The sequence below is a fragment of the Mobula hypostoma genome, chromosome 9 (genome assembly GCF_963921235.1).
Source record: "Mobula hypostoma chromosome 9, sMobHyp1.1, whole genome shotgun sequence".
NCBI classification, from domain to species: Eukaryota; Metazoa; Chordata; class Chondrichthyes; order Myliobatiformes; family Myliobatidae; genus Mobula; species Mobula hypostoma.
Window position 1 is genome coordinate 145,931,535 of NC_086105.1, and position 72,089 is coordinate 146,003,623.

The 72,089-nt window shown below is 44.3% G+C and overlaps 1 protein-coding gene across 1 annotated transcript; it reads right to left on the reverse strand.

Moving 5' to 3' along the window:
• Positions 1-8,052: 8,052 nt before the first annotated feature.
• On the reverse strand, positions 8,053-39,264 carry LOC134351414 (neuronal pentraxin-2-like). The gene is made up of 5 exons (XM_063057516.1): positions 38,818-39,264; positions 14,855-15,071; positions 12,936-13,180; positions 10,435-10,614; positions 8,053-8,280 (listed from the first exon to the last, which is right to left on the reverse strand). Exons 1-5 carry the CDS (start codon positions 39,262-39,264, stop codon positions 8,053-8,055), a joined length of 1,317 nt encoding a protein of 438 aa, XP_062913586.1.
• Between the last annotated feature and the right edge of the window lie 32,825 nt (positions 39,265-72,089).

Below are 72,089 nucleotides of genomic sequence, written 5' to 3' on the forward strand. Positions count from 1 at the left end.
TGCAACCTCTTGTGGTTTCAGGTCGATATCTTCTTAGATTATGGAAACCCACACCATACAGATCATTTCCACAAAAGGATAAAAGAAGGCTGCAGTACAAGTGATATATTAATATAATGCTTTTATTTTTAATTCAGTTTTTCTTCTTTTATCCAAAAGATATAACAATTATTTTAATGCAAAAAACGTCAAATGAACGAAATGGTCACCATCATTAGTCAAAGTCATGAGAAAAACAAATGATAAAATACAAACCCAGAACCTCAAAACTAAGATGTTTCTTGAACCCTGTTGTCATACAGTGAAAGAGATGGTTAGTATTGATGTAACCATACTGTGAATGACATCACAAAGAGGACAAGATTACAGGATGGAGAAAAACCCCTTTGTTCTGACTGTTTTTACGATTATTGACAGTATAAAGCATTCGAGTGCGGCTGCTTTTGTATCGAGCTGTGTGCAGCTTCACAACATCTTCATTCACCTCATTAGGGAAGGGTCTCCTGGGTTCGCATATTGACATTGTATAAAAACACACATACACACACACAGATCATAGCCCATTTCAGTTTAATGGAAATAACAATCAGCAGATATTTAACCAAGCTTTTAAAATCATGACGGGATTTGATGGAGAATCAGTTTCCAGTGGCAAAAAGGTGGGTAACCAGAGACCAAAAGATCTGAGACACAAGAGCAGAATTGGGCCTTTCGCCAAGAAAACAAATCTCAAGGTTGTATATAGTGATATTTACGTACTTGATAATAAATTTACTTTGAATTTTGAGCCTGTTCCACCATTTCGTCATGGCTGATTTATTAACCCTCTCAATCCCATTCTCTTGCCTTCTCCCCCCTTCGATGCTCTTAGTAATTAAGAACCTATCAACTTTGCTTTACAGCTTTACATATACCCAATAACTTGGTCTCCACAGCTGTCTATGGTAATGAATTCCATGGATTCATCACCCTCTGACTAAAGAAATCCCTCCTCATCTCTGTTCTAAAGGGACTTCCTTGTATCTGAGGTGTGCCTTCTGGTCCTAGTCTCACCCACTATAGGAAACATCCCCTCCACATCCACTCTATCTAGGTCTGTCAATTTTCTACAGGTTTCAATAAAATCCCCCTTATTCTTCTGAACTCCAGCAAGTACAAACCAAGAGCCATCAAATGCTCCTCATACCTTTCATTCCTGGCAGAGGAGACTTGGGGTTAAGTATAACTGGGAAAAGAAGCAGATGAGGAGCCTTAAAATGTTTTGATGTCACATGTAGATGGAAACAGTGAAATATGGTCATTTGCATTAACATCAACACACCCAAGGGTATGTTGGAGGCAGCCCACAAATGTCACAACACACTCTGGCGCCAACATAACATGCCCATAATGCTTGGCAGAACACAGAACAAAACAAAACAAGCAACAAAACAACAACAGCAAAACTAGCCCCGTTCCTCCCTCCCACCCGCTCATGCACATGCAGTCGTCTAACCCCAATAGTCAGTATTCTTTGGCCTCCCGCAGACCCGGATCTGGACCTAGACACGCAAACACTGGGCCTTCACCCACCCAAGCAAACTTGCAAAGATTCTTTCACGCAGTCTGTTGTGAACTGAGGCTCATTGTCTTGAACTGCCCTGTTCTAGACTGCAAGGAACTACAGAGCTGTGGACACAGCTCAGCGCATCTTTGAAACCAGCGCCCCCCCCCACGCCACTCCATGGACTGTCTACCCTTCTCATGCCTCAGCCAACATAATCGAAGACCCCACTCGCAATGGACGTTCTCTGTTCTCCGCTCGTAAAACATAGAACATAACGACACAGTACAAGTTCTTCAGCCCATTATGTTCTCAAATCAATCTAATCCTTCCCTCCCACATAACAATCCAATTTTTTATCATCCATGTGCCTACCTAGGAAGTCTGTTAAATGTCCCTAGTGTATCTGCCTCTAACACCACTCCTGGCAGTGCATTCCATGCACCTACCATTGGAAAAAACGTGCCTCTGATACCCCCACTGTAGTTTCCTCTGATCACCTTAAAATTATGCCCTCTCATGTTAGGGTGGTGAGGTGGAGATGCATCTCTACCAAAGGAGATGCGAGGTGCTCCTTCCCTCCACCAGCCTGCAGGTCACCCTTGGGCGATGTGTAGCACCTACTTAGCCCTTCCCTCCCAGTCTTGTGAAGCCATGGGAGCAGGTGGTGGATGATCATGTGGGTAGCTGGTGCATATCTCAAGCCCTGCTAGTGTAACCAATGTCACCAGGTCGGCAATCTCTGCTGAGCATTGATGATAGCTGGGGTCATCCATCTTGTAAAGACACTGCCCAGAAGGCCGCTATGGCAAAACACTTCCGTAGAAAAATTTGCCAAGAACAATTATAGTTCTTGACACAGCACGTAATAAACCAATGTATTAGCCATTACCACTCTGGGAAAAAGATGCTGGCTGTCCACTGTTAAGCCTCTTATCTTGTACACCTCGGTCAAGTCACCACTCACCCTCATAAACTTGAAAGTATGTCCACCAAGCTCAATGATAGATTCTACCCCACTGTTATAAGATTATTAGATGGTCTCCCAAGTACAGTAAGATGGACAACACACACAAAATGCTGGAGGAACTCAGGCTAGGCAGCAGCGATGGAAAAGAGCAAACAGTTGACACTCTGGGCTGAGATCCTTCATCACGTGAAGGGTTAAAGAAGAAAGAATCTGATAGGAGAGGAGAGTGAACCAGGGAGAAGTGATAGGCAGGTGAGAAGGGAAGAGGTAAGGGTGGGGAGGGGGACAGAGTGGGGAACTGAAGGAGAGGGATGGAGAAATTACTGAAAGGTGAAGAAATTGATGGACATGTTTATCAATGTCCATAGGTGCTGCCTGATCTGCTGAGCTCATCCAGGATTTTGTGTGTTACTCTGGATTTCCAGCATCTGCAGAATTGCTTGTGTTTTCCCATTCAGAGACAAACAAGAGACTGCAGATGCCAGACCCTGGACCAACAGAGACCTGTGGCTGCTCCAGTTTCCTCCTACATTTCAAAGACGTGAAGGTTATTAGGTTAATAGGCAACTGGCTGGCACAGGCTCGTTAGACTGGAAGGGCCTATTACCATGGTGTATCTCTGAAATTAAAATAAAGAAAAAGAAACTGTGTCAGGCAGCATCTGTGGAGGGAGGTACAGTGATATTTAGGGTTGAGGCCCTTTACCTAGACCGCAAGTTGGAGGGAAATAGTATGAAAAGGTGAATGGAAGGGGTGAGAGGTGATTGGCAGATGGCGTAGAGAAGATTGGAAAGCGATTTTAGCTGGAAGAAAGGGGCAGCAAGTGATTGAATTTCAACTCTCAGTCCAGATGAAATGTTGGAACCCAAAACATCTCAACAGATGCTGCCTCACCTCACGAGTTCCTCCAACATTGGATCATCTTTCCCTGATGCACAAAATTAAAATCTTCTAATTGCATTTAAGAATAGGGGGTGCGGCTTGGACTGGACTCTGATGCGGGTGTTTCACTTCGTGCATTGTTACACTTCAATTCCACTCTCCAATGTGTTAAAATGACGGTAACCCATTTAACATTGGTTTAACACAGCGGTGTAGTTGTTAGTGTAGTGTTATTACAGTTCAGTACATCGGAGTTCAATTCTGGTGCCTCCTGTAAGAAGTTTATATGTTCTCCCCTCAACCGTGTGGGCTTCCTCCAGGCTCTCTGGGTTTCTCCCACAGTCAAAAGCCTTTCCGGTTAGTAGGTTAACTGGTCATTGTAAATTGTCCTGTGTTTAGGCTAGGCTTAAATAGGTGGGATGCTTGGCAGCTCGGCTCATTGGACTGGAAGGCCCTGTATCTCTAAATAAATTAAAATCAACAAACAACCCCACCAACTACCTGGAGAGGTGTGTGTACATTTTAAAGACTATTACAGCACTGCACACACCCCTCAGCTCACAATGTTGTACTGTCATTTTAATCTACTCCAAGATCAATCTCATTGCTCTTAGAGCAAGTTAAAGGTCAGCACAATATTGTCTTCAAATTGCCTTAGACGTTAAGACAATATCAGGAGGGCAGACTCTGATAAAGCTAGTGTGTAATTTTAGCACCTTTGAGCAAGTGGGTCTCGAGCCCATCTCAGTAAATCACGGCAGCACAGTCGTTAGCACGACAGTGTTACAGCCCAGGGCATCAGAGTTTGGAGTTCAATCCCAGTGTCTTCTGTAGGGAGTGTGTACATCCTTTCTGTGACCACATGGGTCTCCTCCCACGGTCCAAAGATGCACTGGTTAGTCGGTTAATTGGTCTTTGCAAATATCCCGTGATTAGGCAAGGGTTAATTGGGGTTGCCAGTCAGCGCAGCTCAAAGGGCTGGAAGGACCCATTCTGCACTGAATCTCTAAATAAGTAAAATAATTAATAAATATTGGATTAGCAGAGAGAAGCCATTTCCAGTAGCATGAGGGTTAATAACCACAGGGGGAAGGGGTTGTAGGGGTTTGCCTTCTGAACACGATAGCACTATCAGAAGGGTCTAATGAAGTGGCTAGTCCTTTCAGGGAAAAAAAATGTTGGAGGATAGTGGCAAACACAGGGTTACTAGGCAGCTCTCCTCAAGCGCTAGCACAAACCTGATGGGCCAAACTACCACTTTTGTGCGATGTGGTTCTACCAGCTGCTTTTCATTTAACCTCATTTTCCTTAAGAGTTAATACGTGAAGAGTGTTTGTCGGCCCAGAGCCTGTATCCGCTGGGGTTCAGAATAATGAGGGGCAAACTTACTGAAACTCACCAAATATTGAAGGACCTGGATAAAGTGGGCGTGGAGAGGATGTTTCCTATAGTGGGAGAGTCTAGGACCAGAGGGCACAGAATCAGAATTAGAAGGGTGTCCCTTTGGAACAGAGAAGAGGAGAACTTTATTTAGCCAGTGGGTGTTGAATCTGTGGAATTCATTGTCACAGATGGCCGTGGAGGCCAAGTCATTGGGTATGTTTCAAACAGAGGTTGGTAGGTTCTTATTTAGTAAGGATGTCAAAGGTCACAGGGAGAAGGCAGGAGAATGTGGTTGAGGGGAAAAATAAATCAACCCTGATGGAATGACAATTAGAATCGATGGGCCAAATGGCCTAATTCTGCCCTTACCGTGTGTCTTATGGTCTTATACTGATTGGCATGAGAATTGAGGCATCCCATCTTTAGGTCAGTCTACAGAACAGTATGGCACAGTAGAAGTCTGGCAGTTGTGATAACATTGGCCTCATCATGGCTGGGTGAAGAGGAACGGGATCAAGTTTGTAACAGGGAATGCAGGACTAGATGTCTTTCCTGGTCGAGTGACCAGCTATTAAGAACTATGCTCTGGAAAAAGGGGATGTTTCTTCATCTCCAACAATGGATCCAAAAAGAATGGAAGAGAAGGAAGAGGTTTGGTGAGACTAGAACTAGAGATCACGGGTTAAGGATGAAAGGTGAAAAGGGACGGTGCAAATGTGGAACAAGCTAGAAGGAGAAATGGTGCATACAGGTACAATTTCAACATTTAGGGGAACTTTGATAGGTAAATGGATGAGAGGGGTAGAAAGGGCAATAATCTGGGTGCAGGTCATTGGGACTAGGCAGCTTAACCATTCAGCATGGACTAGCTGGGTCTGATCCTGTGTTGTAGTGCTCTATGACTATGTCTAAATGGAATGAGGGACAGAAATGGTGAAGCATTCTTTCCCTCACACTCCCCAGAGCTGAGGTGAGGGGGGGCAGAAATCAAAATCTAGAGGGCATAGTTTTAAGGTTGGAGGTGAAAGGCGTAATGTGGCTGAAGCAGGCAAATTAATTTATGTTACTTAGAGATACAGCACGAACACAGGCACTTCTAACCCAATGAGCCAACACCACTCAATTATGCCCATGTGACCAATTAGCATACAGACTACATGCTTTTGTAACGGGGAGGAAACCAGAGCATCAGGAGGAAGCCCATATGGTCATGGGGAGAACGTATAAACCCCTTATGGGCAGTGACACAAATTGAACCCAGGCCACTGGCACTGTAACAGTGTTACACTAACTACTATGCTACCATGCCATCCGACAAGTACGGTCAGGTAACGGATGACAAAAGTTTAGACAGATATGGACCAAACGGGATCAGCTTGAAGTTATTCATTTTTATTTTGAGATACAGCACGGAGCAGGCCAGTGAGCGACACAAACCAGCAACCCACCTATTTACGCACAGCTTAATTACAGAACAGTTTACAATGACCAATTAATTACTAGCCGGTATGTCCTTGGACTGTGGGAGGAAATGAGAGCATGGGAAGGAAAGCCACGCATTCACAGGGAGGACGTACAAACTCCTTTCAGGCGGCATCAGAATTGAACTCGAACTTCAACTCCAACACCCCGAGCTATAATATATAGGTATTTCTTATTTGGCATAGACATCCAGGGCTGCAGGGCTATTTTCTACACCATAAACACTAAGAAAATAACTATTTCAATTACCACAACCTTAGAACTCTGTTTCTCGAAACTTTTTTTTAGAAAAGTGAACAGTGGCACAAAGGAAGAACACGCAGGGTTGAACTTTTAAAGTTTGCTGAATGTTATTTCTTCCCAACCCAAGGTAAGCACAAATTACTCAGTAAGGCCATTTAAACTCAATAAAACATTTACTGTAAGTCTGGCTCTCTGTAGATCAGCTAGAAGTGATTTCAATGAAGCTTATGAAAAGATTCTTTGAAATTGTTATTCCAGTGAGGGAAAAAAAATGGTTCTCTTTTTGCTCTCTGTATTCCAACAGATACTCTTGCAACATAACCTTGAAACAAAATAATGAACCTCTTTCCAGCAATAAGACAATTGTGAAAGAGTTACTTAATTTGTTGATCAAGATCTATACCAGAAAAGAGTGCCTGCAGAATTTTTCCAGGAGGCTTGTGCCCAAGCTGGGAAATGGCAAATGTTGGAAAGAGTCTGTAGCAAGAGGGCAATGCACCACAGGTCAGTCAGCATCTGAAGGTAGGATCAGGCATACAAAGTGACACACACACACACACACACACAAAATGCTGAAGGAACTCAGATCAGGCAGCATCGATGAAGAGGAATAAACAGTCAATGTTTCAGGCCAAGTTCCTTCATCAGGACTGGAAAGGCAGGGAGAAAGAAGCAGATTAAGATGGTGGTGGTGGAGGGAAGAGGAAGTAATACAAGCTGGCAGGCAATAGATGGGACCAGGTGAGGTGGAGAGAGGCGATGAAGTAAGAAGCTGGGATATGATCGGTGGAAGGGCTGAAGAAGGAATCTGACAGGAGAGTGGACTATGGGAGCAAGGAGAGGAGGAGGGGAACCAGATGGAGGTGATAGGTAGGTGAGGAGAAAAGAATGGGAGCCAGAATGGAGAATGGAAAAAGAGAGAAGGGAGTAAAAGTTGCCAGAATTATCAATGTCATGAGCAGAGACGCTTCAACAGGACAAAGTCTCATTTATTCCTCTCCACAGACCTGCTGAGTTCCTCCATCATTGTGCGTGTCTTATTCCAATTTCTGTAATGCCTTTCACTACTGCAAATGATCCCAAAAATTTCTGTAATTCACAAATTACCTTTTGAAGTAACGAGTGAAGGTGTACACAACAAGCTCTCTTACAACAGTACACTAACTGACGGATCTACTTTTTAAAACATTGACAGATCAGCTAGAAACCAGGTCACTGAGATCTCCCCTGCTCTTCAAATACACTATTGTGGAATCTTACAAGTCCACTTGAGGGATGAGAAGTATCTCAGAATCACCCATTACTGTGGTGTGGTGCTCAGGTCTCTGGTGTGGTTCCTGTACCTGGGACCATTGACTCAATGCAGAGAATGCTACCTAATGGGACACGGCTGGCAGAGTTACTGAGATATTAAGACACAAAATATCACAATCATTGCTCCTTCCCAAGATGTGAAGATGGGACTGGGAAACCGGTACACTTTTAACCAAATCACAGAAAGTTATCTGTACTAAACAAAAAGGGGCACTTATGTGAATCCTCATGGCGATCAGGAACTAACCAAGCGCTCCCGGCAGGTCTCCAGTGGCAACTTGGTTGCTCCACCGAACGCGTCCACGTTGTTGTCAACCCAGGGAATGACGTTGCCGGCCAGGTTGGCAGAACAGTTGGCTATGCTCCGGATAACATCGGACATGAGAATGTGGTCCCAGATGTTGAAGTGACTCAGTTCACCAACAAATGCCTGTGATGCATCGAACCTCCCTCCAACCGAGTCCTGAAGAAGAAGAAAACACATTAACATTCAGGTTTCTACAGCCTCTCCAAACCAGATGACATGTTCGCCCTCACTGAAGTGAGCCTGGGCTTTGGTTTATCACTTGTCTACATTAGGGTGAAGGTTTACAGATTGTCTACATTAGATTTACAGACTGGCTTTATTTGTCACATGCACTTTAGAAGAAGGGGGTATGGTCTCAGAAGATGATGCCCGCCATTCAGGACTGAGATGAGAAGTTTCTTAATGCCAAAAGTTTTAAATCTTTGAAATACTCAATTCCATGAGGCAATAGATCCCAAGGCAAGATTCGGGGAGACACTGTGCCTTATTTCTATTTCTTTGCATACCAAAATCTTGTAAATTAAAAAGGTATAAATTGGATACTATCTTATCCAGTGGCAGAGTAGACACGAGATTAAATAGCCAACTCTAGCTCCCATTTTTTGAGCTGTTAATAGCTCACCTCTAAGTTCACAATAGCAGCATTTTGAAACGGTCCTCTCTATTTGCCTCCAGCTGCTAAAATCTTATTTTACATAGTAAAAGTTGTGTTTACTTAAGATCTTATTTTGGCTTAAGTTTAAACAATTGAACAGATGTTAAACCCTAATTTAATATTCTATCTTTCTTGACAAAAATACACTTGCTTTCTGATCTTTACAAGTTGAACTTTTTCCATCTGAAGAATTTTTAAACATGCAATACTTCATTATTCATATTTTTCATGTTTTCTTATGACATTGAAAGGGACTATTTGGCCCATCAAGTCACTGCCAGCCCTCAGAGCAATCCCATTCCCCATTTAGTTAAGGGATACCTATTCCCTCTCACTACTCCCTGATCTCCTGCTAAACCACCTACACAAAGGGTAATTGTTCAAATAATTTAAAGGCATATTATGTTGGTAGCAACTTGTAAGAACAAACTTAACCAATCCTTTACTCTATAGGAGGGGAACATTCCATCCTTGCCCAATCTGGCCTATGTCACTCCAGACCTATCAATATGATTGGCTTTCCTAAATGGCCCAGTGATCCACCTTGTTCATCTCTAACAAATAAATACAGGCTTGCTCAGTCAAGCTGGTTCTCACACTGACCCAACCCCAGAATATCTTAAATAGTTAATACATTAATGTAAATTAAAAACAACTGCAATTTCAACATCAATTCCTCCAGCACTCTGCTCACACTAGTACCATCCATAATTCATGAAGTAGCAGTTTTCAGCCTTGTGTCCATTACATTGGCCACCTTGCCATGTAAAGCAAGGAAGCCAATTGTGTGGCTGTCTGTGGAATATTTTTCTTAATTACAACCGTGAGGATGAAGTATGCCATAAAAGCTTCCTTGCTTTACATGGCAAGGTGGCCAATGTAATGGACACAAGGTTAAAAACTGCTACTTCAGGCTAAAACCACTCACATATTCAACCCAAGAAATCTTTCATGTGGAACTTTTTGGAAAGGTTTTGCAGATTTCCAAGTAAACCACTCCAAGTGTTAATTCATCCCTGACTGTTTTAAAAAAAACAACTACCGTAGATACATCACACACCAAATGCTGGAGGAACTCAGGAGGTCAGGCAGCATCCACAGAGTAGAATAACAATCGAGGTTTTGGCCATTAGGGCTCAAAAGGAAAGGGGAAGCCAGGATAAGGTGGGTAGAGGGAATGGCGTACAAGCTAACAGGTAACAGGTGAGACCAGGTGAGGGGAAAGGTGGGTGGGTGGGAGGGAGAGGGGAAGGGGGAATGAAGTAAGAAGCTAGGAGCTGATAGGTAGAAGAGTTAAAGGTCCAAAGAAGGAGGTAACTAACAGGAGAGGATAGTGGACCTCCAATCCTGATGAAGGGTCTCAGTCCAAAACGTTGACTGTTAATTCTCCTCCATAGATGCTGCCTGACCTGCTGAGTTCCTCCAGAACTGTGTGTGTGTTGCTCAAGATTTCCAGCATCTGCAAAATCTCTCGTGTTTACTTAAAATGTAATATCTTCAAAATACAAAAGAAAACAAGGTGACTTTTTGGGCATGATCTCTTTCACTCAACATTTGCCCATCTTAAGGATCTCCACTGATAGACTCCTCCCCTCCTGATATAGACCTCTCTCCATCATAGGGGTGGGTGGTTGTTGGTTGGATGGGACACTTGCCTGTTCCTGGCCCAGGATGAGGACTCCGCCTGCTTTGACTGGGTGCCAAGGAGCCAGGTTCTCTCCTGTGCCACGCAATTGGCCGTCTTGATAAGCCTCCCACATGCCATCTCTGGTGGTCCACGTTACACAGATGTGGTGCCACTTGCCATCGTTGATGTCCATAGGCATCTGGGCTACCTGTGGGCGTGATACATTGGATAAGGTCAGTGGTTCCGAACTCAGCCTCCACAGACGCTGCCTGGCTCACCAGCAACCCATTTGATTCCTTGTCTAGCTTGCAGATTAAAACCCTTTGTGGTGTTTTTGCCTGAAATAAAGTCATATTAAAGTTTGGGTAGTGCAGTGGCTCCAGTGACCAAGAAGCATTGTTTTGGGCCAAAACATTGTCAAAGAGATAAGTTTTACGGTGGTGAGTTACAAAAAACCAGAACAGATCACAAAGTCAGGGAGATTGGGTAGAATTCCAGAACTCAGGGCTGAGGCAGCAAAATGCCAGAGAAACTTTTAATCGGGCAGTACCTCAGCAAACGGTGATTGTTGATTAGAATATAGAATATAATAGGCCTTATGGCCCACGAACTTGTGCCAGACTTTTAACCTACTCCGAGATCAATCTAATGCTTCCCTCCCACACGGTCCTCCATTTTACTTTCATCCATGTGCCTCTTAAATGCCCCCAATGTATCTGCCTCTACCACCAGCATGTGCCACATACCCAGCACTCTGTAAAAACACCTGCTTCTGACATCCTCCCCTATGGTGGTGGTCCGTTGTGTCTGACGATGACAGGAGACCGGTGCAGGAGAGTTTTTTTAAAGTGGAAAAGGTTGCACTGGGGCAGTTCAACTCTCAACCTCAGAGGTCTGACTCCAGCAATATGAACAGGCATCATTATCTTGGTCTTCCCTGGTTGCAGTGGATGACCATGACATCTTCTATGCTTAGTCATAGGAGGAGGCCGGGAACTGGGGTTGAGGAGGAGATAGGAAAAAGGATCAGCCATGGTTGAATGGTGGAGCAGATTCGATGGGCCAGATGGTCCAATTCTGCTCCCATGTCTTATGGTCAAGCCCTTCACTCTCCATGGAACATTGCGGTACAATCTTCCCGGCTGTGGGGTCTCACTGTAGTTCTCACCTGCCCAGTCCGCCTGAGCTGACTTCTCATGCTAGAACAGGCATGTCCCCATCTCGCCAGAGTCTGAAACCACCTGGTTTTGCCTGTTTGTCAATGCAGCACGCCAGGGTGCTGTCACTGTCACAAGTGAACGACTACTTGGAGCCACAGGTGAGAGCTGAGTGTCTGATGGTGACCAAAGATGAGAGTGCTGTCCAGAAATGGACAAAAGCCCCTTTACCAGAAGTGTGCTACCCCTATGTTTGGGCACATGGCCAAGCGGTTAAGGCATTGGACTAGTGATCTGAAGGTCATGAGTTCGAGCCCCAGCCGAGGGAATGTGTTGTGTCCTTGAGCAAGGCACTTAATCACACATTGCTCTGCGACGACACTGGTGCCAAGCTGTATGGGTCGTAATGCCCTTCCCTTGGACAACATTGGTGTCGTGGAGAGGGGAGGGTTGCAGCATGGGCAACTGCTGGTCTTCCATACAACCTTGCCCAGGCCTGCGCCCTGGAGAGTGAAGACTTTCCAGGCGCAGATCCACGGTCTCGCAAGACTAACGGACGCTACCCCTATACTTTCCTCTAAACACTTCATATATTCCTAATGTACCTGCCTCTATCACCACCCTGGCAAGGGTAATCATCTCAGCTGCCTTTCCTAAGAGATGAGTTCTCACATCAAGGTGAGCAAAACCAGTTAAAAGCATCCAGGCCCACGCCAGCAAAACCACCTCTGGCATCTCCCAAAGTTCTGACACTCCCCCATAGTCCTCAGCTGCCAACCGATCAACAGCAAGGTAGTCAGCAGCTGTTAATGATTGCAGACATCCCACCTCTCCCGGAAGTTCTGGGAGTCTCCTGCATATTAATAGTGGTGCCCTGATGCCCGCAAATTATATACGATATCATGGAAATCAATTTTTTTGAGAGCGAGCGAAAGCAAGCGAGAGCGCTTGAGAGTATGCGAGTGACAAAGAGAGACAGAGAGCGCGCGTGCACGTGCGCGCGCCATGGGGCAGAGTGTTCCAAAAAAAATATAAAACGTACGTCACCCCAGACTACACTAAAGTGTACCCCTGCCTAATAGGGGTCAAAACAATGACAGTGTTGCTCACTGCACTGTTTGCAACAGTGACTTTTCTATTGTCCATGGTGGGTTAAGACTGTAAAAGACATGTTGAGGTGAGTTTAACAGGTGTCATTCATTCATTAGCAATAGTTAAGGTTATTTAAACTAGCTGGCTAGCTGCTAAGGAGCTACTCTATTGCAGACATCCCACCTCTCCCGGAAGTCTCCCACTAATTGATGGTGCTACCTCCCTGAAATGAGTTTTTGCAGGGTGGGATGTCTGTGATTGGCTGAGAAGCAATACACACCTTGTCATTAATGAGTAATTCGATTGCATTCTTTCCCCAGTCAATAAGCACAATTTCATTTGACTGCCCAGTCACAGCGTAGGAGAATGGTGTTCCGATACTGGACGACAGTCTGGATCGAATCCACATGCAGATGGTGAAGGCGTACATTTCAGGAAGGCTCTTCTTAATCTTAGCATACAGGTAGTTCGTTTGTAAAGGCATTGATACCTTGAAATCGTCGGGCGAGTTAAAACCACTGCTCTCTGTGGAGAACAAGACGATAAGCAAAGAACGATTTACACATTAAAGGATATTGAGCAAGTTGTTTTGTATGGATTTTGTTTAAAGAAACAAAGTAGTATTTCAGGAGAAATGTAGAAAAAGATTGAAGCCCGAAGTCTTGACCATTTGACTTAAGGCCCAACTGTGAATCTCTATGGGTCTGCTGGGGAAGATGGGGCCCAGTGTCTGCAAAACGATGGAAGCTGGAGGCTAGTACAACCTGTCCTGGGGTTAGAAGATGGTGTGGTGTGTGGGTAGGTGGCAGAGAGGGAATGGGTGGGGGGGGGGTGCGGGGTGGGAGTATACACTAGGCCGGGTCCTGCTGAAGATTCTCGGTCTGAAACGTCAACTGTCCAGTTTCCCACAGATGCTGCCTAGCCTGCTGAGTTCCTCCAGCATTTTGTGTGTGTTACTTGGATTTCCAGCATCTGCAGATTTCCTCTTGCTTGTTTTGCTGTTGCTGCCTTGTTGCTTGCTGTGAACTGTGCTGTTTTGCCAACCATTGTGGGCATGCTATGTTGGCGCCAGAATGTATGGCGACACATGCAGGCTGGGTTCTCTGGTTCAAAAACACATCTTTGGGTGTGTTGGTTGTTATCCAAACGATGTATTTCACTGCACATTTCCATGTACACGTGATAAATAAATCTGAATCTGATGTTTAAAGTTGGAGGCCTGATACCTGTGAGCAGGAGACTCCAGACCTGCCCTGGGCTTGGGGCCAGTTTTGTGTGTGAATGGGTGGGTGAGAAAGAAAGGAGCTCTCCTTCACTCCAGAAAGTTAACCACATTACTTTGTAGAGACCCACCATTGACCTGAACTGGCATAGAGAGGGCCAAACATTTCATTTATTAATTTGGCAAAGGAGGACATTACAGCAAAATCAGAATTTTATTACCCAGCATAATTGGTAGAAGCTGCTCTTGTACCTGGATGTCAGGGTGGCATCGAGCTGTGGACTCCATCAAGATGTCACAGACGTAGTTGTCTTTATTTGGTACGTAGGGACGGTTTGGGGGATAGCGAGGTGTGTTAGAGCTCAGGTTGGGGTTTAGAGTCAGCGATGTGGGACAGGTGGCAGAGAAGGAATGCCAGAGGTCAGGGGGTGGAATGGTTGCAGACACCCAGCCCTGAGACACCAGGCAAAGTAATTTGATTCCAGACAATTAGTTTATTGATCATTACAGAACACCTCTCTGGTGCTTCCTGCTCCCTCCCCTCTTCCTTCCCCTTTTCCCAACCATGAATCCACTCTCCCTGACCCCTTCCCATTCTCAGACCACAATAGAGAGCCATATCAGAATCAGGTTTATCATCGCCCACATACGTCATGAAATTTTTTTTTTTGTGGCAGCAGTACAGTGCAATACATAAAGTTAAACACACATATATTTCTTACTATAATGTATTGAAAACTGTCAGTGATAATAAATTGATTCGGATTCGGGGTTAAGATGATGTTCTTGCTTGTGACTGTGGTACTGCATTGTAGATATATTTTGCATGGGGCTTTTAAAATTTTATTTCATCCAATAGTTTTCAAAGATTAAGAGTTTTCTTTAACTTTGTAATTAAAAAAAACTGATTCTCAGTCCAACTATACATTATTGTAAAGTAATACAAGAGTCAGCCATCAGTTTTGTCTGCTTCATACCTTTCTCCAGCTCAGTAACCCTTTCATGCAAAGCATTGAGTACTGACTCAGTCTTGTGACGGTGTGCCGCCGTCTCATTCAGAAGCAGGTACTTCTCATCTTCAAGTTCAGAGACTTTGTTCAGGAGCTGACTTTCCAGTTCCCCGAGCTTCCTCTGAAGCTGCTCTCGGAGCTCGCTGGGCAAAACCTGGTTGGAGAGATTGGGACGCGTCTGTTGCTGTTGCAATACAAAAAGAAAAGACAGAACTTAAACCTCAAGGAGCTGACGCATGGTCAATAAACTCTGAAGTATGGATTACGAGCTAACGTGGTGTTTTGTTTGTTCATTATTGTTCATTGATTGCTGTACTCAAGTCAACCTCCCAAGAGAGTCCATGAAGTCACATTGCTCTATTGACTTGCCAAAGGTTATTTTTACCACTGCAATCTAATAATTTGAGAAAAACATTCTGAAAGTACTATGTTCCTCTGGGCAGACAGAATGCGCTCAATTGCAAGCATGCTGCAGGCAGTTTTCTTACGTATTAGTACACAGTGATCACCAATTTTGATGGGGACGACTTCTTTTATTAGAACAGGCTAGGAGTGTGTGTTTATCTATGAACAGCCAGCTCCATAATAACACACCATTCTACTATTTTACCATTGTGGTGTGTCCCTTTGGAATGCATAGCACTGTGCAATAATCTTAGGTGTATGTATATGTGTGTGTATATATTATATATCTAGGGAGCCTCAGAGTTTTGAACAGTACTTACTAATTTTATGTATTCCAATGCAATGTACCAGCCGCGGCCCCCCCCCCAAAAAAACAGATTTCATGATACATGTGAGTGATGATGAAGCTGATTCTATTATGGGTCTCTATTGTGGACTGAGAGTGGGAAGGGGACAGGGAGAGGGGAGGGAGCGGGAAGCACCAGAGAGACATTCTGAAATGACCAATGAACCAATTGTTTGGAATCAAATAACCTTGCCTGGTGTACAAGAGAGACGGGTTACACTTGAACTGCAAGGGGACCAATATCCTTTCAGGGAGGTTTGTTAGTGCTATTGGGGAGGCTTTAAACTAGATTTGCAGAGGGATGGGAACCAGAGTACCAGCGCTGACAGTGGGGCTGGGGTGAAAATAAATGATGTTAAAAGTTCAAGCAAATCCGCTGATAGAAAGGTTGTGAGTGGTGGTAAAAATCTCCTGAGGTGTATATATTTCAATGCTAGGAGTATTGCGGGGAAGGCGGATGAGTTGAGGGCGTGGATTGACACGTGGAATTATGACGTTATAGCAATTAGTGAAACTTGGCTACAGGAGGGGCAGGACTGGCAGCTTAATATTCCAGGGTTCCGATGTTTCAGATGTGATCGAGGCAGAGGAATGAAAGGTGGGGGGGGTAGCATTGCTTGTCAGGGAAAATGTTACAGCAGTGCTCAGGCAGGACAGATTAGAGGGCTTGTCTACTGAGTCCTTATGGGTGGAGCTGAGAAACAGGAAAGGTATGGCCACATTAGTGGGATTGTATTACAGACCACCCAATAGTCAGCGGGAATTGGAGGAGCAAATCTGCAGAGAGATAGCAGGCAACTGCAGGAAACGAAGTTGTGGTGGTAGGGGATTTTAATTTTCCATATATTGATTGGGACTCCCATACTGTTAGGGGTCTAGATGGGTTAGAGCTTGTAAAATGTGTTCAGAAAAGTTTTCTAAATCAATATATAGAGGTACCAACTAGAGGGGATGCAATATTAGATCTCCTATTAGGAAATGAGTTAGGACAAGTGACGGAAGTGTGTGTAGGGGAGCACTTTGGTTCCAGTATTCATAACACCATTAGTTTCAACTTGATCATGGATAAAGATAGATCTGGTCCTAGGGTTGAGGTTCTAAACTGGAAGAAGGCCAAATTTGAAGAAATGAGAAAGGATCTAAAAAGCGTGGATTGGGACAGGTTGTTCTCTGGTAAGGATGTGATCGGTAAGTGGGAAGCCTTCAAAGGAGAAATTTTGAGAGTACAGAGCTTGTACATTCCTGTCAGGATTAAAGGCAAAATGAATAGGAATAAGGAACCTTGGTTCTCAAGGGATATTGCAACTCTGATAAAGAAGAAGAGTGAGTTGTATGACATGTATAGGAAACAGAGAGTAAATGAAGTGCTTGAGGAGTATAAAAAGTGCAAGAAAATACTTAAGAAAGAAATCAGGAGGGCTAAAAGACATGAGGTTGCCTTGGCAGTCAAAGTGAAGGATAATCCAAAGAGCTTTTACAGGTATATTAAGAGTAAAAGGATTGTAAGGGATAAAATTGGTCCTCTTGAAGATCAGAGTGGTCGGCTATGGGCGGAACCAAAAGAAATGGGGGAGATCTTAAATGGTTTTTTTTGCGTCTGTATTTACTAAGGAAACTGGCATGAAGTCTATGGAATTAATGGAAACAAGTAGTGAGATCATGGAAACTGTACAAATTGAAAAGGAGGAGGTGCTTGCTATCTTGAGGCAAATTAAGTGGATAAATCCCCAAGACCTGACAGGGTATTCCCTCGGACCTTGAAGGAGACTAATGTTGAAATTGCAGGGGCCCTGGCAGATATATTTAAAATGTCGGTGTCTACGGGTGAGGTGCTGGAGGATTGGAGAATGGCTCATGTTGTTCCGTTGTTTAAAAAAGGATCAAAAAGTAATCCGGGAAATTATAGGCCGGTATGTTTGACGTCGGTAGTGGGCAAGTTATTGGAGGGAGTACTAAGAGACAGAATCTACAAGCATTTGGATAGACAGGGACTTATTAGGGAGAGTCAACATGGCCTTGTGCGTGGTAGGTCATGTTTGACCAATCTATCGGAGTTTTTCGAGGAGGTTACCAGGAAAGTGGATGAAGGGAAGGCAGTGGATGTTGTCTACATGGACTTTGACAAGGTCCCGCATGGGAGGTTAGTTAGGAAAATTCAGTCACTAGGTATACATGGAGAGGTGGTAAATTGGATTAGACATTGGCTCAATGGAAGAAGCCAAAGAGTGGTAGTAGAGAATTGCTTCTCTGAGTGGAGGCCTGTGACTAGTGGTGTGCCACAGGGATGAATGCTGGGTCCATTGTTATTTGTCATCTATATCAATGATCTGGATGATAATGTGGTAAACTGGATCAGCAAATTTGCTGATGATACAAAGATTGGAGGTGTAGTGGGCAGTGAGGAAGGTTTTCAAAGCTTGCAGAGGGATTTGGACCAGCTGGAAAAATGGGCTGAAAAATGGCAGATGGAGTTTAATACAGACAAGTGTGAGGTATTGCACTTTGGAAGGACAAACCAAGGTAGAACATACAGGGTAGATGGTAAGGCACTGAGGAGTGCAGTAGAACAGAGGGATCTGGGAATACAGATACAAAATTCCCTAAAAGTGGCGTCACAGGTAGATAGGGTCGTAAAGAGAGCTTTTGGTACATTGGCCTTTATTAATCAAAGTATTGAGTATAAGAGCTGGAATGTTATGATGAGGTTGTATAAGGCATTGGTAAGGCCGAATCTGAAGTATTGTGTTCAGTTTTGGTCACCAAATTACAGGAAGGATATAAATAAGGTTGAAAGAGTGCAGAGAAGGTTTACAAGGATGTTGCCGGGACTTGAGAAACTCAGTTACAGAGAAAGGTTGAATAGGTTAGGACTTTATTCCCTGGAGCGTAGAAGAATGAGGGGATAGAGGTATATAAAATTATGGTGGATATAGATAGAGTGAATGCAAGCAGGCTTTTTCCACTGAGGCAAGGGGAGAAATAAACCAGAGGGCATGGATTAAGGGTGAAGGGGGAAAGTTTAAAGGGAACATTAGGGGGGGGCTTCTTCACACAGTGGTGGGAGTGTGGAATGAGCTGCCAGATGAGGTGGTAAATGTGGGTTCTTTTTTAACATTTAAGAATAAATTGGGCAGGTACATGGATGGGAGGTGTATGGAGGGATATGGTCCGTGTGCAGGTCAGAGGGACTAGGCAGAAAATGGTTCAGCACAGCCAAGAAGGGCCAAAAGGCCTGTTTCTGTGCTGTAGTTTTTCTATGGTTTCTATGGCTGGGTGTACCTGCACCTGCATCATCCGCTGGACGGGTCTGGTTACTGGTCTGGTCAAAGAACACTGAGGCTGTCTACAAGAAGGGTCAGAGCCGTCTATTTCCTGAGGAGACTGAGGTCCTTTAACATCTGTCAGACAATGCTGAGGATGTTCTACGAGTCTGTGGTGGCCAGTGCGATCATGTTTGCTGTTGTGTGCTGGGGCAGCGGGCTGAGGGTAGCAGACATCAACAGAATCAACAAACTCATTCGTAAGGCCAGTGATGTTGTGGGGATGGAACTGGACTCTCTCACAGTGGTGTCTGAAAAGAGGATGCTGTCTAAGTTGCATGCCATCTTGGATAATGTCTCCCATCCACTGCATAATGTACTGGGTGGGCACAGGAGTACATTCAGCCAGAGACTCATTCCACCGTGATGCAACACGGAGCGTCATAGGAAGTCATTCCTGCCTGTGGCCATCAAACTTTACAACTCCTCCCTTGGAGGGTCAGACACCCTGAGCCAATAGGCTGGTCCTGGACTTATTTCCTGGCATAATTTACATATTACTATTTAATTATTTATGGTTTTATTAATATTTAATTATTTATGGTGCAACTGTAACAAAAACCAATTTCCCCCGGGATCAATAAAGTATGACAATGACTATGACTATGACTATCCCCACCCCCCAGCACTTCTCCTCTGCCACCTGTCCCACATTCCTTCCGCTCCATCCTCACCATTCCCAACATCCCTTGCTCCTGCCAGATTTACAAACTCGCTCTCCGCTCCATGTTGACAAATACAGTACCGTGCAAAAGTCTTAGGCTCCCTAACTATATACATGCACAGTGCTATAGCTATTGGAGCTCATGTTGCATTCTCAACTACAATATTCCATCCTTGTCAACCTCATCCCTCATCAAGGACTCTACAAGTCACATTCTCCCTATTTATTATTGTATTTGCAGAGATCGTCTTCTGATTCACATCATTTGTTTGCAAGTCCTTGTGTGTAGTTTTCGTCCCATTGATTCTATGGTATTTCTTTGTTCTGTGAATGCTTGCAAGAAAATGAATCTCAAAGGAGCACTCAGATTGGTGACGTAGTGTGTACTGTATGTATGTACTTTAAAAATAAATTTACTTTGAACTTTGCTATTGTTAATTGCCTACTCAGCTTTTCTGCACAACATCACGTCAAGGAAAACTGGCTGAATGTTTTTATTATTTAGCAATACTGCGCAGAGTAGGCCCTTTCAACCCAGCAATCCCTAACAAACACAATTAACCCTAACCCAATCATAGGACGATCTACAGCGGTCAATTAATCTTCATGGAATGTCTTTGGATTGTGGGTGGAAACCAGAGCATCTGGGGAAAGCACATGCGTTCTGCGGGGTGGATGTACTCCTTACAGAGCAGCACTGGGAATGAACTCTGAACTCCAGAATGCCCCAGCTGTATTAGCATCGCACTAACCGTCACACTTCTAAATTCCCAGGTCTTTGATCCATGACTTTAAAAAGTGCTGTTTCTTTTAGAAATTAGTATCATGCAATAGATCACAAATACATACTTACCACACTCATTCAAAATTCTGTAAGAATTCATCTCAAAGCCCAACACAGGAAAAATCCCTCTCCACCACAAGAAGACAGCATCTATCAAAGACTCCCACTATCTAGGCCATGCTCTCTTCTTACTGCTGCCATCAAGGAGATACAGAAGCCTTAGGTCCAACACCACCAAGTTCAGGAACAGTTATTACCCTTCAACCACCAGGCTCCTGAACTGGTGTGGACAGGTGCACCTACCCAAACACTGAATCAATACCACAATCTGACTCACTTAAAGGATTCCACAACTCATGTTCTCAGTAATAGTTATTTCCTTTTCTTTGTATTTGCACAGTTTGTTCCACACTCTCACCTTCCTCCAAGTGAAGTTCTGCCTCATGTTCCCCTTAATCATTTCACCTTTCACCCTTAACCCATGACCTAGAGTTGTAGTCTCACCCAACCTCTGTGCGGAAAGCCTGCTTGCATTTACCCTATCTATACCCCTCACACTTGTAGGCATTAGGCCTTCAACTTTGAGCAATGGTGGGGTGATGGGGGGTTGGGGTAAAAGATATTTTGATATGGACACATGAAGGCTGAGATTTCTGTGGTCCCTGACTTAAGCTCGATGATGACGTTACAGAGATGCACATCTCCAAAAGCACAGGTGGGTTAAACAAACTTAAAATAGAAAATGGAGGTACTCAAAGTCTGCAGGAAGGGAAAGGGTTAAAGTTTCAAAAGAATTTATACATCAACATTAAAAGGTTAACTCGTTCACTCTCCACTACTAAAGTATTTGTAGCATTTTGTTTTAATTGCAGATTATCCTCCTAAAGAGTAACTGAATTTATTACCCCTCAACCATCAGGCTCCTGAACCAAAGCGGATAACTTCACTCACCTCAACACCAAACTGACTCCACAATCTATAGTCTCACTTTTCAAGTACTCTACAACTCATTCCTAATATTATTTATTGCTTGTTTATTTATTTTTGTATTTGCACAGTTTGCCTTTTGTAGCTTGGTTGTTTGTCCATCTTAGCGTGTAGCTTTTCGTTGATTCAGTTGCGTTGCTTTGTATCTACTGTGAATGTCCTCAAGAAAATGAATCTCAGGATAGTACATGGTGACATATACATACTTTGAACTTTAATTTTGATTTCTACTATCTGTCATGTTTAAACTACAAAGTGGATTCATGATTAGAGTGGATGGTATTTCCAAAAAGATACTAGCATGGATTAAACCAATGTGCACAAAAAGAAGTGGGAGAAAGTCGAAGTCCTAATGAAGGGTGTCAGCCCAAAAGGCTGACTGTTTATTCCTCTCCATAGATGCTGCCTGGCCTGGAGTTCCTCCAGCATTTTGTGTGGGTTGCTCAAGTTTTCCAGCATCTATAGAATCTGTTTAGCATGGACAGAAGATTGACTGATCGGCAGAAGGCAAAGAGTGGGAATAAAGGAGGTCTTTGCCAGTTGGCTCCCAGTGACTAGTAGTGTTCCACAAGGACCGCTGTTGGGACTACTTTTCACATTATATGTTAGCAATCTGGCTAATGGAATTTGTGGTCAAGTTTGCAGAGATTGGTGGAGAGGCAAGTAATGTTGAGGAAGTCTGCAGAAAGAATTGGACAGATAAGGAGAATGGACAAAGAAATTACTAATGGAATACAGTGCAGGGAAGTGTATGGTCAAGCACTTTGATCGAAGAAATAAAGACGTAGACTAGTTTCTAAACAGAGAGAAAATTCAGAAATCAGAGGTTTAAATGTACTTGAGTGTTCGTGCAGGATTCCCTAAAGGTCAACTTGCAGACTGCATTTGCCTTCCTTGCTACTGACTCAATGGTAGCATTCATTTCAAGACTAGAATATAAAAGCAAAGATGAAATGATGAGGTTTTATAAGGCATTAGTCAGACCACAGTGGGAGCATTTCTGGCCCCACATCGAAGAAAAAATTGGAGGGGGTCCAAAGGAGTTTTACGAGAATGATAGGGTTAACATGTGAGGAGCTTTTGATGGCTCTGGGACTGTGTTCACCAGAGTTTAGAAGAATGGGGGTGAATCTCATTGATGCTATTCGAACATTGAAAGTCCCAGACAGAGTGGAGTTGAGAGATTGTTTCTGATAGTGGGGGAGTCTAGGACCAGAGGGCACAGACTCAGAATGCAAGAACATACCTTTAGAATAGAGATGCGGGGGAATTTCCCGAGCCAGAGTGTAGTGAAGCTGCAAAATTCATCTCCACAGACAGCTGTGGAGGTCAAGTCAGTGGGCACATTTCAGAAAGAGTAATTTGAGGGAACCGCCCAGGACATTCCCTCTTCTCTTTACCACCATCAGGTAGGAGATACAGAAGCCTGAGGGCACACACTCAGTGATTCAGGAACAGCATCTTCCCCTCTGCCATCCGATTACTGAATGGACATTGAACCTAGTTACACTACCTCATTACATTTTTCTTTAATTTGTCTTTTTGCACTAATTATTCAATTTAACTATTTAATATATATATTTACTGGAATTGATTTTTTTCTATATTTATCATGAACTGGTGGCCCTTTGTACACTGTACTGCTGCCGCAAAGTTAAAAATTTCATGTCATATGCCAGTGATATTCAACCTGATCTGATTCTGATATTTGAAGCAGGGGTTGATTGGTTCCTGATTAGTCAGGGCAACATTTTGCAATGTAGGCACTGTTGTAGCATTGAAAATATAGTCAATTTCAACAACATGACAAACAATATTGATTGAGGTAAACATTGGCCAGGACTTTGCAGACAATTCACTTCAAACTACTTTACACCCATCTTACACAGTAGAAGAGGAATCATTGTCCTATCCAGAAAAAACAGCAACTACAATAATGTAGCACACAAAATGTTGGAGGAGCTCAGCAGGTCAGGCAGCATCTATGGAGAGGAATAAACAGTCGACGTTTAGGGCTGAGACCCTTCATCAGGACTGAAAAGGAAGGGGGCAGAAGCTAAAATGAGAGGGGTGGGGGAGATGGTGCATATGTAGTAAGCTGATTGGTGAGACCAGATGAGGGAGTTTCTCTCTGATCTCACCAGCGTCAGCCTACACACCATCAAGGACATATACACAGAGAGGTGCTGGAGAAGGGCCAGGAGCATCATGGAGGATCCCACCCACCCTGCTCATAAACTGTTTGTCCCACTCCCATCAGGGAGGAGGCTATGTAGCATCCATGCCAGGACGACCAGATTCTAGAAGAGTTACTTTCCCAAAGCAGTAAGGCTGATCAACACCTCCACTCACTAACCCACCCCTCCACACCCCCAACTACCACTGCTTTATCATTTCCTGTCTGTCACCTCATGTATAGACACCCCTGTGCCTAGTGTCACTTTATGGATATGTAAACCATTCATACAAGTTATCTTGTGCATTTAAATCATTGTGTTATCTTGTTTTGTGCTGCATCAGATCTGGATGAACAATTATTCCATTCTCCTTTACGCTTGTGTACTGGAAGTGACAATAAGCAATCTTGAAGTCCTTTCTCTTTCCCTTTCTCCCATGGTCTACTGTTCTTTCCTATCAGATTCCTTCTTCAGCCTTTTACCACCTGTCACCTCCCAGCTTCTTACTCCATTCCTCCCACCCTCCTTCCTCCCCCCCCGACCTGCTCTCATCTATCTCCTGCCTCCCTCCCCCCCACCTTATTCCACTTCTCCCCCGCCCCGCCTTTCCCGTCCCAATGAAAGGCCTCGTCCTGAAATGTTGACTGTTCATTCCCCTCTATAGACACTGTCTGATTTGCTGAGTTCCCCTAGCATGTTGCTCGTGATTTCCAGCATCTGCAGAATCTCTTGTGTTTATAATATTGCAGTGTTCCCTTTAAGTTTAATCTTATTTTCATGATCTTCTATCTGGATGGTAGACTTGCTCTACAGCTTTCTAACTCAGCCAACAAGCAGCTGAATTGAACCCATAACTAGCGATGGGAACATATAATGGACAAGGGCATTAAGGTGGCCCACTGTTCCCCAGAGAAAATCCCCATTGAAACAGCATGTAATACCTGGTGAATGTGATTACAGTTAAAGAACTACTCATCCTTCCTCCCTCTGGTTTCCTGCTTCCTTATATTTCTCCCATGGTCTACTGTCCTCTCCAATCAGATTCCTCCTTCTTCAGCCTTTTACCTCTTCCCCCTATCACATCCCAGCTTATTACTTCATTCCCCTCCACCATTCACACACCTTCCCCCTCACCTGGTCTCACCTATCACCTGCCAGCTTGTACTCCTCTCGTCATCTTATTCTGCCCCCTGCCCCATTCCTTTCCAGTCCTGATGAAGCACCTCAGCCCAAAATGTCAACTGCTGGCAGAGGAGTGCCAGGGGTGGGGTTGGCACGGGTGCAGACACACCCAGCCCTGAGATGCCAGGCAAGGTTATTTGATTCCAAACAATTGGTTTATTGATCATTTCAAAATGTCTCTCTAGTGCTTCTCTCCCCCTCTCCCTTCCCTTTTTCCCCCAACCATGATTCCCCTCTCCCTGCCCCCTTCCAATTCTCAGTCCACAGTAGAGACCCATACAGAATCCCCCTTATAGACACTCCCTGACTTGTTAAGTTCTTCTAGGTTTTTGTGAACATTGCTCAAGATTGCCAGCATCTGCAGAATCTCTTGTGTTTATAATAACGCACGATTCCCTTAAGCTTAATCGTATTTTCACGCTCTTATATCTGGATGGTAGATGTTCTAACTCAGGCAGCTGAACAGAACCATAACTAACGGCAGATGAGTGATTATGTTATGCACCCCTTTATTAGATTACGATAGTTAGATAGCCAAATCTAACAAAAATCTAATTATTCAATGCCTTTGGCTTTCTATATGAAATACTTTAATCATAAAATTGGTTAGTGTACAAAAGTGCCCCTCATGTAATTAATCAGTCTTTTAAAAATACCTTGAAGAAAGTGGGAGATTAAGTGTGGACTGAGCAGTCTATTAAAGTAGATTAAATCAATCTATTCTCAGTTAAATGAGAGCACTCGGTGTTCAGTTTGTATGAATTTACCAAGTAATATATAAAATTTCATTTAATGTTAAAGCTAAATATTTCATTTGACTGTGCTTGTATTCTCATTTAAACAGAACATATAATGTTATTTATTACCCCATTAACATCAAGGGGAAGCACACAATGCAACAAGTCAAACATGTTGTACAGAGCAAAAAATTATATTATAGTATTTCGAAGTACAATAGACTATATCGAGGTTATACGAACTTGGGTTTTCTCTCCGGAGCAGCAGAGGGTGAGGGGAGATCTGATAGAGGTTTATAAGATTAGGAGAGACGTAGATAGAGTAGACGGACAATATCTTTTCCTCAGGGTTGAAATGTTTAAAACCAGAGGGCTTGCATTTAAGGTGAGAGGGGGCATTCAAAGGAAATGTGAGGAGCGAGTTTTTTTAAAAAAACATATTGGATGCCTGGGGTGGTGGTAGAGGCAGATGCATTAGGAACTCTTAAGTGACATTTAGATAGGCAGATGGATGTGAGGAAAATGGAAGGCATATGGACATTGTGCAGGCAGGAGGGAATAGTCTAGCCGGTCATATAACTAAACGTTTAACTGGTTGGGCAAAATATTGTGAGCTGAAGGAGTGGGACCTGTGCTATGCAGATCTATGCTCTTATAATGTGATGTCTGGATTGAAATTACAACTGAAGAGTTCATTCAAGTTCAGTACAAGTTCTGTTTGAGAAGTTTTGCTTCTTATATCTGAGGACTACACATCAAGTGGCGATATCACCCGGGGGCATTGGGGTTGTTGCGCTCCGCTGGGGATGGTGTGGCACAGCATCCTGGCTGGAAGCTCTGTTGTGGTTGACTGATGATCTCATTTGGTTGGGGGAGTGGGGGGGGGTCTGGTCTATTTACAAGCATATTCTATGTTGCCGCATTTTACTGATGTTCTATATGTACTTGTCTCGTATGCGCGAGGACCAGGCCTCAAGCCAGGGTGTTGCCAGCAGGGGTGTGGGACAACGTCGAGGCCAATGTGCCCCACCAGGGGTGATGTGGCACTGCATCCACACTGGAGTCGTTGCTGCCCCCAGTCTTTGCTTGGCAGGAAGCAGGCTCTATTGTGGTCAACCGCAGATTGATTGTAACGCATTTTGGAACTGTTATTGTGTGAGTGAAATATCATCTGTGCTTGCTGTCTTGTGTGTGCTTTGTGGTGTGTGTGATTGTTGGCATTGTGCTTTGTCAAGTTAAGTCACTGTTTATGTCATTTCGACCATAACTGCTGGTACAGTATACAGTAAAAACAAGACAACGTTTTTCAGGACCATGGTGCTACATGAAACAATACAAAAACTACACTGAACTATGTAAAACAACACAAAAACTACAGACCTACCCAGGACTGCATAAAGTGCACAAAACAGTGCAGGCATTACAATAAATAATAAACAAGACAATAGGCACAGTGGAGGGCAGTAGGTTGGTGTCAGTCCAGGCTCTGGGTATTGAGGAGTCTGATGGCTTGGGGGAAGAAACTGTTACATAGTCTGGTCGTGAGAGCCCGAATGCTTCGGTGTCTTTTGCCAGAAGGCAGGAGGGAGAAGAGTTTGTGTGAGGGGTGTGTGGGGTCCTTCATAATGCTGTTTGCTTTGTGGGTGCAGTGCGTGGTGTAAATGTCTGTAATGGCGGGAAGAGAAACCCCGATGATCTTCTCAGCTGACCTCACTATCCGCTGCAGGGTCTTGCGATCCGAGATTGTGCAATTTCCGAACCAGGCAGTGATGCAGCTGCTCAGGATGCTCTCGATACAACCTTGACCCCAGAGTAACACTGTCTCGTATATGGTCGAATGACAATTAAACTTGAATTGAAGTCACAGATAATATTTCATTTCGACTAAATGGGCATAAGCCCAGCACACTGAATGATGTGAAGAATTTCTTATCATTTAATGTGTCCATACAGAATAAAATGGTGATCAGAGTTGTTCTTTCATTAAAATGCATATGAACAAAAGATGAAAGACGATGATCTTTAGAGATTAGCTTTGTCACGTGTACATCAAACGTGCTGCCAAACAACCAACGCAGGTCAAACACATGCTGAGGGCAGCCTGCAAGAGTCACCACACTTCCAGTGCCAACAATTTACTATCCCTAACTTATACTCATTTGGAATGTAGGTGGGACGTACGTTCCACATTCCACTGGAGTACCTGGAGGAAGACCACACGGTCATAGAGCAAACTTATAAGCTTCCTATAGGCAGCGGCAGTAATTGAAACCCCACCTTACAGCTAGTACTGTAAAACATTATGCTAATCTCTACACCAGTATGCTGCCTTACATAGCACAACTAACTAAAGCAAGAAAAGGCTATTCATTTGCCCCAGCAAAGATAATTTCCATCTCAATGCCTCTTCTCTGCACAAACCCTACATTTCTTGATTCCTTTTCTATCATATATTTGGAATTCTGTACCCTAGAAGGCTTTGGAGCATCAGGCACTGAACTGATTCAAAATGAGGGCTGATGGATTTCAATACAAGTGAATCAAGGGGCATCTGGATAGTGCACAATATTGTTTCCAGTTGTGGTCTCCTCATTATAGGAAGAAGGTGGAAGCTTTAGAAAGTGCAGAGGAGATTTACCAGGATGCTGGCTGGATAGAGCACGAAATATGAGGAAAGTCTGAGCAAGCTAGGGCTTTTCTCTTTGGAGCGAAGGAGGAGGGGAGGAGGATGGATGGAGCTGTACAAGATGATAAGAGGCAGAGATCAAGCCGACTTTTTCCCAGAGCAGAAATGGCTAAGAACGGGCGGGGACAATTTTAAGGTGATTGGAGGAATGTATAGGGGAGGAGGGATGTCAGAGGTAGGTTGGTGGGGGCATGGAATACCCTGCCAGGAGTGGTGGTAGAAGCAGATATATTAGGGACATTTACGAAACTCTTAGCTAGGAGGGAAAGGTTAGATTGATCTTGGAGGTTGGCACAATATCAAGAGCCATGGGGCCTGTACTGTACATAGTGGTTCAAGTTCCAAAGGTGTGAGGTGGAAGAATCAGATACTTATGAGCGGCATGAAGAGCCAAATGGCCTAATCCTGTCCATTTATGTTCTTACACCCAAAAGGTCCGATATCCTCTCAACTCCACAGATACTACTTGACCCACTGAGTTGCTGACCTTCTGGGTAAAGAAATCTTTATCTCATTTCTGTCCTGAATGACCGACTGCTTTTGAGACTGTTAACCTCAGTTGTAGATACCAGAGAGAGGGGTGTCAGGAAATATAATCTATGCATCTATCCTACTAATCCCATCATCGTCTATAGATTTCAATAAGATCATTTTTAATCTTTTAACCCCAGAGGCTTTCAGCCCAGGTTTAATCTTTCATGGGATAAACCGTCTCTCAAAGTCCAACCCTACATCTCCATCGTGAAAGGTAGAAGTGGCTAAGGCCGGCCAACAGGGCTCTGGGGAAGCTGTATAAGCCAATCCCCTGTACAGTGGATACAATGGATTGCAGAAGCATCAATGAGCTCCAACCATACCATCAGTGGACAATGGAGACAGGAGGTCAGCGATGACTTATGCTCCCACCAGAAGCCAAGGGCCCAACAAACAACAACATAGGATAAAACCCCTCATTTGAAGAATCTAATAACTTTATTGTACCTCCTCTCTTGTAAGTACATCTTTCCCTCGGTTGGGTTATCAGACGTGTACAAATTACTCCAGCTGTGGTCTCATCAACACCGGATATAATTGCATTAAGGTGTAGATTCATAGAGCTCTACAGAACAGAAACAGGCCCTTCAACCCATCTAGTCCATGCTGAACTGTTACTATGCCAAGTATCATCAACTCACACCTGGACCATAGCCCTCCATAGCCGCCCCCCCCCCCCATTTCATAGGACCCAATTTTTTCCTAAATATTGCAATCGATCCTGCATCCACCGCTTCCACGAGCAATTCATTCCATTCTGTCACCACCTTCTGAGTGAAGAAGTTCCTCCTTAGCTCCCCCTAAGTGAAGAAGTTTCCCCTTAAACATTTCAACTTTCACCCTTGACCTTTAATTCTAGTTTCTCCCAACCTCAATGGAAAAAACCCACTTGCATTTACCCTGTCTATACACCTCATAATTTTGTATACCTCTATTAAGTCTCCACTTTCACTAACACTTCAGGGAATAAAGTCCGCACCTGTTCAAACTTTCCCTACAGCTCATGTTACCTTTACAGGTCTATGCAACCAAAGCCCAATCTGCTGCTAACAGCCAGGTCCTGGGAGATGAGGGTCGATGTGGGAAGGAGGTTGCAGTTCCCGGATGTGGTGCACACAACCCTACGCCCGGACATTGTACTGTGGTCAACGGAAGACAAGAAAATAATTCTGGTTGAGCTGACTGTGCCGTGGGAGGAGGGATGGGAAGAGGCCCACAAGAGAAAGGCCTTGAAGTACCAGCCCTTAGTGCAGGAGTGTAAAGACAAGGGATGGCAGGCATGGTTGTTCCCTGTGGAGATCGGCTGCAGAGGTTTCCCAGCCAAATCAGCATGGCGGTTGTTGTCAGATCTGGGCCTGGACGAAAGGAGCAAAAAACAAGCAGCTTGTAGGATGGGGGAAGAGGCGGAACGGGCCTCTTGTTGGATTTAGAGTAGGCGAGAGGAGGGGAGCTGGAAGCCAGGAGCAGACAGGCAGTGATTTGGTCCACCACTGCTGGCCCACCAACTGGAGAGTGTCGTGGTTAAGGGTCGAAACACTCGGTGAAGGTTGGGAACCACCTGATGACATCTGCTCCTGGCTGAAGGCTACGGTTACCTTATAAGGTAACTGGAGAATGCACCCTAACAGGTGTATGTAACAAGCAAGAAAGGACAACATGCCGTTTACCTTGCTTAGTACTTGCATCTTGACATGTAACCTTTCAGTGATTTGTGTACAAGGTACCCAATCCACTTCAGTCTCACAATATTTTAAATATACTCTGCATATCTATATTTTTCTGCTTCAGTAGATAACGTGCCCCCGCATTATACGAGGGGTGATTGATAAGTTTGTGGCCTAAGGTAGAAGGAGATGACTTATACAGCTCTCGTTACATGCACGTGCAGTTCAACTCTGAGTGATTATGCACAAAGTTTGAAGTTAATAACTCTTAGGCCACAAACTTATCAATCACCGCCACTGTGGACCACTTTCTGGAGGTCCAAGACACCGACTTCTACAAAGAAGGAATCCGTATGCTCCACGACCGCTGGACTAAGTGTGTACATGTAGGAGGGGACTAGTTGAAAAATGAATGTGCTAGGTTTTCTAAAATTGACTCCTACCTTAGGACATGAACCTATCAATCACCCCTCATATTCTACTCACTCATTGCTCATTCGTTTAGCCTGTTTATCACCTTGAAAGCTTACCTGCATCCTTTTTCCAATTCACAAGCCACCCAACTGTTCAAGTGATACAAACTTGGGTATGTTACACTTATGTAAGTCACAAATATACACTCAGTGGCCACTTTATTAGGAACCTCCTGTACCTAAACAGGAGTCTACATTTGTGGTCTTCTGCTGCTGTAGCCCAGGTTGGAAATGTGTATTCAGAGATGCTCTTCTGTATACCATTGTTGTAATGCGTGGTTATTTGAATTACTGTCACCTTCCTGTCAGCTTGACATCTTATTAACAAGGTGCTTACACCCATAGATCTGCCACTCACTGGATGGGACCATTCCCTGTAAACTCTATAGACTGCTGTGTGAAAGTCCAAAAGTCAGCAGGTTCTGGGATACTCAATTCACCCTGTCTGGCAACAACAATCAAAATTACTTAAATCATTTCTTCCCCAGTCTGATGTTTGATCTGAACAACTGAATCACTTGACTATGTGTGCACACTTATGCATTGAGTTGTTGCATTAATGAGCAGGTGTATCGAAAATAGTGGCCATAAATGTATAACCTGGCTTCTACCCCCTTCCATTCCAGTCCTGATGAAGGGACTCAGCCTGAAGAGTTAACTGTCTACTCCTCTCCATTGATGCTCCCTGATTTGCTGAGTTCTCCCAGCATTTTATGTAGTTTGCTGATGGGCAGAGATTGCTTTCAATGGTCCCGTCACAACCTCCCAATTTTCTGCTCTGTTTCCACCACGGGCACAATCCTTCCCAACACTGAGGAAATCTTCAAGAGCCAGTTCCTCAAGAAGGCAGCATCAATCACTAAGGACACTCACCCTTCTTGTTACTATCATTGGGGAGCCTAAAGACCCACACTAAATGATTCAGAACAGCTTCTTCCATCCATCCCCCCCCCCCATCAGATTTCTGAATGGTCTATCAGGGGCTTAGCCCAAAACATCGACAGTTTATTTCCTTCCATAGATGACACCCGACTTGCTAAGTCCCTCCAGCATTCTGTGTGTTCGCCATTGTTCTCTTTTGTATAACTTCGTTATTCCATTTATGGGTTGGGGGGGTGAAGATATGTCTTTACCAAAGGAGGTGCAAGGTGCCCCTTCACCCCACTAGCCCACAGGTCACCAGATCAGGGTCATGTGAACCCATGGGAGCAGGTGGTGGATGGTCGTATGAGCAGCTGGTGTATATCACAAGTCCTGGTTATGTGACCACCGACACCAGGCAGACAATCTCTGAGGAGTATTGATAATGGCTGGGGTCACCCGTCTTGTAAAGACACTGCCCAGAAGAAGGCAATGGCAGACCACTTCTTTAGAAAAATTTGACAAGAAAAATCGAGGTCATGGAAATAACGTGATCGCCCACGTCATACGACACAGCGCACAATGATGAAGATATTCCATTATTTGCACTACATATTTTTGTAATTTCTAGTAATTTTATGTCTCCTGCTGCAAAACACAGTTCAGTTCTCTTTAAGTCAGTGATAATAAATATAACTGATTCTGCCAGTACATTCCTTCCAGTTCCATGAGTTCCAGTTATTTATAGCTCCCTCTTGCATGGCACCCTATGAGAAGGTCTTCTTGGAGTCAGAATATGCCAAATCCATTGGTTAGTTCTTATTCTAACCTTACAAAAATGAAAGCTTCTGCAAATTCACCATTTGGATCATTAGCTTAAAAATGAAGTTGAGAAGATTCCAATATTGTGTTCTTTAATGCAACATACAAAATGCTGGAGGAACTCAGCAGGTCAGGAAATTAATAAACAGTCGATGTTTCAAGCCAAGCCCCTTCATCAGAACAGGGGAAGACACTAGAATAAAGAGACATGGGACCAGGAAGGAGAACAAGCTAAAAGGTGATTGGTGAAGCCAGATGGGTGGTGGGGTAGGGGATGACAAGAAATTAGGAAGTCATAAGTGGAAAAAGTAAAGGTCTGGAGAAAAAGAAATCTGATAGGAAAGTAGAGTGGACTATGGGAGAAAGGGAAGGAGGGACATCAGTAGGAGGTGATGGACAGGCGGTGAGAAGAGAAGAGGCAAGAGAGGGCCAGTGTGGTGAACTGAAGAAGAGGGGATAGGGGAGGGAAAAAATTCAGAAATTGGAGAAATCAATGTTTATACTATCAGGAAGCCACAAAGACAGAATACGAGGTGTCGTTTCTCCAACATGAAAATGCCCTCATCTTCCAGAAGAGGAGGCCATGGATGACATGTCAGAATGGGAATGGGGTTTGCCTCCAATAAGAGTCTTCCTTAATAATGGTTTTCTATTTCTAAAATAATAAATCTGATATAATATGTAGGCCAAGAGTCTAACATTTGATCTTGATTACATTCATCTAACTTCTAATTTCTTAGAAAAAGTTATATTGAAGAAGCTGAGTGGACAAAATTAAATTCTCAAGAAAGAAAAAGATTATGCACACATGTTACTAATTGGAATGAAAGCATTCAAATTGAATAATTCTGGGGAAAGTGCATAATATGATGAATTAAATAGTTTGGACCTCTTGAATTGAATTGACTATTTCTTACATCCTTCATATACACGAGGAGTAAAAATTTTTACATACGTCTCCATCTAAAAGTGCAATGTACAATTTATAGTCATTTGTAATAAATAGTATGTACAACAGGACAGTCAATATAGCATAGAAATACAATTGTATCAGTGTGAATTAATCACGCTTTATTTGCATCCTGCATTGTGACTTGGTTTTTAAGGATTGGACAATGGACAGTCCCTAGTCCAGTTGCAAAAAAAGAGTTGGGCATGGGACTAGCAATCCCACCCCATAAAATCCCAGTGCAACAGAAGCTCCAAAGGCCTCATCCCTGGGAGAGAAAGGATACACTAAATGAGCTATATATGGAGACAATGTGAAAGACAGGTCCAAGATAGAGGACTCTGGTGAACTACACTTGGCAGACTATACCCTAGTAGAGGTGATGGGCTTAAGCAACAAGCTTTACAAATAGAAAGTACTAGTAAATTATGTTAAATAAATAAGTTGCAAGTTAAAAACTCATGTTTCATCTGAATATTTTTTGCATTGACTTCAGTGGATATAGTTTGAGTTTATCACAGAGCTTTGTACTGGAAAGACTGTGGATTAAGCTTAACGAAGATACACTTATTGGACTGGAATAATTTAGCACCAACAGAACTTGATAGGATCCTCATGAAATTAGCATCAATTCACTTTCCAAATTATAAACACAAGAGGTCAAAATGGTAGTAACTGAAAAAATAAAGTGTTGATATAAATAACCTCTGCACAAGATTCCCATCATCTTGTTCATGAGTATGATCTCAAGAATGAAAGGGTTAATGTGTGAGGAGTGTTTGAGGACCCTAGGCCAGTACTGACAAGAATTTAGAAGAATGAGTGAAGCTGTCATTCAAACCTATGGAATATTGAAAAGCCTAATTAGACTGGATTTGGAGAAAATATTTCCAATAGTGAGGGAGTCTAGGACCAGAAGGCACAGCCTCAGAATAGAAGTACCGTCACTTTCGAACAGAGATGAGATTTCTTTTACCAGAGGGTGGTGAATCTGTGGAATTCGTTGCCACAGGAGGCTGGGGAGGCCAAGGTATTGGGTATATTTGAAGTGGTGGCTGATAGCTTCTTGATTAGTAAGTGTGTCATTGGTTACAGGGAGAAGGCAAGAGAATGATATTGAGAGGGATAATAAATCAGCAATGATGGAATGGCAGAGCAGACTCGATGAACTGAATGCCCTAATTATGATGCTATGTCTTATGGTCTTAAAGGGAGCACTTACTTTAATATTTGCTTAATTCATGTAAATCCAAGTATTTTGTGATTGACTACAAATGATCTTTGAACCATTACAACCAGTTCTATTACATTGATTGTCTTTCAAATAAGTGATTCAACCTCAACTATTAATAGATGAGACTTTTTAAATTCAGACTTCTCTTCAAACCAAAGCTGTCAGTTTCAAACAACTTTTACAGTGAACTAAATGGCAAGAGTAGATTTGCAATAGTGCACACTCTTCTTCCATTGATAGCGAGAGTTAATTACAAACTAGTTGTTGCATACTAGACACAAGGGATTCTGCAGATGTTGGAAAACCAGAGCAACACACATACAAACACAAAATGCTGGAGGAACTCAGCAGGTTAGGCAGAGTCTGATGAAAGATCTCAAAAGGACTTGGCCTGAAAAGTCGACTGTTTATTCATTTTCATTGATGCTGCCTGACCTGCTGGGTTTCTCCAGCATTTTGTGTGTGGTACTATAGCTTTGTTGCTTGATAGTGTGCTGGCATAAGCAATGCATGGTATTAGATTGTTTTCTTTAATCTTTGCAAATGTGAAACCAATACCACTGAGGAAAAGGTGACTGGAATCCTCCATCTAGTTAATCTGATCAAACACTCTAGTAATCCCCATCCTCCCCATTACTCCAATCACTGCACAGTAAACATTTTAACCCACTTTTATAAAGCAACCTAGATTGTAAATACACACTGGTATTTATGTACGGCCTACTGCATATCTGTACTTTAACCTCTAATTTTATTTTTAAATAGTTCTTTATAAATGTTGAATGTTGTCATTTTTGTTACATGTCATACCCTGAGCAACATACCACAGCAAATCCCTACTACATGTCCACATGCACACTTTATTAGTTACACCTACTCATTAATGCAAATATCTAATCAGCCAATCATGTGGCAGCAACTCAATGCATAAAAGCATGCAGACATAGTCAAGAGGTTCAGATGTTGAACCAAATATCAGAATGGGGAAAAATGTGATCCAAAATGACTTTGACCATGGGATGCTTGTAGATGGCAGATGGGATAGTTTGAGTATCTCAGAAAGTGCCGATCTCCTGGAATGTTCCTGCACAACAATCTCTAGAGTTCTCAGAGAGTGGTGCAAAAAAAAAAAAAATCCAGTTCAGGCAAAAATATCTTGCAAATGAGGTGTCAGAAGAGAATGGCTAGTCTGGTTCAAGCTGACAGGAAGGTGACAGTAATTCAAGTAACCATACACTACGACAGTGGTGTGCAGAAGAACATCTCAATGAACCTTAAAGCAGATGGGCTATAGCAGCAGAAGACCATGAATATACACTCAGTGGACACTATTATGTACAGGAGATTCCTAATAAAGTGGCCACTGATTGCATATACAGCAAATAAAGTAGATCCTGGATCCTTGACAGAAGCAGGCTGAATTGTAACTTTCAAAAGGAAGTTGAATAAATATTTAAAGAGGAGAGAATTCACAGGATGAAGAAAATTGTACAGGGAATAAGGTCTAACTTGAAACAGTCTTCAAAGTAGTAGCTCAGGGGAAATCTGCTCATTTGTCTCCTATCCTGGACGCATGTTTTGATTAATGTAGATACGTAACTGTGATTAAATCACTATCACTGATAGGAGTGCTGAGCATCGCATCAGTGGAGATACAAAACTAATTAGAGGAAATAAGTTTTGTCCAATATTGAAGCCTGATATAGCTTTGGCCACATCATTACTGCCTATTTCGGTCACTGTCATTAATACATCATCCACGCCCCCGAGATGGCCCAAGGCAAAGGCATTAGTCTTAACCAATGTTCTTTCCCAAGATATTGGTGCTGGCTAATATGTTCTGACTGACTGAACATTCAGTTCCTTTATATTCACCTTACTTAAAGCATTAAATAACAAAATTTATAATGTACTCTATAAGCTCCCTCTCCCCACACCTTGAATCATTCCAGCATTCGCTCCCAAGGAGACAACCTGGATTGTGTTCAACTTGTGCAAAATGGGGAAACTACTCAGGCTTGTTCTTGCAGAAACAGTGCTCTAGGACAATGTCCCTGCACCATCAATCTATAGTTCATGACACGTAGGAACATAGGGTATCTTGCTTTTTTCTATTATTTGCTTGTGAATGTATATCTTTCTGCTATCAGAATTGCACATTGTATGCTGTATGTGACTGTTGGTACAGTGTATTGCACCTTGGCCCCAGAGAAACGCTTCATTTGGCTGTATTCATGTATATGGTTGAATGGAAATCAAACTCGATTTCCTGTTGGAGTCACCTTATATACAGATGCTCCTGTACCTAGCAACACTTAATGTACATATTCTCAGTCTATGTTTGACAAGTAAATCTTATTGTACTTGCACTACTGTGTGAAAGTCTTGGCCACATACATATAGCTAGGGTGCACAGTACTGTAGCAATTTTATGTATTATACTGTACAGCTGCTGCAAAAAAAAAAACCTTGGCATATCTGAGTGATAAACCTGGTTCTGATATGGGTCTCTATTATGGACTGAAAGCAGGGAGAGGGGAGAGAGCAGGAAGCACCAGAGAGACATTTCTGTATTGATCAATAAACCAATTGCTTGGAATCAAATGAACTTGCCTAGTCTGCACCCATGCCACCCCACCCCTGCCTCTTCTCCTCTGCCATCTTTGCAACACCAACACCCTCTTAGAGTGCTCCACTCACACCACTCCCAACTTCATTTGCTCCAATCAGATTTACAAACTCTCTCCACTCATTGATAAATACAGTACTGTGCAAAAGTCTTAGGCACCCTAGCTATATATGTGCCCAAGACTTTTATACAGTACTGTATATTAATTGTGTGTTTTATTGTATTCTTTATGCTTATTGTGTTTTTTATGCTGTGTTGGATCTGGAGTAACAATCAATTTGCTCTCCTTTACACTTGTGTACTGACAAATCTTGAACTGTATTTCAAGATGAACGCTGGCGAGAGTGATAAAGGTCTGAATGGGACCAAATGCAAACCTTCCTCTACTAAGAGGAACGTGAGGAGCAACATTTTTCCGCTCAGATTATGGTCCGTATATGAAATGAACGGCCAGAGGAATTGATTGAGGTAGATACAATAACGATACTTAAATTGCACTGGACAGGTGCATGGATATGAAAGATTTAGAGAGATATAGGCCAAACGCAAGAAATTACGATTAACTTAGACGAGCACTTTGGTCGGCATGGGTAAGGTGTGACTTTGATCGATTCGATTCGTCTCCGAAGTGGTCTGAGGTTTCAGGACCAAGGAGAGCTCCGATGCGGGTGAGTGAAATCGGTACCAAGGACAGTTCATTAACTCCGCCCAGAAATACAAGACTTTGCGATCCACGATATCATTGACGACTTAAATATCTAGCTATGTTAATCCTGCGCAGTAGCACAGGGATATAGCTTTCTATAGCTCGCCCAGATGCTCCACCATCCCCACGGGGGTACTTCAAATTCCAATCCCTTTGGGGTGAAATAATTCCGCTTCAGATCTCCTGCTAAACCTCTTACCTCTACTTTAAATCCTCTGTTGGGGGGGGGGAAGAAGAGGAGTTACGTACAATGTACAGTTCGTATGCCCCTCAATTTTGTCTTCCTCTGTCAATTTCCTCCCGCGCCCCCCCCCCGAATTCCAGACGCCGGGATTCTGAAATAAAAAGTATTCCCTGGTTTCTCATGACAAAACAACTAATTCTATCTCTCCCCAGAGATGGTCCCTGGTCTAATGAGTATTTCCATTTTGTATAAATTTCAGATTTTGTGGAGTTTATACAGCGTGATGTTCCGTTCTCCGGGGAGCAAGGCTGGTTTTAATCCTAGGGGTACTCAGTACGTAGAAAAATTCATTTTGCTGGAGCCGATTCGGTATCAGAGATCGGAAGGGGTCGGGGTAACAGGCAGCCTTTTTTTTGGTGGGACATCCCGGTGTGGAAAACCCAGGGCGAAATCTGAGCCCCTGATCAATCTCCAGCCAGCAGATAGTTCTAAAAAAAAAGACATTGGTCTCCCTTCACGAAAGGGAGGGGTAAGGCAGAAACTGCAAGTGTGGTCCGAGCGGTCTCATATCCCACCTGGAACTTACCTCCAAGTTGCCGAGTCTATCTTTCAGAGTCTGTATGGTCCGGCCCAAGTGGTCGACCAGTTTGCCGTGGTCTCTGGGGAGATCGCCCATCGTGTCCTTGCCGTGCATCCGGTCGAACAGCTTCCTCCGGCCTCCCTTGTTCTTAGCTTCCATTTGGGAGCTCTCGCACCGGCTCAGTTTGCCGGTCAGCTCCTTGATGGTCTCCTTCTGGTGACTGAGGGTGTCTTTCTGCTGCAGGATGGTCTCCCTCAGCTGCATCACCGTGGCACGCAGGTCTTGCTCCTGGGACGAGCCCACCTGTATGGGCATTGGTGGCACCGGGCAGGTCGGGTCCGCGTCCAGGGGGATGGAGGTGCAGACAAACCGGGTGGCCTGTGTGTCTTGGCCGGGGGCCGAAGAGCCTCTGCTGGCGACCAGGACAAAGGTTGCGGCGAGCAAGGCCAGCATGTTGGGAGGAGGGGGCTGGGGAAAGCAAGTTAGCAATTCACCTGGCTGTGGGCGATGAAAGGAGGTCGCAATTGAGGAGCGCGGGAGAAATCTCACCGAGTAATGCTCTTGGCGCCTTCAGCCGAGCCTATTTATTGGTGGCGAATGATTCTACGTCAGCTGGTCTCCAAGCAATGAGCGAGGTTCAGACACTCCAGGCTCCGCCCCCGTGTCAATTTCCACACTGGCATTCAGAATACCGGTGTACCGGTGTGCGAGAGGTGGGTCCCCGTGCTCCAGGTCCCGATGGAGACTGGACCTGCTGTCTTATTCATCCCAGCCCTTCCAGAATCGGCGAAAAACGTGGCGGAGCTGACGTCTTTTCTCCATTAGACGCGGCTGGGATCGCTTGCTGTCCGTTGAATGAAGGATCGCCCGGGGGGAGTCGATTGTAACTTGGCACACACACACACGGACCTGTTAATGGGCTAAAGGTTACCTGGTGAGGCAGCGGATCTGTACTGAATTTAACCAGGTGCTGGCGGTGGTGGTGGTGGTGGTTTGGGGGGCGGGCAGTAACCTAATCAAGCAAAGATAGAGTTGCGTGGCCTTTTGGCCCATCTGACAGAACACAGAACAGGAACAGGCCCCTCGGCCCACAGTGTTGTGCCGAACCAAATAAATTAGTTGCCAATTGACCAACTAAGCAAACCCTTTCTACCTACACCACGTCTATAACCCTCCGTTTGCCTCACATTCATGTGTCTATCAATGGCCGTGCCGACCAAGTTGACTACCTGAGCTAGTTTTATTTACCAGTTTGGTCCGTATCCCTCTAAACCCGGGGTTCCCTGCCTGGGGCTCACCGTCCCTTTGCTTAAAGATATTGGTCCATGGCATAAAACATTTGGGAACCCCTGCTCTAAACCTTACCCATACATGTGCTTGTCTAAATATCTTTTAAGCGTCGAAATTGTACTCGCCTCTACAGCTCGTTCCCTATACCCACCGCCGTGTGTGTGAAAAAAATGCCCCTGCAGATCTCGTTTAAATCTCAACTAAAACCTGTGTGTTTGTATTATTCACATTATCTATGCCCCCTTGTGGTTTTATAAATCTCTGTAAGGTCACCCTTCAGCATCCTACACTCCAGGGAGGAAAACGTATCCAGCCTCCGTTTATAGCTTGAACCTTCCAGTCCTGGTAACATCCTCGTGAATCTTTTTAGCGCCCTTTCCAGTTTAATGACATCCTTCCTAGAGCTAATTCAGATTCAATTATTTATCACATGAACAATATGTTGAAACATACAGTGAAATGCAATACACACAGTCTGCAGGAGGAGCTCAGCAGGTCAGGCAGCATATATGGATGAGAATAAGCCACTGATGTTTGGGGCCAGAACCCTTCATTGTGACTCATGAAGGGTTTCAGTCTGAAATGTCAACTGTTTATCCCCATCTATAGATGCTGCCTGACCTGCTGAGCTCCTCCTGCCGATTGTGTGTATTGCTCTAGATTTCCGGCATCTGCAGTACCTCTTGTGCCTATACAAGGCAATGCATTGTTTCTGTTAACAACCACCTAAGGATGTGTCAGGGGCAGCCCACAAGTGTTCTGGTGCCAATGATCACAATGCTACTACTGTTATTACTACTACTACAAAATTCTGCAAATGTGCTAGCACAAACAACATGTAGTTCCATTATGGCATCCCAATTCCTGCCCTCAGTGCCGTTACCAATAAAGACAAGTATGCCAAATGTCTTCTTCACCATCAGGAAAATCTGTACCTGTACCCCTAGGTGTCTCTGTTCTACAGCAATCTCCTGAGATGCAAATTGTCCAGAGAAAAGTTCTCATGGGATTTTGTCTTATGTCTGCAATACGGTTAATGCTCAGAATTTGTGAAGGGGTATTATCGATACCCGAGATAAGAGTCTGTTAAAGGTCATCTTCTATTGAAGAATTACTTTTTTTCCTAAGGATCTCCATACTAGTTGTTCATTGCTAAACCAGCCATATGACTTGTGTTTCTGGATTGAGGAGAGCCAGTAATCTGGGGTGGGCTTAATAAACTCCTTGAGTGGGAGACCTTGTGTTCTAGGATTAGGAAGACCTTGTCTTCTCAGGGTGGGAGGACACTGACTTCCCAGGCTTGGGTACCTGGTGTTCTAGAGGTAGGAAACGTAATGATCTTAGTGTGAGGAGGTATTAGACTCTGTGGTTAGATTGTTGGAGCTCTCTGCAGGGGATGAACACATTTTCTGGTTGGATTGATAGTACTTCTGGGGTGAAGTGATTGCTTACTTAGTCATGTTGGGGAAATCGTGTATTCTCAGGGTTGGTAAAACCATCAGCTTCAAGGTTCTAAGTACTGTGCATTCAGAGCTGCTCTTCTGCACACCACTGTTGTAACAAGTGGTATTTAAGTTACTGTTGACTTCCTGTCGGTTTGAGTCAGTCTGGTTAGTCTCCTCTGACCTCTCTCATTAACAAGGCGTTTTCACCCACAACTCTGCCACCCACTGGGTGACCTTTGTTTTTCACACTATCCTCATGAAAATCCCAGAAGGTCAGCAGTTTCTCAGATACTTAATCCATCCTATCTGACACCAACAATCATTCCACAGTCAAAGTCACTTAGATCACATTTCTTCCTCATTCTGAGGTTTGGTCTGAGCAACAACTGAACCTCCTGACGATGTCTGCATGATTTTATGCATTTGTTTGCTGCACATGATTAGCTGATTAGATATTTGCATAAATGAGCAAGTGTACGGGTGTACCTAATAAAGTGGCCATCGCATGTAGATTCTCTGGGTGTGAGAGCTTTAGGTCTAAAGGTGAGGAGAACATGTATCAAACATAGAACACTACAACACAGTAAAAACCATTTTGTCCTATCCAAGATCAATGTAACCCTTCCACCCTACATAGCCCTCCACTTTTCTATCATCCATCCTCAGTACTTTTATCTATTTGGAGCGTGGGTGAGGTGGAGGGGTTCTTCGTGTTCTCAGGAAGGGCTTACCTGCATTGCTGAAGTGGGGTGTGTTATGTTGTAGGGTGGGGGTCCGAGGAGACCAAGTAAGAACGTAAGAGTAGAAACAGAAGTAAGCCTTCCAGCTCTGTGAGTCTATGGTCTGTTTACCCTAGCAACATTCTCCATCACCATCTTCACATCTCTTCAACCCTTTAATATCCAGAAATATACAAATCTGTTGACTGTGCTTTCAGGGGAGAGATTTCCAAAGGATCTCCATTCTCTTAAAGATAAAGATTAACCTTATTTGTCACATTTACATTGACTCATTGAAAAGTACAGTGAAATGCGTCAACAACCAACGTATTTCGATTATGTGCTGGGGCAGCCTGCAAGTGTTGCCATGCGCCCGGTACCAACATAGCGTGCCCATATCACGTGTGTTGCTTTGGATTCACAGCATTTGCAGAATTCCTTGTGTTTATACCCACAAATTACGAACCCTTTCTATTCTGCACCAGCACCATAGCCCAATCTTGGTGTCATCTACAACCTGCTGATCCACTTTACCACTTTATCATCCAAATAATTAATATAATGATAAATGGCAAGGAACCCAACACTGATCCCTGTGACACACTACTAGTCACAGGTTTCCAGTCAGAGAGGCATCTATCTGCTATTACTCACTGGCTTCTCTCACTAAGCTGATGTTGAATCCAATTTACTACTTATCCAGAATGCAAACCTTGCAGACAAGCCTCCCATGAGAGCCTTTGTTAAAGACTTTGTGAACATCCATGTAGGTAATGTCTTTGGAGCGAAGGGGATGAGAGGTGACTTCACAGAGGTGTACAAGCTGATAAGAGGCATAGAATGAGTAGACAGCCAGAGACTTTTCCCAGGTGAGAAATGACAGAATACAAGGGGGCATAATTTTAACGAGATTGGAGAAAAATATATGGAGGATGACAGAGGTAAGTACTATACTCAGAAAGTGGTGGGTGCAGGGAATATGCTGTCAGGGATGGTAGTAGAGCAAGGGTTCACAATTTTGTTTATGCCATGGACCCCCTACCATTAACCAATGTAATGGATGATAGAAAGATGGAGGGCTATGTGAGAGGGATGTGTTAGATTTATCTTAGGGGACAGTTCTGCACAACATTGTGGACCAAAGTGACTACATTATGCTGTAGTGTTCTATGTTTTGTTGGCATCCTTGTATATCCCTGTAGCCTCTTCAGTGCAATCACATCTCTCCTGTGGTGAAAAGATCAAAACTCTCCACAATACTCAAGCTGTACTACACTGGCATTGAATAATGTTCTACCCCATCCTTCCTGTTCATATATCTTTGCTTTGGCTAACGAAAGAAGCAATCTCATCTTTTCTAACCACATTATTGATCTGTTTTGTTATGCATCTGTTGTGTGGTGGAGAGTATATTGACTGGTTGCATCACAGCTTGGTATGGAAACATCAATGCCCTTGAAAAAGGAAAATCCTACAAAACGTAGTGGACACAGCCCAGTCCATCACAGGTAAAGCCCTCCCCACCATTGAGCACATTTACATGGAGCACTGTCCCAGGAAAGCAGCATCTGTCATCAGGGAACCCCACCACCCATGACATACTCTCTTCCCACTGTTGCCATCAGGAAGAAGGTACAGAAGCCTCAGGACTCGCACCACCATGTTCAGGAACAGTTAATACCCCTCAACCATCAGGCTCTTGAACCAGAGGGGATACTTTACTCAATTTCACTTGCCCCATCATAGAAATGTTCCCACAACCTATGGTCTCACTTTCAAGGACTCTTCATTTCATGTTCTTGATACTTATTGCTGATTTATTTTTATCACTATTATTTCTGTTTTTTAAAATTTCTTTTTGTATTTGCACAGTTTGTTGTCTTGCCCACTGGTTGTCTGCCCTATTGGTGCGGTCTTTCATTGATTCTATTATAGTTACTGGATTTATTCAATATGAATACTAGAAAATTAATCTCAAGGTTGTCTGTGGTGACATATATGTACTTTGATAATAAATTTACTTTGAACTTTGAACAGTCACTGTGATCTGTTCACCTCGCTGTATCTTTCCATTTATTTCCTGATATTGTTGCATTTCTGTGGATCGAATTTCTTTGCTACTTCTGTCTAACTGATCCATCTATCGCCACCCTTCACTGTCAAAAACTCTCCTTATTGTCAGCAATTATGCACACTGTACAGTTTCTTCAAATATTTTTATCACTCCCCTCCCACCCTCTTACATCAACTCAAAATCTTGCAATCTAAATCTATTACAAAAAGGAAGGGTTTGAGTATTAAACCCAGTGGAAATATGCTGCCAAAAGCTACATTCAACGTTTTAGGAACACCACCTTCCCCTCTGCCAGCAGGTTTCTAAATCCCATAAACACGACCTCAGTACTTGACTTTTGCGCTATTTATTTGTTTGGAGATACAGAGGGAACAGAGCCTTCTGACCCCCTGAGCCACACTACACAGCAACCCACCAATTTAGCCCTAGCCTAATCACGGGGTCTCAAACAAAAAAACGATAACCACACTCATCTATTGAGATGTTCCTACAACTAATAGTCTTACTTTAAGGACTTCTGTCTTGTTGTTTCATGCTCTCATTGTTTATTGCTATTTATTTATATTTGCGTTTTCACAGTTTTTTGTCTACTATGCTCTGCTTGATCTTTCATTGATCCTGTTATAGTTACTATTCAATAGATTTTCTGAGTATACCCAGAGGAAAAATAATCTCAAGGTTGTATGTGGTAACATATATGCACTCTGATAATAAAAATTACTTAGAACTTTGAAAGTTGAGTTACAATGATCAATTAACCTTCTAACTGGTGCATCTTTGGACTGTGGGAGGGAACCGAAGTGCCCAGAGGAAACCCACTCACTCAGTGGGTAAGCAAACAATATTTCTTTCAGAGGTCACCAGAATTGAAATCCAAACCTTGGTATGCCCCGAGCTGTCATAGCATCATGCTATTTGTAATTTATAGTAATCTTTATATTTTGCGCTTGTCGTCACCGATTGACTGGACTCTCACTCGTTCCTCAACCACACTTTATTCTGCTTGTGCACAAGGAGAACAGCTTGACCCTTGTCACCCACACTGTTCTGAAATCTGAACAGAGAAAGCCAATTTTATGGAGAATTGACTAGTGTTACCGATATTGACCATTTGGTAAACTGCGTATGTTCCAATTCCTTAATTGCAAGATCAATCACCATTCATAATGCAGGTGTTAAAAGTCAATAGAAACTACAAACTAACAGCTGATTAGTAAAGTGAAGTTAGTAAAGTAAAAGTCCATAGTTGGTGAGAGTCATAGCTGGGCACTTAAGTTTTCTATTACACCCTTGTCTCGGTACGCCAAAAAGCTTCAGTGTCCTGCTGTGCAAAGGGTAGCTATGCTCTTCAAAGATCTTTTTTAAAGACCTTTCTTGCTTGGGCTGTCTGTGCACTATCTGCACTTAATCCTTGCCCTGCCACCAACTTCCACACAATGCACAGCTGTCACAAAGCACCAAACATCAGGGTGACAATAAGCCTGATTCTCATTCTGATTGATCCGTTTACACACTCAGTGGGCACTTTATTAGGTTCATGGGAGTATGTCCCTGGTCTTCTGCTGCTGTAGCCCATCCATTTCAAGGTTCACCACTGTCGTAGCACATGGTTACTTGAGTTACTATCGCCTTCCTGTCAGCTTGAACCAGTCTGGCCATTCTCTTTGAACTCTCCCATTAACAAAGCATTTTTTGCACACAGAACTGCTGCTCACTGGATGTTTTTCTGTTTTTCATACCGTTCTCCGTAAAATCTATCGACTGTTCAGCATGAAAATCCCAGAAGATCAGCAGTTTCCATGATACTCAAGCCACCCTGTCTGGCACCAAGAATTATTCTACAGTCAAAGTCATTTAGATCACATTTCTTCCCTGTTCTGATGTTTGGTCTGAAAAATAACTGAACTTCTTGACCATGTCTGAATACTTTTATGCATTGAGCTGCTGCCACATAATTGGCTGATTAGATATTTGGATTAATGAGAAAATGCACGAGTGTACCTAATAAAATGTCCACTGAGTGTATAGCCTCAGTACTTCATCCGAGTAATTTATATAAATTATAAAAAGCTGGGCAACAGCAATAAATAGGTAAGGCTGCTGTTTATCGATCATAGCTCAGTATTCAACACCATCACCCCCTCAGTGCTGATCAACAAGATTCAAAGCCTAGGCCTCTGTAACTCCCTCTGCAACTAGATCCTCACCATCTGGGACATGCCCTCTTCCCATTACTACCACTGGGGAGGAGGTACAGGAAGACCCACATTCGATGTTTTATGAACACGTTCTTTCTCTCCACCATTAGACTTAAGAACAGTCCATTAATGCATGAACATCACCTCACTATTTGTCTTTTACACTATTTATTTATTTGTGTAACTTATAGTAATATTTATGTCTTACACTGTACTGATGCTGCAAATCAACAAAGTTCACAGCATAGGTAAGTGATTCTGGCTCTAGTTCTGATTCTGATTCTGTGACTGATTCATATTCTGATTCTGGATCCAGTTCTGTTCAGTTTCTGATTGATTCTGATTCTGAGTCCATTCCTGATTCTGGTTCTGGTTCTGATTCCATTTCTGATTCCAGTTCTGGTTCTGATTCCATTTCTGATTCTGGTTCTTGTTCTGATTCTGGTTTTGGATCCAGTTCTGGTTCAGTTTCTGATTGATTCTGATTCTGATTCTGATTCCATTCCTGATTCCATTTCTGATTCCGGTTCTGGTTCCGGTTCTGGTTTTGTATCTGGTTCTCTGTCTGGTTCCGTGTCTGGTTCTGATTCTGATTCTGATTCCATTTCTGATTCTGGCTCTGATTCTGATTCTGGTTCTGATTCTGGTTCTGGTTCCGGTTCTGATTCTGATTCTGGTTCAGATTCTGTTTCTGATTCTGGTTCTGATTCTTTAAGTTGCCAACACACTTCCTTTGGCTGAGCCAATTTTGGATTCTATTTGCAATGTTCATATCTCTTTCAAATCCCATCTGCCTTTCCCATTTTGACAGGCCTGTTACAGAGACATAGGTCATAGATTCATGTGAGCCCTCATGGTAAACCTTGAAGTCTGTAGCATAGAAGGCTATGGACCTAACGCAGGTAAATGGGATTAATGTAGACGTAAGAGCAACATAGACATCGTGGGATGAAGATCCTGTGCCTCTGAGCAGTGTGCATATAGGCCTCTTGGCCCAACCTGTCCATGCTGGCCACAGTGCCCAAACAGCTAGGCCCAAATTTCTGCATGAGCCCTCCAACCACTTCCCTTCCATGCACCTAACTAAGTGCTTCTTAAATGATACTATGATATCTCCCTCAACCACTTCCTTGTTCCAGTTACTCACCATCCTCTGTGTGAAAATGTTGCCCATCAGGTCACTTTTAAATCTTTCCCCTCTCACACCAAACCTATGCCCTGTAGTTTTGGACTCTTCTACCCCTGGGGAAGGATTGTTGCCGTTCACCTTATCTATGCCTCAGATAAATTTGAACATTATAAGGTCATCCCCTCAGCCTCCTACATCGTGGAATGAAGACACAGTTACAGGCTAGGGGTCAAAGCAACACTCACAACATGTTGCTTTGACCTCAGCATCTGCAGATTATTTTGTGTTTACAGGCTAGGGGACCTTCCATCTTCTTTGGTTTAAAAGGTCATTCTGTCCATTTAATTCAAGTCAAGTTAAGTCAAATTGGCATTTAACTATATACATCATATAAGATATATAGAAACGAGACAACGTTTCTCTGAAGCTGGGTGTAAAGCACAATAGTACACATAACACACATAAGACACGATAACTTATAGCTTATATTTCTGCATTCTCTGTAAGAAAGTTTGTGCGTTCTTCCCGTATGTGTGGGGGTTTCCTCTGGGTGCACCAGTTTCCTCCCATGGTCCAAAGATTTACTAGTTAGTAGGTTAATTAGTCATTGTAAATTGTTTATTTATTTACTTATTTATTGAAATCCCCTCCATTTAATGCTAGCCTAATCATGGGTCAATTTACAATGACCAATTAACCTACCAACCTGGACTGAGGGAGGAAACTGGAGCACCCAGAGGAAGCCCACACGGTCACAGGGAGAACATACAAACTGCTCCTTACGGGCAGTGGCGGGAATTGAACCCTGGTCGCTGGTACTGTAAAGCGTTGTCATAACCGTTACGTTACCATGCCGCTGCGAATAGGCTAAGGTTAAATAGGGTAGGTTGCTGGGCAATGTGGCTCGATGGGCTGGAAAGTCCTGTTCCACACTGCTTGTCTAAATTGATTAATTAATTAATTAAGATGGTGGTTGGGCCTCTCGGTTTAACAATCTCTTCCGTAGGGAGGAATCACAAAGCTGTGAGTTTGGTACAAAGTGATGCCCTTGGCTCAGGCCCATGCCCTTGGAGTGGGTGTTACACCCACAACATCTGACGCAGTCACAAGAAGAACAAGAGGACTACTCACTGAATCACAGTCGTCACCTTTGGAAGAGTTCTATGACTCTAAAATGAACATTACCATCACCCACTTCAGAATCACTTCACATTTTAATGACCCAACCCAGTGAAATAGCCTTAGTGATTTGCATTTTAAAAAATGTGGCAAATTAGCATAATCTCCAGTGATGCTGGCGCCAACTTAAAATATCTTCTCTGAGGTCACCTGAAGCAAAATCAGGCCATGGTGCCCCTTCATTTTCTGGCGATTTGACATCACAAAGGAGCAGCATCATGATTACCTCATGTGACCTTTCAGAATTGGATTTAGACTCTGTCATCCAGAGATAACAGAAGAATTAGCAGCCATCTGTGCAGCAGGCTCTCAGCGTCAGCTGGAGATTCTATCATATAAACATCTGACAGATCCATGCAAGATTCTTTTGCACACCGTGTGCTAATAGGACGACTGAATAAGAGAAAAACTGTTAAGCACGGATCTGCAGAAAGTAATTATTGAGTTAATGTTTCAAAATCAGATGTCTGCATCCTGGATATCAAGCCACACAGGACTAACGAGCCTCTATAGACGTACTCCTGATTGGTTGCACTGTGGTCTGATACAGCAATCCAAATGTGCCGGAATGTAAGAAGCTGCAGAGAACAGTGGACTCAGCCCAGTACATCACGGACTAATCCCTCCCCAACTTCCTTAGTATCAACAGGAGGAGCTCCTCACAGAGGCAGCATCCATCATCAAAAATTCCCCACCATCCGGACCATGCCATCTTCACACAGCGTCCATCATCAAATATTCCCCACCATCCGGACCATGCCATCTTCACACAGCGTCCATCATCAAAAATTCCCCACCATCCGGACCATGCCATCTTCACACAGCGTCCATCATCAAATATTCCCCACCATCCGGACCATGCCATCTTCACACAGCGTCCATCATCAAAGAGCTCCCACCATCCGGACCATGCCATCTTCACACAGCGTCCATCATCAAAGAGCTCCCACCATCCGGACCATGCCATCTTCACACAGCGCCCATCATCAAAAATTCCCCACCATCCGGACCATGCCATCTTCACACAGCGTCCATCATCAAAGAGCTCCCACCATCCGGACCATGCCATCTTCACACAGCGCCCATCATCAAAAATTCCCCACCATCCGGACCATGCCATCTTCACACAGCGTCCATCATCAAAGAGCTCCCACCATCCGGACCATGCCATCTTCACACAGCGTCCATCATCAAAGAGCTCCCACCATCCGGACCATGCCATCTTCACACAGCATCCATCATCAAATATTCCCCACCATCCTGACCATGCCATCTTCACACAGCGTCCATCATCAAAAATTCTCCACCATCCGGACCATGCCATCTTCACACAGCGTCCATCATCAAAGAGCTCCCACCATCCGGACCATGCCACCTTCACACAGCGTCCATCATCAAATATTCCCCACCATCCGGACCATGCCATCTTCACACAGCGTCCATCATCAAAAATTCCCCACCATCCGGACCATGCCATCTTCACACAGCGTCCATCATCAAAAATTCCCCACCATCCGGACCATGCCATCTTCACACAGCGTCCATCATCAAATATTCCCCACCATCCGGACCATGCCATCTTCACACAGCGTCCATCATCAAATATTCCCCACCATCCGGACCATGCCATCTTCACACAGCGTCCATCATCAAAGAGCTCCCACCATCCGGACCATGCCATCTTCACACAGCGTCCATCATCAAAAATTCCCCACCATCCGGACCATGCCATCTTCACACAGCATCCATCATCAAAGAGCTCCCACCATCCGGACAATGCCATCTTCACACAGCGTCCATCATCAAAGAGCTCCCACCATCCGGACCATGCCATCTTCACACAGCATCCATCATCAAAGAGCTCCCACCATCCGGACAATGCCATCTTCACACAGCGTCCATCATCAAAGAGCTCCCACCATCCGGACCATGCCATCTTCACACAGCGTCCATCATCAAAGAGCTCCCACCATCTGGACCATGCCATCTTCACACAGCGTCCATCATCAACGAGCTCCCACCATCCGGACCATGCCATCTTCACACAGCGTCCATCATCAAAAATTCCCCACCATCTGGACCATGCCATCTTCATACAGCGTCCATCATCAACGAGCTCCCACCATCCGGACCATGCCATCTTCACACAGCGTCCATCATCAAATATTCCCCACCATCCGGACCATGCCATCTTCACACAGCGTCCATTATCAAAGAGCTCCCACCATCCGGACCATGCCATCTTCACACAGCGTCCATCATCAAATATTCCCCACCATCCGGACCATGCCATCTTCACACAGCGTCCATCATCAAATATTCCCCACCATCCGGACCATGCCATCTTCACACAGCGTCCATTATCAAAGAGCTCCCACCATCCGGACCATGCCATCTTCACACAGCGTCCATCATCAAAGAGCTCCCACCATCCGGACCATGCCATCTTCACACAGCGTCCATCATCAAAGAGCTCCCACCATCCGGACCATGCCACCTTCACACAGTTTCCATCATCAAAGAGCTCCCACCATCCGGACAATGCCATCTTCACACAGCGTCCATCATCAAAAATTCCCCACCATCCGGACCATGCCATCTTCATACAGCGTCCATCATCAACGAGCTCCCACCATCCGGACCATGCCATCTTCATACAGCGTCCATCATCAAATATTCACCACCATCCGGACCATGCCATCTTCATACAGCGTCCATCATCAAAGAGCTCCCACCATCCGGACCATGCCATCTTCACACAGCGTCCATCATCAAAAATTCTCCACCATCCGGACCATGCCATCTTCACACAGCATCCATCATCAAAGAGCTCCCACTATCCGGACCATGCCACCTTCACACAGCGCCCATCATCAAAGAGCTCCCACTATCCGGACCATGCCATCTTCACACAGCGCCCATCATCAAAAGTTCCCCACCATCCGGACCATGCCATCTTCACACAGCGCCCATCATCAAAGAGCTCCCACCATCCGGACCATGCCACCTTCACACAGCGTCCATCATCAAAGAGCTCCCACCATCCGGACCATGCCATCTTCACACAGCGTCCATCATCAAAAATTCTCCACCATCCGGACCATGCCATCTTCACACAGCGTCCATCATCAAATATTCCCCACCATCCGGACCATGCCATCTTCACACAGCGTCCATTATCAAAGAGCTCCCACCATCCGGACCATGCCATCTTCACACAGCGTCCATCATCAAAGAGCTCCCACCATCCGGACCATGCCATCTTCACACAGCGTCCATCATCAAAGAGCTCCCACCATCCGGACCATGCCACCTTCACACAGCTTCCATCATCAAAGAGCTCCCACCATCCGGACAATGCCATCTTCACACAGCGTCCATCATCAAAAATTCCCCACCATCCGGACCATGCCATCTTCATACAGCGTCCATCATCAACGAGCTCCCACCATCCGGACCATGCCATCTTCATACAGCGTCCATCATCAAATATTCCCCACCATCCGGACCATGCCATCTTCATACAGCGTCCATCATCAAAGAGCTCCCACCATCCGGACCATGCCATCTTCACACAGCGTCCATCATCAAAAATTCTCCACCATCCGGACCATGCCATCTTCACACAGCATCCATCATCAAAGAGCTCCCACTATCCGGACCATGCCACCTTCACACAGCGCCCATCATCAAAGAGCTCCCACAATCCGGACCATGCCATCTTCACACAGCGCCCATCATCAAAAGTTCCCCACCATCCGGACCATGCCATCTTCACACAGCGCCCATCATCAAAGAGCTCCCACCATCCGGACCATGCCATCTTCACACAGCGTCCATCATCAAAAATTCTCCACCATCCGGACCATGCCATCTTCACACAGCGTCCATCATCAAAAATTCCCCACCATCCGGACCATGCCATCTTCACACAGCATCCATCATCAAAGAGCTCCCACCATCCGGACCATGCCATCTTCACACAGCATCCATCATCAAAGAGCTCCCACTATCCGGACCATGCCATCTTCACACAGCGCCCATCATCAAAAGTTCCCCACCATCCGGACCATGCCACCTTCACACAGCGTCCATCATCAAAGAGCTCCCACCATCCGGACCATGCCACCCTCACACAGCGTCCATCATCAAAAGTTCCCCACCATCCGGACCATGCCATCTTCACACAGCGCCCATCATCAAAGAGCTCCCACCATCCGGACCATGCCACCTTCACACAGCGTCCATCATCAAAAGTTCCCACCATCCGGACCATGCCATTTTCACACAGCGCCCATCATCAAAGAGCTCCCACTATCCAGACCATGCCACCTTCACACAGCGTCCATCATCAAAGAGCTCTCACCACCCGGACCATGACATCTTCTTACAGCGTCCATCACCAAGGAGGCCCCACTATCCACACCATGCCATCTTCTCACAGTTACCATCAGGCAGAAGGTACAGAAACCTGAAGCCCCATTCTTCAAGAACAGATACTCCCCTTCAATCATTCGGTTCTTGAACCAATTGGCACAACCCTCATGACTACAGTTTAGCATCACTACCACTACTTTGATCACTTTGAACTAAAATTGACTTTTTTTTTGTTTTGATTGTGTTCTTTCTTTTAAGCATTGTGCTTAATTTATGTTTTTCTTGTGAATGCTGCTTCAAAGTTCAAAGTAAATTTTATGATCAGAGTACATACATGTCATCACATACAGCCCTGAGATTCTTTTTCCTGCGGGCATACTCATCAGATCTATAGAATAGTAATGAGAACAAGATCAATGAAAGATCAAGTAGACAACAAACTGTGCAAATACAGTATAAATAAATAGCAATAAATAACAAGAGCATGAAATAACAAGATAAAGAGCCCTTAAAGTAAAATCATTGGTTATGAGAACATCTCAATAGATGAGTTCAGTTCTCCCCTTTCAAGAGCCTTGGGAGGAGGTAACTGTTCTTGAATCTGGTGCTTACATGACACTATGCGTCTGTGATGCTACTGAGTAAGTTTTTTCATTGGACCTGTGCATATGTACTGGAGTATACTGTATAGCAATAAACTTAACTTTGGCTTTGACTTAATTAATATTATGTTGACTAGAATAATAACATTGCTTTACTTATTTCTGTCATATAAGATACCGATTCTGATTCTGGGTATATACAGTAAATCTCTATTCAAATTAATTCACTTGCACTGGTTAACTGTCGTCAGTCGGATCCCTTGTAAGCCTAATCACAAATCCAGACTGAAGACTGAGTCATCAGCAGCATCAGTTCGATTTCTAGTTCTCATTTTATCTCCAATGAAATAACGAAAGCATTGATTTATTGTAATACACACACACACACACACACACACACACACACACACACACACACACACACACACACTCAAAATCAGAAACAAATAAATTCTGGAGATGCTGGAAATCCAGAAAAACACACACAAAATGCTGGAGGTCAGGCAGCAACTATGGAAATGAATAAACAGTCAATGTTTGAGGCCGAGACCTTTCCTCAGGGCTGGAAAGGAAGGGGGAAGATGCCAGAATAAAATGGTGGGGCGAGGGGAAGGAGGATGGATATGTAAAGCCAGGTGAGTGGGAAAGGTAAAGGGCTGGAGAGGAAGGAATCTGATAGGAGATGAGAGTGGAGCACAGGAGAAAGGGGATGGGACCCAGTGGGAGGTGATAGGCAGCTGAGAAGAGGAAAGAGGACAGAGTAGGGAATAGAAGAAGAGAGAAAGGGGAGGGAAAATTTGATTTTAGCAGGAGAAATTAATGTTCATGCCATCAAGTTGGAGGCGACCCAGACAGAATGTAAGATCTTGTTCCTCCATCCTGATGGCGGCCATGTCATGGCACAGCTGGAGGCCATGGACCGACATGTTGGAGCGAGAATGGAATGGGAATTAAAATGTTTATCCACTGGGATGGAGCGGAGCTGCTCGATGAAGCAGTCCTCCAACTTACGACAGGTCTCACCAATGTAGAGGAGGCCGCATTGGGAACACCGGACACAGTGGACGAACCGGACAGATTTGCTGGTGAACACGAAGTTCTGGAAGAACTCAGCAGCTCAGGCAGCATCTGTGGAAAGGAATAAAGAGTCAATGTTTCAGGCCATTCTTTCCATAGAAGCTACCTAACCTGCTGAGTTCCTTAAGCATTTTGTGTATGTACAGTAAAGGATAGTGTCCAACCATCAGTAAATCAATGAGGAGATTCTGCAGATGCTGGAAATCAAGAGTAACACACTCACAAAATGCTGAAAGAACTCAGCAGCTCAGGCAGCGTCTGTGGACAGGAATTAACAGACAATGATTTGGGCTGAGACCCTTCATATTCTACGTTCTATGATGTAATTGCAGTGGTTGTTGACCTCAGAATTGGAATCAGGTTTAATATCACTGGCATATGTCGTGAAATATGTTGTTTTACTATATGAAGTACTGCAAATTGGTTAAAGTAGGAAGGTGGTTGGGAAACAGAAATAAGAGTCCCTTAGCTCTGTATTAGCTCAGTAGTATTAGGTGTTATTTGGTAAATGGAAAGACATAAAATACAATACCTAAATGTCTTAGGTACCTTAGCTACGTATATGTGCCTAAGACTTCTGCACAGTAGTGTATAAAAAAATAAATTAGGTAATTAGCGCAAAAAGAGAGCAGAAAAGATATCAAGGAAGTGTTCATAGGTTCATTGTCCATTCAGAAATCTAAAGGCGGAGGGGAAGAAACTGTTCCTGAAATGTTAAGTGTATATCTTCAGGCTCCTGTACCTCCACTCTGTAAGAAGGGAGAGAGACAGAAGAATGGAAATTATAGGCCAGTTGGTCTGAGCTCAGTGGTTGGGAAGATGTTGGAGTCCGCCAGAGAAAGCAGGATCTCCCAGTGGCCACACATTTTAATTCCACGTCCCATTCCCATTCTGACATGTCTATCCACGGCCTCCTTTACTGTAAAGATGAAGCCACTCTCAGGTTGGAGGAACAACACCTTATATTCCATCTGGGTAGCCTCCAACCTGATAGCGTGAATATTGACTTCTCAAGCTTCCACTAATGCCCCACCTCCCCCTCGTACCCCATCCGTTATTTATTTATATACACAAATTCTTTTTTTCTCCCTCTGTCCCCCTCACTATACCCCTTGCCCATCCTCTGGTTTTTCCCCCCTCCCCCTTTTCTTTCTCCCCGGGCCTCCTGTCCCATGATCCTCTCATATCCCTTTTGCCAATCAACTGTCCAGCTCTTGGCTCCATCCCTCCCCCTCCTGTCTTCTCCTATCATTTTGGATCTCCCCCTCCCCCTCCAACTTTCAAATCCCTTACTCACTCTTCCTTCAGTTAGTCCTGACGAAGGGTCTCGGCCCAAAACATCGACTGTACCTCTTCCTAGAGATGCTGCCTGACCTGCTGCGTTCACCAGCAACTTTTATGTGTGTTGCTTGAAGATGTTGGAGTTGATTGTTAAGGACGTGGTTTCAGGGTACTTGGAGGCACATGATAAAATAGGCCACAGTCAGCATGGTTTCATCAAGGGAAAATCTTGCCTAACAAATCTGTTGGAATTCTTTGAAGAAATAACAAGCAGGATAGACAAAGGAGAATCGGTTGATGTTGTGTACTTGGATTTTCAGAAGTCCTTTGATAAGGTGCTGCTCATGAGGCTGCTTAACAAGCTATGGGCTCATGGTATTACGGAAAAGATTCTAACATGGATAAAGCAGTGGCTGATTGGCAGGAGGCTAAGGAATAAAGGGAGCCCTTTCTGGTTGGCTGCCGACAACCAGTTGTGTTCCACAGGGGTCTGTGTTGAGACCAATTTGTTTTACATTAACGATTTGAATGATGGAATTGATGGCTTTGTTGCCAAGTTTGCAGACAATACCAAGATAGGTGGAGGGGCAGGTAGTTTTGAGGAAGTAGTGAGGCTACAGAAGGACTTAAACAGATTAGGAGGATGGGCAAAGAAGTGACAGATAGAATACAGTGTCAGGAAGTGCATGGCCATGCACTTTGGTAGAAGAAAGGGTTGACTATTTTCTAAGTGTAGAGAAAATACAAGAAAAACTGAGGTGCAAAGGGACTTGGGAGTCCTTGTACAGATTACCTGAAGGTTAGTTTGCTGGTAGAGTCTGTGGAGAGGAAGACAAATGCAATGTTAGCATTCATTTCAAGAGGACTAGAATATAAAAGCAAGGATGTAATCTTGAGGATATATAAAGCACTGGTGAGGCCTCACTTGGAGTATTGTGAGCAGTTTTGGCTCCTTATCTTAGAAAGGATGTGCTGAAACTGGAGAGGGTTCAAAGGAGGTTCACGAAAATGATTCCAGGATTGAACAGCTTGTCACATGAAGAGTATTTGATGGCTTGGGCCTATATTCACTCAGATTCAGAAGAATGAGGAGTACTACTACTACGTCGACTCAGGCCTAGGGGGTGACCTAATTGAAACCTATCGAATGGTGGAAGGACTTGATAGAGTGGATGAGGAGAGGATGTTTCCTATGATGCGAGTGTCTAAGACTAGAGGACACAACCTCAAAATAGTGGGCTGTCCTTTTAGAACAGAGATGTGGAGGAATTTCTTTAGCCAGAGAATGGTGAGTCTGTGGAATTCATTGCCAAGGGCAGCAATGGAGGCCAAGAATTTATGTATATTTAAAGTAGAGGTTGATAGATTCTTAATTGGTCAGGGCATGAAGGGATACGGGAAGGAAGATAAGAGATTGGGGCTGAGAGGAAAAATGGATCAGCCATAAAGAAATGGCAGAGCAGACTCCATGGGCCAAAATGGCCTAATTCTGCTCCACATTTTATGATCTCTTATGGTCTCCTCCTTGATGTTAACAATGAGAAGGGGGCATCCTGGGTGATGAGGGTACTGATGGGTGCCACCTTTTAAAGACATCGCCTTTTGAAGGTGTCCCGAATGCTGGGGAGGCTAATACCCATAATGGAGCTGGCTGAGTTTACAACTTTCTGCAGCTTTTTCTAATCCTGTGCATTATCTCCCACCTGCCCCTCCATACCGGATGGTGATGCAACCAGTTGGAAGGCTGTCCACGGTACATCTGTTGAAATTTGCGAGTGTCTTTGGTGACATACCAAATCTCCTCAAACTCTTAATGAAATATAGCTGCTGTCATGTCTGCTTTGTAACTGCATCGATACGTTGGGCCCAGGATAGATCCTCAGAGATGTTGACGCCCAGGAACTTGAAACGGCTCACCACTTATCTGCTCAAATAAACTTTGCTGATTCATCTGTTCTTTGTGGGTCCCGCTTCAAAGTTCAAAGTAAATTCATTATCCGTACATATATGTGAGTTGGAACTCTGTTGTGGCACCTTGGCCGCAGGTATACAGAAAGTCTGGTCAAAGTCAAAATCTGCCTGGTGTCGTGGAAAAGGTTTGCAGCAGACTGTCTTGAAGAACAGATGCCTCCACCAAGAGTGTGAATGTCAGAAGTGCATTAGATGTTGACAGAGCAAAGTGTCAGAGCTCAGTCACGAGAGCAGTGGGTGAATCAGATAGATCTGATGGAAGACATAGCAACGTAACGCTCGCGAACATGATTACCACAGTCATCCAGGACAGTTTTCATGGATATCTTCATGACCATCTTCACTCCTTAGCCATGATTCTTCACATGATGGTTTCCATAGCAACAATGTGATTCAGTCCTAGCAATCAGAGTTCAGTGTTAAACTGAAACTGCAACTCCCTGTGTTATACAATTACTAAATGTTTGCTTCAACAACTCAAACCTCAATAAGTTGTGGATGGGATTCCCTTAATCACCCTGGTGAGGATAGCCATGGTGTCAAAGAAGGATACAGCACAGTTCCCTTCAGAACACACCAACCATCAACCAGCCGTTTGTACTGGAGCATAGAACAGCAGAGCACAGCAACGGGCTCTTTGGCTCACAATGTCTGTGCTGAAAATTATGACAAACATAACTAAATCGTTTCTGTCTGTATATGATCCGTATCTCTCTGTTCCCTGTATATTCAATTCCAATCACTCTTGAGAATGCAGGAATGGCTGCAGTGGCCGTGGCTAGCACGGACCTTGGGCCAGACCGAATCTTCAGACCGGACTGAAGTGGCAGGGCCCAGGCCCGAGCGCAGGAAACAAACTGATGTTTACGTGCTGAGCCAGATTAAAAAGATTAAAGTGTTGAGGCAGAGGGCAAAGGACAAGCACGTGCTCAGCTCACTGCTCTGTGAGACTTCACTCACCTCAGCACTGAACTGGCTCTGTGGCTGTGGCCTAGGGTTGCCAACTTTCTCACTCCCAAATAAGGGACAAAAGTAGCAGTCAAACACGGGACACTTGCATTTACCCTGAGAAAGACTACCATGACCATGAAGCCTTGCGTGTGACGTGCATACATGACGTGAGCATGCGAGTACGTGCCGATTTTTTTCCTACAAATCAGTTTTGGTTTAATCTTCCCCATTCTGTCGTGAAACTACACTGTACATACATTATTTCTACTTTATATAGGCTGTGTATTTATCACATCATTCCTGCTTTTACTATAGGTTAGTGTTATTTTCGGTTTTATGTGTTATTTGGTATGATTTGGTAGGTTACTTTTTGGGTCTGGGAACGCTCAAAAATTTTTCCCATATAAATTAATGGTAATTGCTTCTTTGCTTTACGCCATTTCAGCTTATGAAAGGTTTCATAGGAACGCTCTACCTTAGCGGGGGAAATACGGGACAAGGGCGGTCCCGTATGGGACAAACCAATTTAGCCCAATATATGGGATGTCCCGGCTAATACGGGACAGTTGGCAACCCTACTGTGGCCTGCAGCCATTGCGCTCCAGCACTGAACTGGCTCTGTGGCTGTGGACTCACCTTCAGGGACTTTGTGGTTCATGGTCTGTGTATTTTTTATTTGCTTTTTTTATTGTTTGCACGATATGTCTTTTTTCTGCGCACTAGATATTTGACAGCCTTTGTTGAGTGGGAATGTTTTGTGGACGCCTTTGCGTTTCTTTGTTTTGTGGCTGGCTGCAAGACAATAAACCTCAAGGTTGTATATGCTGTACATACTTTGATAATAAAAGTACTTTGAACTTTGAATTTCAATTCCATTCCATCATATACATGTGCCAATGTAAAAGCCTCTTAAACTGACTGCTTCCACTACTACCTCTGGTAACCAGCCTGAGGAAATCAATCTGACTGACTCTGTGCTTCTGATCATTTTAAGAACCTCTATCAGGTTGCCCCCTCAGCCTCTGAAGCTCTGGTTCAACGGCCCAAAGTAAATTTATTACCAAAGTACCATATGTCACCATATACTACCTTGAGATTCATTTTCTTGCAGGCATTCACAGTAGAATAGGGAAATACAAAGAGGACCAATGAAAAACTGCACACGAAGAAAACAACCAATGTGCAAAAGAAGACAAACTCTGCCAAATATAAATAAATAAATAAATAAATAAATTATACTGGGGATACTTATTTTCAATCTCCCTCCTATAGGAAGAACAACCCAACCTTGTCCAGCCTTTCCTTGTGGTTGATACCCTCTAATCCAGACATCCTCGTGAACCTCTTCTGCACCCTCTCCACAGGGTCCTTATGCTTCCTATAATAGGGTGACCAAAACTGCACACAATACTCCCACGTGCAGTCTGACTGACATTTGTAGAGCTGCACTTTGCTTCCTGACTCTCACATTCAACAGTCCAACCAATGAGGGAAAACATTAACTAATGTTAAATAAAGTCAAAGTGGAGTTTATTATCATCTGAACAAATCGATGTGTGCACAGGTTCAATGAAAACTTACTTGCAGCATGATCACAGGCACATACAGTCCTGTGCAAAAATCTTAGGCTCTTTTCTGTAGCTGGGGTGCCCAAGACTTTTGCACAGTACAGTACTTGTCCATGTGGAGCGGAGAGCGAGTTTGTACGTCCAGCGGGAGGAAAGGGTGTTGGGAATGGTGAGGGTGGAACACCACGGGAGGGGTGTGGGACAGGTGGCAGAGAAGGAGTGCCAGGAGTGGAGGGTGGCACCAGTGCAGACACACCCAGCCCTGAGACAACAGCCAAGGTCACTGGATTCCAAACAGTTAGTTTATTGATCATTACAGAATGTCTCTCTGGCGCTTTCAGCTCCCTCCCCTCTCCATTCCTCTTTTCCCAACCATGATTCCCCTCTCCCTGCCCCCTTCCCACTCTCAGTCCACAATAGAGACCCACATCAGAATCAGGTTTATCATCACTCACCTGTGTCATAATCTTTTACAGTAGCAGGACAGTCAAATACATAAAATTACTACAGCAAGGGCACATATATACACAACAACGATATATGTTTGCCTAAGACTTTTGCACAGTATTGTGGCTTCAGATAAATAGTATAAATTGTACACATTTTTTTACAAGAAAGAACACAATTAGAAGAAAAAGAAAGTCCATTTTAGAGGGAAATGGTCATAGTGGTGATCAGGGCTTTGCAGGTTGGTTCAAGAATCGAATGGTTGAAGGGAAGTAGCCGTTCTTGAGCCTGGTGGTGTGGGACTTCAGGCCCCTGTACCTCCTGCCCGATGGTAGTTGGAAGAAGATGACATGGTCCAGATGGTGGGAATTTTTGATTCGCACCTGGTGGGAATGTTCTATAGATGCGCAGTAGACAGCTTCCTAACGAGCTGCATCACTGCATGAGACGGAAACTGCACTGCAGGAAGGCTCCATAACGGGCAGTGAAAACCGCCCAACGCATCACCAGCACCAGCCTACCCACCATCCAGGACGTATATACAGAAAGAGGCCGAAAAAAGGGCCAGTAACATCATGAAGGATCCCACCCACCCTGCTCATGGACTGTTTGTCCTACTCCCATCAGGGAGGAGGCTACGTAGCGTCCACGCCAGAACCACCAGACTCAAAAACAGTTACTTGCCCCATGCAGTAAGGCTGATCAACACCTCCACCCACTAACCCACCCCTCCACACCCCCACCACTACTACTTTATCATTTCCTGTTAGAGTCACCTAACGTCACTTTGTGGATATACTGTACAATCAACTTATGTATCTAAGCTATCTTGTGTATGTATATTTATTGTGTTTTTTTCCTGCTTCGTATCTATTTGGTTCTCCTTTACACTTGTGTACTAGAAATGATATTAAACAATTTTGAATCCAAATAAATCATGGGATCTTTGATTTTTAGCCAGAGGGTGGTGAATCTGTGGAATTCGTTGCCACAGGTGGCTGCAGAGGCTAGATCAACGGGTGTGTTTGAGGTGAAGGTTGATAGGTTCTTGATTAGTCAGGGCAAGATAGGTTATGTGCAGAAGGCACGAGAATGGGGTTGAAAGAGAAATAGATCAGCCATGGTGAAATAGCGGAGCAGACTCAATGGGCCAAATGGCCTAATTCTGCTCCTATGTCATATTGTCTTATGAATCTTAAACAATCTTGAATTGACATTGCCTTCTTAAGACAGCACGTTCTGCAGGTGCTTCTAATGGTGGGGAGGTATGTGCCTGTGAGTGTCTTGCTCATTTGAATTGCTGTCTCAAACCATGATGTAGCTCATTGGAATTCTTTCAACAATACGTCCGTAGAAGTTTGTTAGCGTGTTCAGTAACAAATTAAACCTGAAAGAGATAAAGAGATTAGTTTTCGATAATGCCCAACACCCCCCCCAACCCCACCATTCCCCATCTCCTTTTCCCTCTCTCACCTTATCTTCTTGCCTGCCCATCACCTCCCTCTGGTGCTCCTCCCCCTTTTCTTTCTTCCATGGCCTTCTGTTCTCTCCTATCGGGCTCCCCCTTCTCTATCCCTGTATCTCTTTCACCAATCAATTTCCCAGCTCTTAACTTCATCCTTCCCCCTCCTGGTTTCACCTATCACCTTGTGTTTCTCTCTCCCCTCCTCCATCTTTTAAATCTTCTCATTTTTTTTTCCCCAGTCCTGCCAAAGGGTCTCGGCCCGGAACGTCGACTGTACTTTTTTTCCATAGATGCTGCCTGGCCTGCTGGGTTCCTCCAGCATTTTCTGTGTGTGGCTTGGATATCCAGCATCTGCAGACTTTCTCTTGTTTATAAAGAGATTAGCTTTATGTATCACATATACACTGAAACCTCAAAACATCCAGTGAAATTCGCATTTGTGTAAACTTAGTGAGGATCGTGCTGGGGGCAGCCTGTAAGTGTAGCCACACTTCTGGTGCCAACATTAGCATGCCCACAACTTATCTGGGACAACGCTTGAAGAAGAAAATCCTGACTTGTACGTCTTTGGAAAGGTGGAGGAAACCGGAACACCCGGAGGAAATCCACACCGTCGTGGTGAGGACGTGCAGACTCCCCACTGACAGCAGATGCAGTTGAACCCGGGCCGTTGGCGCTGTGAAGCGTTACGCTAATTACTACGTTACCCTGCCTCCCATCCAGTAAGACCATCTTTAACCACAGGGGTAGAGAATTCCAAGTAAACCGTGGTATCTTTGATTTCCAGCCAAGGATGGGGGTGAGGATAATTTTAAAAAATTATTTACCAGATGTTGGAGCCATCATTTATTGTGTATCTTTAATTACAATTGAGGAGCTGTCAACGGACCAAATTCCTGAGCAGTTGTTTCAAGATTGTTTAATGTCATTTCTAGTACACAGTGAAGGAGAATGAAATAATTGTTACTCCAGATCCGATGCAGCACAAAAAAGCAATAAAATAAAGTACACAATGATAAAAAAACACTCAGATAAAAAGTACAACAAATAAAAATACATAACATAGCTTATATACATAGATGGAGTGTATGCCCATAAAGTGACGCTAAGCACAGGAGAGTCTGTACATAAGGTGACTGACAGGAAATGATAAAGTAGTGGGGACTGGGGTGTGGAGGGGTGGGTTAGTAGGTGGAGGTGTTGATCAGCCTGACTGCTCGGGGGAAAGTAACTGTTTTTGAGTATGCTAGTCCTGGCCTGGATCACCAGATGCCAGGGTAGTATTTTTTAAAAACACAAACACGAGGAAATCTGCAGATGCTGGAAATTCAAGCAACAACACACAAAATGCTGGTGGAACGCAGCAGGCCAGGCAGCATCTATAGGAAGAGGTCGCGGCCCGAAACGTCGACTGTACCTCTTCCTATAGATGCTGCCTGGCCTGCTGCGTTCCACCAGCATTTTGTGTGTTGTTGTCAGGGTAGTCTAATGGTTAACGAACGAACGCTCGTTGCATTGGGGTTCAGAGCTCAATCCTGGCATCCTCTGTAAGGAGCTTGTATGTTCTCCCCGTTGAATGCTTGAGTGTTCTCCGGGTGCTCCAGTTTCCTCCCACAGTCCAAAGACGTACCGATTAGTAGGTTAACTGGTCATTGCAACTTGTCCCGTGATTTGTTAGGGTTAAATTGGGGATTGCTCGGTGGCGCGGCTCAAAGGGCCGATAGGGCCTGTTCTGCACAGCACCTCTAAATAAGTAAAGATAATCCAGACTCAAAGTAGTTTTCCTTCCGGTGAAGGTGCGACTGCAGTGTTGTCGAGGAGGCTGTCCCAGGACTTAGTCCCAGTGACAATAAGGAATACGCTATACTTCCAAGCTCAACATCTGGAAGAAAAGGTTCTCACCTCGGACTAGACAGCAAAATCTTCATGTATTTTTGGGAGGATGGTGAGAAAAGGAGAGGGGAGAGGGACAGAGTGAGAGAAAAGGAAGAGAGAGAGAAAAGAGATAAAGGGAGAGGATGGAGAAGGAGAAAGGGAAAGAAAGTGAGAAAAGAAAGGTTGGAGGGAGAGAGAAAGAAGATTGAAAGAAACATAAGGTCATAATTTTAAATTGATTGGAGGACAGTGTAAGGGGGATATCAGAGGTAAGTTTTTTCACACAGAGAGTGATGGGTGTGTGGAACATACTGCCAGAGGCAGGGGTAGAGGCAGATGCATTAGGGCTGTTTAAGAGACTCATAGGCACATGGTTGTAACAAAAATGAAGGGTTATGTGGGAGGGAGAGGTTAGATTGATCTTCAAGTAATCTTTGCCACCCTTACTAAGCAAGAACCTATCAACCTGCACTTTAAATATACCCAATGACTGGCCCTATGCTGGAGAGAGACAGAGAGAGAGAGAGAGATAGAGACACACACACACACACACACACACACACACGGACATCAAGTGTTTCTGACAGATCATCCGCTCAGTGAAAGACACCCTTTGGTCTGCCCGAAACTTGTTGGTCTGCCAGCACATCGAGATGACCATGGAGGAATGCTGCTGCCGACTGGCACGTTCCAGACTAAGGGAGCACGTACTGAGGGACACCCTGAAGCTTGATGCAGCTACTCGAAGGCCTCGTTGGGGAAGGACCACAGTATCAGGTTCTTCTGCTATTGGACGGGATGGGGCAAGGGTGGGTGAGGAAGCCCTTCGATTATTACAATAGTGTACCACCCCAGGGAACTCCTCCATGGACGGTCCCAGGCCGGCTATAAAAGGAGGAGGGTTGCCATGGGGATAGTAACCCCATCCTGTAAAAATCCATTTCTACAGAAACGTCAGCGAAAGCTCCAAAGACCTCATCCCTGGGAGAGGAAGGATCTTTGAAGATAGGCTATACCTGGGTTCAACCTGAAAGACTGGCCCAGGTCAGAGGACTCTGGTGAACTGCCTTTGGCGGCCTATGCCCCAGTAGGAGTGATAATAGACAATAGGTGCAGGAGTAGGCCATTTGGCCCTTCGAGCCAGCACCGCCATTCACTGTGATCATGGCTGATCATCCACAATCAGTATCCAGTTCCTGCCTTATCCCCATAACCTTTGATTCCGCTATCTTTAAGAGCTCTATCCATCTCTTTCTTGAAAGCATCCAGAGACTTGGCCTCCACAGCCTTCTGGGGCAGAACATTCCATATATCCACCACTCTCTGGGTGAAAAAGTTTTTCCTCAACTCCGTTCTAAATGGCTTACCCCTAATTCTTAAACTGTGGCCTCTGGTTCTGGACTCACCCATCAGCAGGAACATGCTTCCTGCCTGCAGCGTGTCCAATCCCTTAATAATCTTATATGTTTCAATAAGATCCCCTTTCAGCCTTCTAAATTATACAAGCCCAGTCGCTCCAATCTTTCAACAAATGACAGTCCCGCCATCCTGGGAATTAACCTCGTGAACCTACGCTGCACTCCCTCAATAGCAAGAATGTCCTTCCTCAAATTTGGAGACCAAAACTGCACACAGTACTCCCGGTGTGGTCTCACCAGGGCCCTGTACAGCTGCAGAAGGATTAACACACACCACCCCAGGGGGCCACGTGAGTGGTAACAGTGCGATTGGTTTTGTGAAATGTAATTTAATTGAACAGTGCTTAATGCTTTGTCTGTGAAAGTTAAAATGAACAGGCACTACACAATTTATTCTGGTAATTTTTTTATTATGAATAAAGTTTATTTTTGATTTTAAAAAAAAGTTCTATGGGAGAAATAAAGTTCCCTAATAAAGATGGAACAATAACATATTTCTCTGTCCCAGTGTGCATGTGGAGAGTAATTGTTTTAGGTTGCAAGGCATATGAGCAATGGTGTGGTTTCCCGTGTAGACAATGCCTGCCTGAAGCCAGCACTCTCATGCACGGGTGATTACTTCGGTGGTGGGTGGGCTGCGTCAGCAGTAGTGGCTGGGGAGACAAGGAGCAGTGGTGTGAGACTGATTGAGTCCTTAGAGTTCAAAGTTTAGGCTATCCCAGTAATAAACCGGTTCTATAAGTCTGTTTTGTCCCCTAGTCTGAAAATACACGAGAATCCCCCTATACTTTAACCATACCTCCACAGCATGGCATCAAAAGCACAGACGACTGATAAGGAAGAAAAATTACTAAAGGCAAAGAAGAGAGAGGAAACTAGTTCTGTCACTCATAGGAACAAACAAATGTAACACACACAGAGTGCTGGAGGAACTCGGCAGGTCAGGCAGCATCTATGGTGAAGAATAAACAGGTGATATTTGCGGCCAGGACCCTTTGTCGGATCAGGAAAGGAAGAGACTGAAGCCAGGATAAGAAGGTGGGGGAGGGGAAGGAGTACAGGCCAGCAGGTGATAGGTGTGGGGTAAATGGGTGAAAGATAGGGGGGAGGGGATGAAGTAAGAAGCTGAGAGGTGATAGGTGGAAGAGTTAAAAGACTGAAGAAGAAGCAATCTGCTTGGAGAGGAGAATGGACCTTTAGAGAAAAGGAAGGAGGTGGGCATCAAAGTGAGGTGATGGGCAGGTGAGAAGAAGAGAAGGGGTAAGAGAGGATCACTGATAATAATAACAAATAATCAATAGTTTAATTACAAATAACTTAATAATGTAATGAGAGTTGTTTGTATGAGCAGGTGTCCATTAGTAGGGCATTGGTAACCCATGCAGATTGTCCATAGGCCTTTGTGGTAGAGACTCTTAGGGTTGGATGGTCCACTCAAGGTCAAATTGGTCATCTCTGACACAGTCGGCGGCGGGGGGGGAAGGGGGGGCGGTGGTGCTTACGTCTCCTTGCAGAGGATTGCACGCTGAGGTGGCATAATCATTGGCTGTGCATACCTGTGCAGAGGTTGGTCATGGACTGCTCTCCAGAGGATGCGGGCGCGTAGATCCAGGGACGTGGAAGGCTTTCCCCGAGGCGAGGGAGCCTTTTACAATATCACTGTCCTGGAGAGCGCAGTAGGCAGCAGGAAAGAGGAGGCAGTCACATGAACACAATGAACTCGGAGAGGGAGGGAGAGATGGGGGGAGGTCAGAGGTGGAAAGGGAGAGGAAAAGCGAGGGGAAGGGGGAGGGAGAGGGAGAGAGGGCGAGAAAGAGATGGAAGGGGAGGTGGAAAGGAGAGAGAGGGAGTGGGGAAAAGACAGAGGGGAGGGAATGAGATGACAGGTGGAAAAGGAAAAGGAGAAGGAGGGATAGTTGAAGGGGAGTGGGAGAGGGAAGGGGAGTGGGTGGGATGACTGAGAGAGGGAGGGAGAGGGGTAAAGGAGGGGAAGAGAGGACAGAGAGAGGTTTAAGAAGGAGAAATATAGGAGGGAGAGGGGAGGATGAGAGAGGGGAAGAGTAAGGGAGAGAGTGTAAAGGAGAGTGGAGAGAGAGAGAAAGAGGGAGAAGGGGAAGAGGGAGGAAGTGAGAGAGAGGGGTGTGGGGGAAGAGGGGTAGCAGGAAGGGGTGGGAGAAAGAGAAAAAATAGACAATAGACAATAGGTGCAGGAGTAGGCCATTTGGCCTTTCGAGCCAGCACTGCCATTCACTGTGATCATGGCTGATCATCCACAATCAGTATCCAGTTCCTGCCTTATCCCCATAACCTTTGATTCCACTATCTTTAAGAGCTCTATCCATCTCTTTCTTGAAAGCATCCAGAGACTTGGCCTCTACAGCCTTCTGGGGCAGAGCATTCCATATATCCACCACTCTCTGGGTGAAAAAGTTTTTCCTCAACTCCGTTCTAAAATAGAAAAGAGAGAAGGGCAGAGGGTGAGAGAATGAGGAGGTTGAGAGAGAGAATGAGACGAGGAGAGAACTAGGAGAGAGAAGGGGAGAGAAACAGAAAGTAGGAACATAGATAGAAAAAGTGTACACATAGGGAAGAAACGAAAGGGTGATTTGGGAGAGGTGGGTAGCTACTCTTATTGATGGGTAGTGGAAAGGAAAGACCCAGTGCTCTTTGGCTTTTATCAGAAAATATTGGTTAAAGATTCAAGTTAAACTCAGTCAGATCCAACCTCTGTCAGAAGCTGAATGTTGTTCTAAGCTGTCTGATTTATTCAATACTCCTGGAGAACTTCTTTTGGCATCTCATTATCTTGACCTTGGGGGTCCATCTGATTCCTCTTTGACAAGTAAAAGGTTGCTGCTGCTTGTTCCACAGGACATCAAAGTGCAAGATTTGTACTCTTCTGCCACTCGAGCATTATTCCACCATGGACGGTCCCAAGCCCAGCTGCAAAAGGAGGAGGGTTGGACAGAGGGCTAGCAACACCGTCCTGTAAAAACCCAGTGCTGCAGAAACGCCAACCAGATCTCCAAAGACCTCATCCCTGGGAGCGGAAGAATACACCAATAAAATGGGCTACACTTGGGAAAACTTGAAAGACTGGCCCAGGACAGAGGGCTCTGGTGAGCTGCTGTCGGTGGCATTAGGGGTGATGGACTTGAGAAGCAGAAGGAGAAGAAGACACTCTAGCATAGAGGACATGAGATGTCTGTGTGTTCGATAACGGGGTTCCCAAAATGGAAATAGATTAATTGGAGATCAGGAGACAGATACAAATAGAGGTTTTATTATTCCCAACAGGTTCTGGGTGGAGAATAAAGAGCTAGTTATTCTCTACCCTGTTGAAAGCTCATAAATATCCACGTCTAGTTCACAATCTTCAGATTAGTGGACACCCTAAACCAGATGTTTTATATAGATATTAAGTTTTGGGGATGATCAGAATTTATTTGCCATCCCTAATCTGCATATTACTGCAAGAAACTGCAGAGCTGCGGACACGTCGCAGAAACCAGCCTCCCTTATATGGACTCTCTGTATTTCTCACTGCCTCAGTAAGTAGCCAGCATAAACATGAACCCCACCCGGTCTGGCAGACGATATATAAAGCCCGAAAATGTGTACTGCCATGGTCAAGAACAGCTTCTCGCCTTTTGTTACTGAAGTCTTCAACTAACCTCTTGAATTATAAGATGGACTCTTGACTTTACAACCTACTTCATTATGATCCTATACTTTATTTTCTGCCTGCACCACACTTCCCCTGCAGTGGTTACACTTTATTCTGCATTCTGTTATTGTTTTACCTTGTTCTTCCTCAATGAACCATGCAAGGATCTGATCTGCGTGAACAGTATGCAAGACAAGCTCTTCGCTGTATCTCAGTACAAGTGGCAATAATAAACCAATCCCAATGCTGATACCAATTGCCCATAGGAAGATAGTTGTATATCACCTCTTTGACTGACAGCAGTCCCTTCGGTGAATACTGTTGGGTCGGGAGTTTCAAGAGTGACGTCCAACAGTGAGAAGGGATTTATGATTTACTCTGGACTTGGGTGCTCTAAATATTAATAGTTGAAAGTTCAAAGGAAGTTTATTATCAAAGTATGTGTATGTTACCATTTACTGCCCCGAGATTCATTTTCTTGCGGGCATTCACAGGAAAAAATAAAGAAATGTAATAGAATCTATGAAAATCTGCGTTCACTTCTCCTTTTCTCTGTTTTACTCTCTCTTTCTCTCTGATCTATTTCCCCCCTCTCTATTTCTCTCCACTCTCTCCCTCTTTCTTCCCTCTTTCATTCTCCCCTGTCTCCCTCTCTCTCTCCCTTCTTTCTCTCTCCTCTCTCTCTCTCTATCTCTCTATCTCTCAATCTTTCTAGATCAGTTTATAGACAGTGAGCTATCTTGGAGTACTCCTGGCACTGAAGTAAACCAGATGGTCTCCTGTCTTGAATCTGACTTCATTGAGGAGCTGGATAACTGTGGTGTCTCAGCTGTCCAGGGGTAGGGGGTTGGGGGTGGGGAGGAACATCGAGAATAAAACTGTTGAGTTTCAGCAATCATCAGAGGCTGTACTTAGCTGTTAATTCAGCTCAATGCCTGTGACACACCTTCACAGGGCAGCCGACCACCTACCATTGTTCACACAGAAGCAGCAAGTCACTTAGTCCGGCTGTTACCAGTGGATACAAGCCGCGTGTGAGCTCGATGAGTGCACTTTCACCTCTGTATCAGATGGCTGTGTGCACCAGAGGCTCTTCAGTATGACCATAGGGGAAAGGGAAGGCGGAGGGGTGCCGAAGGGAGATGATGAGAAGAGAAGGGATGAAAGGGGAGCCAGATTATTTTTCTAATTTCCAGTAATTTCTCACTGTTCCCTCTTCTGTTTTTTTCAATTCCCCATTCTGGTTCCCCTCACATCCCTTCTCTTCTCCTCACATCCCTCTTGTTGCCCTCTCCCTCTCCTTCTCACATGGTCCACTGTCCTTTCCTATCAGATTCCTTCTTCTTCAGCCCTTGACCTCATCCACCTATCATCCACTGGCTTCTTGAATCATCCCCCTCCCCCTTTTCTGGCCACCCCTATCACCTGCCAGCTTGTACTCCTTCCTCTCTCCACACCTTCTTATTCTGCCTTCTGTTCCCTTCTTATCCAGTCCCGGTGAAGGGTCCTGGCTAAAAACATCGACTTCCGCATATGGGACTCTCTTGTAGACTTCAGTTCAGAAATGCTATTTGCTTACGGCTACTCTTTGCATGATGTTTTGTTTTCATTGCATTTTGGGTGTTATACAGTCTTTTTTATGGGCATGATGTGATTTTTATTCTCTGATCATTGAGTGTTAGCCAGTCCTTTTAATTATTTATATATACATGGTTTTTTTTGGGGGGGGTTGTTTTGTGGCTGCCTGTAAGGAGACGAATCTCAAGAGTGTATAATGTATACATATTTTGATAATAAATGTACTTTGAAACTTTGTCTTCCAGCATATCGAGATGCCCATAGAGGAATGCTGCCAACTTGTGCTGTAAGGAACTTCAATGAGTGATGCCTCAAAAAGATAGCATCCATCATCAAGGACCCCCACCACCCAGGCCACAGTTTAAGAATAAGGGGTAGGCCATTTAGAACGGAGTTGAGGAAAAACTTTTTCACCCAGAGAGTGGTGGATATATGGAATGCTCTGCCCCAAAAGGCTGTGGAGGCCAAGTCTCTGGATGCTTTCAAGAAAGAGATGGATAGAGCTCTTAAAGATAGCAGAGTCAAAGGTTATGGGGATAGGGCAGGAACTGGATACTGATTGTGGATGATCAGCCATGATCACAGTGAATGGCGGTGCTGGCTCGAAGGGCCGAATGGCCTACTTCTGCACCTACTGTCTATTGTTATGCCCTCTTCGCATTGCTACCATCAGGAAGGAGGTACAGAAGCCAGAAGACACACACTCAATGATATAGGAACAGCTTCTTCCTTTCTGTCATCTGATTTCAGAATGGACGTTGAACCCATGAACACTACGGCACTACTTTTTTATTTCTATTTTTGCATCACTTATTTAATTTAACTACTGTAATTCACAGTTTATTTCTCTATCATTATGTATTGCATTGTAATTCTGCCGCAAAGTCAACAAATTTCACGACGTATGCCGCTGATATTAAACCTAATTCTGATTACTCTAACTGCTACATTACCATGCCGTGCAATG

What these genes read in the sequence shown, in the direction of transcription:
- LOC134351414 (XM_063057516.1), bottom strand. Translation starts at nt 39,264, where the DNA reads ATGCTGGCCTTGCTCGCCGCAACCTTTGTCCTGGTCGCCAGCAGAGGC. An exon ending in ATAGACTCGGCAACTTGGAG is followed by an intron (nt 15,072 to 38,817) that starts GTAAGTTCCAGG and finishes GTATTGCAACAG; the next exon opens with CAACAGACGCGTCCCAATCT. An exon ending in TCATCCTGGGCCAGGAACAG is followed by an intron (nt 8,281 to 10,434) that starts GCAAGTGTCCCA and finishes CTTCTTCTTCAG; the next exon opens with GACTCGGTTGGAGGGAGGTT.